This window comes from Dipteris shenzhenensis, chromosome 27 (assembly GCF_047967505.1).
Source record: "Dipteris shenzhenensis isolate YYH24624 ecotype China chromosome 27, Dip_SZ_1.0, whole genome shotgun sequence".
NCBI lineage: Eukaryota > Viridiplantae > Streptophyta > Polypodiopsida > Gleicheniales > Dipteridaceae > Dipteris > Dipteris shenzhenensis.
Window position 1 is genome coordinate 38605234 of NC_141622.1, and position 72089 is coordinate 38677322.

The 72089-nt window shown below is 42.5% G+C and overlaps 2 protein-coding genes across 2 annotated transcripts; both read left to right on the top strand.

Moving 5' to 3' along the window:
* The first annotated feature begins 983 nt into the window (after positions 1-983).
* Positions 984-52416, top strand: LOC147884262 (kinesin-like protein KIN-4A). Its single transcript, XM_087398072.1, has 29 exons — positions 984-1883; positions 5709-5855; positions 8074-8223; positions 22277-22536; positions 22871-23058; positions 23147-23271; positions 23366-23402; positions 34089-34180; positions 34343-34456; positions 38084-38197; positions 38334-38420; positions 38590-38809; positions 38894-39073; positions 39158-39255; positions 39385-39483; positions 39591-39704; positions 39996-40112; positions 40335-40415; positions 40521-40592; positions 40692-40791; positions 41150-41181; positions 41469-41566; positions 42748-42852; positions 42987-43223; positions 43794-43956; positions 44034-44189; positions 50804-51159; positions 51702-51856; positions 51938-52416. Exons 1-27 carry the CDS (start codon positions 1701-1703, stop codon positions 51014-51016), a joined length of 3582 nt encoding a protein of 1193 aa, XP_087254198.1. The 5' UTR covers positions 984-1700; the 3' UTR covers positions 51017-51159; positions 51702-51856; positions 51938-52416.
* A 13263-nt stretch (positions 52417-65679) lies between these two features.
* LOC147884263 (dynein light chain 1, cytoplasmic-like) lies at positions 65680-67408 on the top strand. Its single transcript, XM_087398357.1, has 2 exons — positions 65680-66265; positions 66851-67408. The coding sequence occupies exons 1-2, from the start codon at positions 66128-66130 to the stop codon at positions 67007-67009; spliced, it is 297 nt and encodes a 98-aa protein (XP_087254483.1). The 5' UTR covers positions 65680-66127; the 3' UTR covers positions 67010-67408.
* The last annotated feature ends 4681 nt before the right edge of the window (positions 67409-72089 follow it).

Below are 72089 nucleotides of genomic sequence, written 5' to 3' on the forward strand. Positions count from 1 at the left end.
GAAAATAAGTGATTGCAGATGAATTGGAGGTGGCTGTGGCGGAGCTGAGCTATGATTTAAATTTGTGTGTAGGAAGATGATTTGATGATGGGCAAATCTGTTTTTTGAGGCAAGACAGTTCAAATGTCTGTGGAAGAAGCAAACTTGCTGAGATCGATGGCAGGATGGAGATGAAATTTTAGTGCGTGGATGTGGAGCTGGAGAAATCTCTGTATTCGAAGGTTTTATCATCATTGGCAAAATTCCAGGCGCAGCTATGGCTGCTTGAAGGCAGTGTGGAGAAATCTCTGTATTCGAGGGCAAATTCCGGTGGCAGCTATGGTTGCTTGAAGGCTCCGTGGAGCTGTTTCTATTGGTTACATTGGCCAGCTTTCTTGAGGTGATGGGACGTCCAAATATGTAGAAAAGTTTTGCGCAGCATTGATTTTGGGCTTGCCGGCTGCGAGGTTCGGCGTCATCCATCAGGTTGTTGCGACAATCGTGCAGCATTCCGGGGCATCCCGATTCTGAGAGGTGTTTCCCTGGATTGGCCGTTCATCACGTCAGTTTTGGCAACGTGCCTTGATGACAGCATCCACTGTCCAGGACCAATTGGCAGCCTGCCGCAGTTTGCTCCTCCATGTCCTCGTCGCCTGCGCGGAAAGAAGTTAATTGAATGTGTTCATGGAACTGACGTGCGCAGCTATTGCGCGGAAAATCACCCTCGCGCGGATTCTGGGTACGCCGTCCGCATCCGCTGTCGCGCGATTAGATCAAACAGAGTTTGGCACGGAGTTTGATCCGACTGCGATCGTGCGAGCGCCAATTTCCGGTGAGCGATCGTTGTCAGAGGGGCAGGGAACTGGCAAATTGGCAATGAGAAGCAGGCAGTTGAGCTGAGTGGTGGCAGTGGAGTTCTTCTGGACTTGTAAGGAAAGCGTGCGGAGGGGTGAGCTTGCAGCAGCCGCCAGAAAATGGGCTTGTAGAGAAAGCAATCACGGGGTGCAAAGGGGGGTGCAATGGCGTGTAGAAGAACCCGTGGATGACTCCTCCTGCGTTGCTTGCGCGCTTTCCAGCGCTGAAGACAAGCAGCCAGTGTTTGCGGAAGCAAATCGTGGGGACAAACTGCAGCAGCAGGGGATCTGCAGGCTGTCGGGGCGATGAGATGAGGCTAGAGAGATGAGCTTGGGCGACTCAACGGTCAAAAGGAGGAGAGCTGGCAGGGAAGCTTTATCTTTGTGGCGAAGTAAACAGGAGCTGAATTCGAGGAGAGACAATCCGGCAGTTGGGAGGGTAATCATTCACGGTCGTGGCTGGCAGGGACCCGTTCCTGACTTGCCATTGCAGCTTGGGCTCCATCCTTTTGGATGAAGCTTTGCAGCAGGCAACGCCAATTAGTTGCGTAAATCTTCCTGCTGGCAGCGCTAGACCGTCGTGGATTGTTCCCAGCTTGACAGAAATCTACCCACTGACAGAAATCTATGAAAATTTCTTTCTGTTCTATCTTCCTCTCGAGCTGGGGAATGGAAGAAAACTGAAAACGAGTGACAATCCCATGATTCACAGATAATTCAAGGCTGTGGAAAAGGTTTGGAAATCGCTTACATTGTGACCTGCATGCTCTCGCCGGATCGTTTTGGTGCCCGTTTCATAGCTGGATCATCGCTTTCAATTCTTCACTTCACGTCTGACGTGAAGTTCTTGTTCCAGTTTCTGAAATTATGAGTAGCAGCAACGGAAATTCAGTGGCCGACGCCCCATCCCTGGGGGATGGCAACTATACGGTGGAGAAGGACGCAGCAACCCAAGCAGTAAAAGTGGCCGTTCATATCCGACCTCTTATTGACGCTGAACGACTTCAAGGTTGCAAGGATTGTGTCCATGTTGTCCCTGGCGAACCTCAGGTCTCTCTCTCTCTCTCTCTCTCTCTCTCTCTCTCTCTCTCTGTGGCACCCTTATCTTGTGTTTGAACGTAAACATGCGAGGATAAGAAATTGAATCCATATAAATAGGTAGTGGTGGCGTTTTTCTCTCTCTTGGGAGAAACTCTGTGTCTTGAAAATTGTCGATTAACCAACAAAAGCAGCTACCTGTGCAATAGGGCTGTACCCTTCATCGTAGGTGATTACCAATTGGCCTCCATTTAAATACTCCCAGTAAGTACCTGTCCTGTTAGGAGATTTGAGGTGGTTAATACGTGAAATGGAGTGCATGGAGACACGCCAGCTATGTGCTTGCTGTAGTAGATGAGCCTCACAGAAGCTGCTATATTCGACTCTGCTGATCCTTCTTGTTGTGACATCTACTACCACCATTTCGTTTGCTGCGGGATCTACCTATGTTTTCCTGACAATGTGTGTGATGCTGATGTTAATATATTTTGTCTCTTCTTACCAATGCTGCACTGAACCTCTTGTCTCGATGCACTCCTGAACTTCTGATCCACTGTGGATGCCCTGGCCTCAACAAACGCCACTGTTGCTTGCTATCCCAGCAAGTGCTGTCGTTATTTGGCATGCGCATATTACTTCTCGTAGTATGTCCATCGCCATTCTGGATGGAGTAAATCAACCCTTCCCTTATCCTATGCACAATATTGAGTAGCCAACATCCCTTATTCAGCATCAAGTTTTGGATGCAGACATGTGAGACTTTATTATTTCTTTATTACTATTATTAGAGGATTATAAAGACTAAACCTCTTCGTTTGTTCAAAGAAACTTTAAAAAATCAGAATATTCCACATCTAGGTCATCTTTCAAAAACAAATCAACATAGGAAAGCACGAAGGTTCTAATAACGCACATAGGTAAACTGCATACATGCTTGCAAGGAGGACAATTTTATTTGAGAACTTGCAATTTTTTGCCTCTATTTTCTTGCAATATGGCTAAGAATGTGGCTTGCTTGCTGTAGCTGAACCCCCGCACCAGAATGATTTACCCATGATACTTCTTGTTGAAAGGGCCTTTGGGCCTGTGACGGTTGCTTTGATGGAGCTTATAAGCATTGTTGTTACATTGATGGCCAACATACCATGAAGAAACTTACTAAGGCAAGGTGATCCTTGTCTGAAACCTGTAATTGAATGTCCACTTGTGTGATGTGATTCGCATATGGTTGAGTGACTCTGTGGCCCATTCTCCTTTGGCCTCCTCAGCCGCTCGGTCCCGATTATCCCTTAGCTCTTGCAAACATACGAGCAGGGAGGGTCTCTGACTGTTGAGCATGTATCTGCATCATGGCTGATGGAGATACCAATGGTGGAGGTGCTGTTGGTGGATGTATAGTGGCAGGGCTTCCCCGTGAGTTGAAGCCTCTTCCCCATGATAGCGTTGGAGTGTTCTGCAACACTCATGGTCATCTTGCCAGAGCGTGTCATTACCATGCACTAGCTATTCTACTTGGATCTTGGGATCTCCCAACTCCCTACTTCAGCCTCTACCTCAATCCATCGTGCTCTCTTTTTCATTCTCTCCCCCTTTACCTCTCCTCCCGTCCTAGGATGCCCTTCTACTACCTCTTCTGAATCTGGGCCCTCTGTTACATTGGTATCACAGCATTTTCTTGTGTCCTCATCAGGCTGATGTCCGTTCCCAATCCTCTCTTCCCATGGCATTGTCACCATACAACTTTGTATAAGAATTGGTCACCAGTGGCATTTCAACTATGCTGCTCATGATAGTACTCCCGACACATGGATCCTTTCCTGTACTTCCTAGGGTCACCAGTAGTTTTGTTTTTGTTTTTTTGAAGGCGTGATAGACACCTCAAGTTCCCCTGATGAGATGTGTACTCTCATGCTGACTTCAGGTTTTTGATCTCATAGGATTTTTTTGGCCTTCCATAGACGTTAATAAAACTCTCTCTCAGGGAAGATAGAAAGTGAGCAGCAGTTGCTCCTACACTATCGAGCCAATGCACACATCATGAAAAAATTTAGCAGCAGCGCTGACATCCAAAAATCCTCTTGGAACAACCAGCCAAACAGCTGGGGGGCTACCGAACGGAAGTTTTGGGACACCACAACAAAGTCCTTGGGCTAGCATACCAGCTAGCTAAGCAAATATTCACAACATAGCAAGTTTAGAAACATTCCTTTTCAATTTTCAGATGCAAAAGAACCACCATTGGTTAATAGAGGTTTCCAATCCCATAGGTCCGGAAGGGCCTCAAGTGCACGTAATACAATCACATCATATAATCTCTCTCTCTCTCTCCCGCTCCTTGTCAATAGTTAAGCCACGTGGTGCCACTTGTAAGAAAATAAATAGCTTGTTGATTTCATCTTCAATAGCTTCATGCTTCAACGCTTTTGCTTCATCCTGAATAACTTTATGCTGCACTTATCAAGTTTTAATGTGAGGCAGACTGCATTTGATGGCACAATTATTTAAAGTTGCTTGTAGGCTGTAGAATCTTTGAAGCGAGGAGCCATTGTCTTTACGAAATTTGCTGAAACTCAATATGTGTGAACGAAGCACACTTTCTTTTCTTTTGCCGTAATTCTTCAGTCTGCACCAAGCAGAGATTCCATCCTTGGGGAGTCTGCTGGTGAGATTTTTATGACTGTGCCTATGGGCAAGCTATGCTAGATATCTCAATCACTAGCCACCCCCGTAGCCTATAGGCAATGTTTTTGGGTCATGAGCTGGATCCCATACAGAGGTCGTGTAAGGAAGTTATTTGCATGCCTTAAGAACAAGAAGAAAGATACACGAAACCAACAACGGTTGCAAGCTTGTAGCTCGAGCCTTTTCCTCTCCTTCTCTTCTACCTTCCACTGCTGAATGCTACTCAGCCCATAGTGGTAATCTTTTTTTCACCTCCTTCGCTCCTTGCTTGGTCTAATGGCCATTGCAAAGCTGCTTCTTGGTTACCCTTGATCCCGTATTGAGGTGCTCAGCTACACCTGGCTATTGCTGAGCTGCTCCTCAAACCTGCCTCCTTGTCATGGTCTGCTGCAAAGCTGGTTCTCACATTCTCTTCACCATGAGTCTAGCTGCAATCCACTGTGCAGGCATGAAACTTTACAAATTTCTTATGCATCAGATCCTTCACAAAATTTTAGAATGGGCTGCTGTAGAGAGGAATGCACAAATTTGTGGTTTTGTTACTGGCACTTCTATGTAGCAGTGCTAACTGGCAAGCCTAATGTGGACCTCCCCAACAGTTCTAAACTTTTAAAGATATGTATTATTTCAATTGAAGCAGCACCTGGGGTTGCCATGAGTAGTCTGGTCAGATATGTATTAAAAGCTTTGAAACCTGCAACTGATTGCCTCCTTTGTTGTTTATTCTCTCTTGCAATTTCTTGGGGGGTGCTTCAGAGATGGGGAGAATGGGGCATGAGGGAGTATGGAAGACTAAGTGAGCAGAGGGGGATGTCTGTAGTAGACTAAGAGTCAATCACATCAAGATGTACAATGGCGAAAGGGGAGAGTGCCATGTAGTAACTCCTTACCCTTTTAGGACGGTTTAAGTTCCAAACAGCCCCAAGAACTGATGAGGTTAACCACAACTAAATATTGGCCTATGTGTGGCTTATATTCTGTCTGATTTATCTGAACCATTACCACTATCAGGATTTGCATGTTCTTGTGTGCCTTCTCATGGTTATTGGTATGGTCTCATTTGGATTCTGTAGTAGTTTCAGTTTATTTTTAAATTCCCGTTTACAATTATCTACCCTGTTTTGAATAAAATCTTTGGGACCTACCTTTGTGCAGGTTCAGATCGGCAGCCATAGTTTCACATATGACCATGTTTATGGGAAAACTGCATCACCATCATCGGCAATTTTTGAAGAATGTGTTGCACCACTTGTAGAGGGATTGTTTCATGGCTATAATGCTACAGTCCTCGCTTATGGACAGGTCTTAAGATTATTTTTTGTGTGATTGTAACGCTTGTACTGTCTGTTTTTGGAAGTTAAGATGATTCTGAAAATCAAATACTTTACAGTTCTAATATTACTTTTTTCAACCATTGGTATTGGGAAGAAAAGGCCTCAGGTAGAAAGACATAAACAACCAAACTTTTAGCTGACACAGAAGGTAAAAAGGGTTTGCGGGACTGGTAGATACATTTTTAAGAGAGGCTCTATGAGCTCGAAGGTAACATCAAGAAGCTGAAAAGGGGATCTCTTGCATCCCTCAAGTAGGTAAATAGCCCAACCTCAACATGCATATAAGCAATTTGCAACATAAATGGTCAAGACTGGACATGAAAATTAACAGGATTGAAACTATCCGTTGGTTGTTGAAGTAGAAGAAAAAGGTTGCTATTTCATTTGATGCATGTATTAGAATTGAACAATCACACTTGCACGTGCTCTGCAGCAAAGAGTTCTATTGTTATCGATCAGACACATTCCTATCAAATCAAGAAATTAGAACCTGGCAAAGGAAAAAAAGCAATGATGCTAATCTGCACACAAAGCACAGGCAAAAAACATGTTCACGAAGGGAAGACCTGCACATGGAGGGGATGTGGGAACCTCCAAAAAAAAAATTCAAATTTCACTTTTGAAAACTAGCTCGAAAAGTAGCAATGGAGAACTCTTTCACTTTGAGCACTTACATGTGCATGCACGAGGAAAATGCAGGAGGAATATGACAAGATCAAGGAAGATATGCAAAGCACGAGCTTGTTTTAGGACATAGAGGATTGGTATCTGCAGAGGAAAAGTTGCTTCGTACAATCCAAAATCTGCTGGAGAGATATTTTTGAAAAGTGCAGCCACAAAACATGACAAGGACCGAGGAAGCAAGGTAAATGCTATATAGAGGAAGGCATGTTCCCTCATCTTTTTTTGGCATTCACTTGGACGGTGAATGATTTAGTGCCGGGGGAAACTATTGAGGGCATAGGGTTAATTGGCCTTGTCTAAGAATGGAGGAGAAAAGACTTTCATGGGGGATTGAGAAGTAGAGTGCCATGTGGCACAAGAGGATTTATCCCACATACGTTCAGTTGTGGAGTTGCCATGGATTGTATTTGAAGGAGCTTGCATTTGGGGAATGAACATCTGTAGTCGAGTCCTTTGTTTCCACTATTGTAGTCCTTGTCCAAGTCTTTAGGGCCTAGTCTTCTACATGCTTCGTGTCAACTTGATTGTAATGAAGGCTTGTGAACTAAAGATCTAGTTTATACAAAGACTGAACTAAAGATCTAGTTTATACAAGGTTGCAATATTTCCTGGTGTTGTTGGAACTTTGAAAGAGGGATTTTCTTGCTCCCTATCAACTTGATCTTAATGAAGGCTTGAATTTATGTGAAGTCTTCTACATGCTCCCTGTCAACTTGATCTTAATGAAGATTTGAGTTTATGTGAACTAAAGATCTAGTTAAAACAAAAACTGCAATATTTCCTGGTGTTGTTGGAACTTTCAAAGAGGATCTCTCTTGCTTGAGCCTTCACTTTGGTATGCTTGTATATGTTCAATTGTAAGTGCCATCTTTCATCATGGGTATCTTGCACTAAACACAGATGGGTGTAATATATCTTGAGACCTAGAATATACAAATACTAGCTAATGCATAAGTGTGACAAACTTAAATGCAAGAACATCCATCATGAAGCCATGACACATCTGCTGAAGTACAACTCTGATACCTTTTGCATTCCTCCTAGAGGTGGTGGCCTACATGAGGCTGCCCACAAGGACTGAGCGAGGCTGCTCATATTAGCCCTCCATCCTCTCTCTATACTGCTAGCTTGGCGGAATCTGAAGGCTGCTCACAGAAGAGAGCAGAAGGCTGTAGATTGGGATGCCGGATGGGGAGGAAAGTCCCTTGTTTATAGGGTGATGCCTTTCCTTATTGACCCAACCTCTAGGGGGCTCAGTCCACGCCAATTAGGGGTGACCTTCACCGTCTATTTGTTGCTGATGGAGCACTTGGCCCATGTGGCAGCCCACCAGGCTGCGGTTGACATTCGTGTATGCATTCTATTGTTTTCTGACATGTGTATGCATCGACAAATAATTACATACCAACCTTCAGCTATGTTTAGAGGGGCTAGAATCATTCTTTCATTTGCTAGCTGGGCAAGCTAATGATTGTTAATACTTTGGCTTTGTTGTTATGCAGACAGGATCTGGCAAAACATACACCATGGGAACTGGATCTGGAGCTGGCAATACAGACAGTATTATACCTCAAGTGATGGAAATGATCTATAAAAAAATAGAAAGTTTAACAGAGAAAGTCCAAATACAGATTCGGGTGTCTTTTATTGAGGTAATTGTTCGCATACAAATTCCCTATCGACTTTGGGGCCTGATTGTTGAGCCTCTAATACAGTTGTGAGTTTTTCAAAAATACAAGGAAATATAAGCAGCAAAAAAAAAAAGAAACTTTTTTGAAGAGTGTATAAAGCGTATGCCTTGATAATTGTAAGGGAGGGTATCAGCATGTACACAACCAAGATTTAGGACCCTTAGTCTCTCTCTCTCTCTCTCTCTCTCACACACACACACACACACACACTTTTTTTTAATTAGTGAAAGCTTTGATTATTTATATTATAAGAATAGTCAAAACACACACACTTTTTTTTTTGGTGAGAAGAATATTTTATTGCTGTGAAATAATTACATTCATAGGTACTCCAAAAGCGGAGTAACTACTACTCAACCGAAAATCTCAGTATAAGCCATATATACATCATGGTCAATCAAATGAGTCTGAAAGCAATCATAAAACGATTGCCGCAGAGATCGTTTGGAAAAAACAAAAGACAGAAAAGTAGGATCACCAAAGACTATGATATCTGTCCATCCATAGAGTCCAAAGTGCCCAGTAGCATACCCAAACAAAAAATAAAGCAAAACCCTGTCTAGTTTGATGAAAACCAAATAATCAGAAGAACCTGCCAAAAGTAACAGTAGGAAATCTCGCTCGAAGCCCCTAACGAATGAGAGCGAGGAAATCACAAGTATGTGGACAGTGCTAGAAAATGTGAGGCACAGATTCAGCAGAATATAGACATCGGTGGCAAACAGCTGAGGCAATATGTCTATGCACGAATAACTACCCAGATGGAAAAATGCCAAGTAGGACTCACCAGAGGAAAACCTGTTGCCGAAGAGGGACTTTATAATGCCAAAGGAGACGCAGCGGCTTTCTCTACCACTTTGATGGGCGATCCATATGCCAAACAGAATTGGCTCTGTCAGAAACCCAAGACGGAGGTAATAACACTTTATACAGAGAAGGCACTGTGATATGTGACAGTTTCAAAGGAGGGGCTGAAGAAGAGGAAGAATGGAGAGTCCAATCCTCAAGCCTATCCTGAAGTTCCAAACGAGGTACCGGCAAGAAAGGTTGAAGCATTTCTGAAATTTTGTGCCAGAAAGGACGATAATGAGCTCCCAAACCATACTTGCTAGCAGCTGCAGCAAAAGATAAAAGAGTGCCATCATCATGAAGTACATCCTGAAGTACATCCGTCACAGAAGCAATACCTTTGAAAGATATAAAATAAGAACGCTTGGGTTCTTGTATAGCCAAAGGAGGGTGGAATGCTTTGGACCGATAAATATTCTCAGCCCTCAAGGAATTTCCCTACAAAGAATCCCTGCCATTCCATTCCAAGTGAGATAAAATATGCTTCCAATCAAGAAGCAAATGAGAGACAAAAGGGCAGCCTCTGATCTTGCCTTGAATAGAGCCAAGTAGAAAATCCCACTGTGTAGGCTGCCAATGCCCAAAAGCAGAAGTATCAATATGCAACAAAAGAGAGCGGATTATGAAAGCCCAAGGCTGATCCCCTTGCATAAACTGCAACATCATTTTCCCCCTGTGAGCAAGTATATGCACTTGAATATTGAGTATGTTCAAACCCCCGTGTATCTTTGGAGAATAGAGATGGTGCATCGAGAGTAATATGAGACTTTTCTTGCCATTTTTTGAACGCCAGAAAATCTCCATGATAGTAGACATAAAGGAAGCCAGATTTGCCTTAGTAAACATAATGAGGGGCAGATAGAATTGTATGTATGCTATCAAAATGGATTGCGGTATTCGCAAACGAACATGTAATGGCCAAGTTGCAAGCTTTCAATATTAAATTTTTTTCCTTAGCTTTGTGGGCACCCAATCAGTTTGTTTGAGAACAAGTGAGCCCCCAACCTAGAGGATAGCCAAGATGTCGAATCGATTGAGAAGGTGGAACAATTTCCCCAGGCCACAAAAGACTATGCCAGTCTTTAGCATGCAACGGCAAGAGCTTGGATTTCTGAAAATTCACATGAAAACCAGCAGCCAAGCCATATGTGGAAAGAGCCTGCATAATCAAGGAGAGATTGCTCTGAGTATTTTTTGGGGTAAAGAAAGAATCATCAACATATGCTTGAGCGATCATGTTGCGGCCGCCAGGAATTTCCAATCCATGCAACATGCTACTGTCCAAAAGTGTTGGAAAGGTCACCTCCCCATCTGTAAGCCCCCATATGAGGAGAGTGTGGAGGAGGGAGACCTAGGGCAGAAGATGCCCAGAGGAGTGAAAGAGAGGGGGCTGCCACATGGGCAGCACCTCACAGCCAAGAGTGAAGAGATGGCTGCCACATGGACAGCAGCAAGGCTGTCATGTGGGCAGCACTGCTCAAGAGCATCTTGGAGAGCCTTGAGCGAGGTCTTTGGGCTGCGAGCATCTGCAGCAGACGTGCAGGTGGACAGCACAACTGTACGGGCCAGTATGGAGGGTTGGAAGCAAGGTATGGAGCAGATGTCTTTGGGCTGGAGAGCCTGGAGCGAGGTCTTTGGGCTGCGAGCATCTGCAGCAGACGTGCAGGTGGACAGCACAACTGTACGGGCCAGTACGGAGGGTTGGAAGCAAGGTATGGAGCAGATGCAGATGACTAGAAGGCTGGAGCAAAGGTGCGGTACAGGTAGATCAGGAGAACAGGGTAAACAGGCACTGACATGGCAGGTCAGGAGAGCAGGTGTATGGGGCTGCATGGGGCCTGGTAGAGCAGCAAATGGGGCTGCCAGTGGGCAGTGGCATGCCTTATATAGGCTGGGCCCCTGCCTTGATTGGAGGGCCAAAAGCCCTAGAAGTGTGGGCCATAAAGGCCTAGTTTTGTGAGCCCTTAAAGGGTCGGTTGGGCCAGCCAACCTGGTCTGTCCAGTCGGCCCAGTTTGACAGGCCCCTAGGCCTACAAAAGGAGGGGCTTCATGCCCCATTAATCATCCAACATCCAGCAGAAAGTGGAGCAGACAGGAGCAGCCTGAAGGCATTTCCTTTGGCCTCATCTTGGAGGTAAAGGAGAGTTGAAGGAGTGCTGCAGACTGAGTTCCCTAAGGGCTGGGACCTTGGCTGTCTTCTAGGGCAGCAAGGTGTTGTGATCATCATACCTTGTGGAGCAGCCATTCACAAGCAAGTTGGAGCAGTGGAACAGGGACCTGTGTGCTGCAAACAAAGCTTGGTAGGGGCTGCCCACCTAGGCTGATTCACAGGCGGTAAGGTGGAGAAGAACACACTGGACGGAAAGTCTACAGATGCTCGAGGTGGTGCACGCGGGCTCGAGTCTAGAGATAGCCAGCAGATTGGAGAAGGATCTTGTGGTAGATCAGAGGACCACACCATTGGTGGGACTCTGGATCTATCTCTTTTGTATTGTGTCCATAGTTTTGGACGGAAATATATATTTTGGTGGTTTCTCTATCTGGCTGGTTCATTGTCTATTGATGAGTCTGCACATCTATTGAATGCACATAAGTAAAGAAGTTTGTGATTCCACACCCACACCGCACACTGTGTGAGCTCCTGGGCATTACTATAAGTCTTCTGTTGTGTGTACCCTCTGTTGGGTAATTTCTAACATGGTATCAGAGCCCAAGTAGGAGGCTCACAGGTGTGGGAGCCTGAAGGCAGGGACCTTGCTGAAGGACGACCCTGATTCAAAAGCTCTTGGGAATCGACTTCCACGACTGGAGGATTGTGCCCTTGCAAGAAGGAGGGTGACTTAGGTTCAGTCAGGTGCGTTTAAAGTTCACAGTCCAGGTTATCTGGAGATGTACTTTTGTTGTAGACCTTGCCAAAGGAAGGATGGGTTGAAACAGACCCTCAGAGCATGGTGCTTGGAAGACTCTAGGTTGTTCACTCATTATGAGGGGGACAACTGGAAGATCGTGATGGCTGGATTGCTCGAATTCGAAGGCAGGAATGTGACGGAAGGGGGTGGTGCCAGGAGGTGCTACCAGAGATGGACCTGTGTACCAGGATGGTGTGCGGAAGCGGAACCGGACCTGGTGGAGCAGGAGCCATTGGATGAAAAGCAAGGAAAAGATTTTGACACCGAAAGGTTCCAGAGCACTACGATTGGGGAGTTACTGGAGCATCTTCATCGACATGTTGGCATTGGGCCGAGATGTGTCGGTGAGAGGGGGTGTTGGAAAGGTCACCTCCCCATCTGTAAGCCCCCATATGAGGAGAGCGTGGGGGAGGGAGACCTAGGGCAGAAGATGCCCAGAGGAGTGAAAGAGAGGGGGCTGCCACATGGGCAGCACCTCACAGCCAAGAGTGAAGAGATGGCTGCCACATGGACAGCAGCAAGGCTGTCATGTGGGCAGCACTGCTCAAGAGCATCCTGGAGAGCCTGGAGCGAGGTCTTTGGGCTGCAAGTATCTGCAGCAGACGTGCAGGTGGACAGCACAACTGTACGGGCCAGTACGGAGGGCTGGAAGCAAGGTACGGAGCAGATGTAGATGACCAAAAGGCTGGAGCAAAGGCGCGGTACAAGCAGATCAGTAGAATAGGGTAAACAGGCGCTGACATGGCAGGTCAGGAGCGCAGGTGTATGGGGCTGCATGGGGCCTGGTAGAGCAGCAAATGGGGCTGCTAGTGGGCAGTGGCATGCCTTATATAGGCTGGGCCCCTGCCTTGATTGGAGGGCCAAAAGCCCTAGAAGTGTGGGCCATAAAGGCCTAGTTTTGTGAGCCCTTAAAGGGCTGGTTGGGCTGAGCCAACCAGGTTGGTTGGGCCAGCCAACCTGGTCTGGCCAGTCGGCACAACTGTACGGGCCAGTACGGAGGGCTGGAAGCAAGGTACGGAGCAGATGTAGATGACCAAAAGGCTGGAGCAAAGGCGCGGTACAAGCAGATCAGTAGAATAGGGTAAACAGGCGCTGACATGGCAGGTCAGGAGCGCAGGTGTATGGGGCTGCATGGGGCCTGGTAGAGCAGCAAATGGGGCTGCTAGTGGGCAGTGGCATGCCTTATATAGGCTGGGCCCCTGCCTTGATTGGAGGGCCAAAAGCCCTAGAAGTGTGGGCCATAAAGGCCTAGTTTTGTGAGCCCTTAAAGGGCTGGTTGGGCTGAGCCAACCAGGTTGGTTGGGCCAGCCAACCTGGTCTGGCCAGTCGGCCCAGATTGGGACAGACTGGTCGGGTTTTTGACAGGCCCCTAGGCCTATAAAAGGAGGGGCTTCATGCCCCATTAATCATCCAACATCCAGCAGAAAGTGGAGCAGACAGGAGCAGCCTGAAGGCATTCCCTTTGGCCTCATCTTGGAGGTAAAGGAGAGTTGAAGGAGTGCTGCAGACTGAGTTCCCTAAGGGCTGTCTTCTAGGGCAGCAAGGTGTTGTGATCATCATACCTTCTGGAGCAGCCATTCACAAGCAGGTTGGAGTAGTGGAACAGGGACCTGTGTGCTGCAGACAAAGCTTGGCAGGGGCTTCCCACCTAGGCTGATTCACAGGCAGTAAGGTGGAGAAGAACACACTAGACGGGAAGTCTACAGACGCTCGAGGTGGAGCGCGCGGGCTCGAGTCTAGAGATAGCCAGCAGATTGGAGAAGGACCTTGTGGTTAGATCAGAGGACCACACCATTGGTGGGACTCTGGATCTATATCTTTTGTATTGTGTCCATAGTTTTGGACGGAAATATATATTTTGGTGGTTTCTCTATCTGGCTGGTTCATTGTCTATTGATGAGTCTGCACATCTATTGAATGCACATAAGTAAAGAAGTTTGTGATTCCACACCCACACCACACACTGTGTGAGCTCTTGGTTATGCCACTTCTAGATTGGAAATTTTGCTTGCAGCTTCTTATAGTCGTCACCTTTGTATTTCAGGGTTTTCTAAGTGTCTTCCGCTGTGTGTACCCTCTGTTGGGTATTTTCTAACAAAAAGGTGGTCCATATATTGAAGCATTGGATGAGTAGCTATGGCAAATAGTAAAGCACTAAGGGGACAACCTTGCCAAACAAAACAACCAAGAGTCCAGGTTGTAGAAATATCCCCTGAAAGTATGCAAGCAGCTTTACTATCTTGATATAGCCAATTGATAACTTGCTGTATTTTTTTGCCAAATCCCAAGGCCTGCATTGTTTGTGAAATAAAGTTCCACTGAACAGTGTCAAAAGCTTTGGCAATATCAACTTACAATAGCAAAACATCCTGCTGCATATATTTGGCATATTCTATTCCAACATAGGCATTAGCAATGTTGCCTGTGATATGCCTACAAGGAACAAAACCATATTGTGCAGGATGCAACCCATCATGCAAATAGCCTTTTATCCGATCAACAATCATTTTGGTACTAAATTTATAAATAACTGGCATAAGCGTGATAGGTCTCCAATCAACCAAAGATTCACAGATTTGCTTTTTTGGAAGGAGTTTAACAAGACCTCTCTTCCATGTGTCTGGCATTTTCTGATTTTGCCAAGCAGAATTCACCATATGCAGCAAAGTATGCTTCAAAAGAGGCCAATATTCTAAGAAAAATTCAACTGTAAGACCATTCCATCCTGGAGATTTCCATCTACCATAGGATTTGATTGCATCTGACAATTCCCTTTCAGTAAAAGGTTCCTCCAATTCCAAAGCCTGAGTAGTGGAGATAATAGGAGAAACATGCTGTAAAAGCAAATTTCTTGCAGACAAAACCTGCTGTGAAGGAGGACTTGCATAACCAAACTGCTGAGAGAAATGATGTACACAAATAGAAGCAAGCTATGACTGTGATGTAGTCCATGAACCATCAGGCATAAGCACCCTGCAAATGTTTGTGTTTAATCTCTTCTGGTGCAAGCTTTTAAAAAATTGTTTGGAAGAACAGCCTTTGTCTATGAAAGCTCTTTGTCTTGCTCCGGTCTCCCATTTGGCAAGTTTCCTATGATAATTGATTTGGAGACAATGTTTAGCTTGGCATAGTGTTGTTTGCTCATGCAAGAACAAAGGACGAAATTGACTGAGTTCAATGAGGTCTTGGCAAGTCAATTTAGCCTGAGCAACAATTTCCCTCATATTCTTCATGTAAGATTTGCCATAACCTCTAATTACAACTTGCATTTTGGAAACAAAAGAATCCCATGCATTATCAATATCAAAGTGGCTTTGAGAAGACAGAGATTGATAGGCATTAGTAACCATTGCCTTGAAAGTAACATGCTGCAAATAGCTATTGTTCACAATCAGATGTTGCCTTTGAGGCAGTCTATCATCTGGCATATTATGAAAAGATAGCCTCAACCATAACGGTGCATGATCTGAATGCACAAAGGCATAGTCAACCCACATTTTGCATGTGAAATCATCATTTTGTTGTGGGGCTACGCTACACTAGCGATCCAGACGTGCCTGGTAAGAAGAAAAGGCATTATGTTGAAAAGTGTATTCAGGTGACAAAGGCTGCAATTCCTTCCAAAGATCAACCGAATCAAGATGAATCAGTAATTGAGACCATGCATGCCTTTCAGAGGTTAACATATGAGTATTTCTTGATGTATTGTCACCCTATTGCAGAGCATTATTGAAATCCCCACATATAAAGACATGATATCTCCATGGATATCGGTGCATGGCATCCCAAATTGCACTTCTATCCCGAGAAGATTGAGGTGCATATACGGAAGCAAATTCAAACACCTCGCCTTGAATGATGCATTGAAGAATAATCCATCTGCCTTGATTGTCATTTAAAGCAATAACTATGCTGAGAAAGAGTGCTCCTCAGCATAAAAGATATCATAGCCGCAGTAATGACCCATCTTTCTTGCATAGACATGCTGATTGTGTTCTTGTAATGCCACTATATCAGGCTGAAATCGATTGATATACAGCCACACAGATTTCCATTTCCTACTGTCGCACATCCCTTGAACATTTAAGGTAAGGCATTTGATATGAGCAAGCATATTTACAGATATTTATAGGAAAAAACAGTTATGTACAGAAGCAACCTTTAGGATGTCAACCCTGCATTTCTACCTCAGGGTCAGGGCCTCTTCCTTGAGAAGAAACATCCGCCTAAGGATTGGACAGCAATGCAGCAACCTCTTCTTCAGGGAAGAGGGTTTTGCTAGCTGTCACTGCAGCCCACGTGATTCCAATTCCTAAGTTGACCTCTGGAGAATTTCCACCAGAAGATGCACCATTCCAAGTGCGAGGGGGTGGAGGTCTTCTAACAAAAATAACTTTTCTTGAACTTTGCCATCCATCAATTGGAGGTTTTGGTCCTTTTGTTGAAAGTTGAATAGTAGGAAGTGAAGGGGAGGAAGCATTACCATTTGAAACAAATGGGGCTTTGCCTTTATCCAGATTCACAAAAAGCTGTCTATTATCTTTATTTTTATTCCCAATAGAGGCAGGACCATCCTTATTGGGCAACTACGCAAGCAAAGTAGCAGGAGGCATTTTATGTTGACTCATTGGACACTGCGAAGCCATGTGCCCAAATTCTTTACATTCAAAACAAGCCTCTACAAACAATCCCCATTTCAATTTATAAAATGCACTTCCCATGTCAACATTGTTCACCGTGACTGAATAAGACTCTGATGTGGGATTATCAGTATCCCAGAGAATGCAAAATTGATTAGAGTTGCTGTTAGGCTGCGGTGGGCAAACCACTTTGCCTAAAGTTGCTGCAATTTTAGGCAAGAGTGAAGCCATGCATTACGGGAAGTCTACAACTTCAACCCAGACCGGACATCGATGTCGAATCAGAGCCTAATAATCCCTTGTGGGGGACCATGGTAAAACGTGCACCATTTGCTGCCTAAAAAAGAGTGGCGAATGTTCCAAAAGCATTCTCCTTTGGCTTTCACAAAAAGAGTATGTTACAAAAGTATTGCAGCGTTTCAATATGGAGGGGGGGAAGGCAATGAGTAACCTCATCTACCATAATGACCTCAAAAAAGCCTCTGGCTGCATAGTGTATCTTACGAATAAACGAGCCAGCCAGTGTTGAGGTCAACTAGTTGCCTACCTCTGCAGCAGGTGGCATCCGACCTGGGAAAAATAAAATGACTGCATTTTTGGCATATTCTCTAACTGGATCCACAATTTCATTCACTTCAACCATGAGACCAACTGATGGAACAGAGTCTTTCCCTCTCGTGCATGACATCATACACCAGTTGTGCTTCAACAGAATCATGCACGGGGTCATGCTGACCCTCAGCCTGCTTTTGCTTTTTGCATTGAGCCGATTGATCCTTTTGATAAGTTGTTTCATAAGAGTATTCAGCCATGTTTTCTGAAGAAGATGGAACCCAAAAGAGAGTACTTGTAAAGTGATAAAAGAGAAAAAACAGTCCCGAAAAAACAGCCCACAAAGAAGAAGGAAATAGTGTATTTGCAAGGAGAAGAAGAGGAAAGAGATATTTAGGGATTTAGAGAGAAGAAAAGACAAGTTCTGGAGAAGGAAAAGAGAAAAAACCAGAAAAAGATCCAAGATGAACTAGAAATCAGAGAAAAAAGAGAAGTTCTGGCGATGGAAAGAGTACACAAGACCCAGGAACCAAAAAGGAGAGAAAGGAGGAAGAGAGAACCCTTAGAACCAGGGTTTAGAAGCAGCCCGTAAGCAAACCCGGTACAATAGCAACCTAGGAGCAAGAAACGAGCTGGCAGCAGCAGTTTGAACAGGGCGAAAATGTTCGTACAGGTCCGTACACCTATACGGAATTGTATGGAGCTATGGTAGGCTTGTACGGTAGGGAAATGACGCCAAACAGCTGTTTTGGATTGCTGATTTGGAGCAATAGGTAGCTGAGGCAGACGGGCTTGTCTGAGGAGGCTAAGGAGCTCATGGGAGGGCTGGAGCAAGGGCTTCCTACACACACACACACGCACACACTCTTTTTTGGGTGGAATTTGTTATGCTTTATATTACACAATGGCTTCCCCAGAATGGGAAGCGCGCGCATGCGCACACACACACATATATTTTTGGGTGGCATCAATATTTGTTTATATTACAAGAAGCAGTTCCGAAGAGGGAACATGCCATTGCAAACATCATAAGATTTCAATATAAGACAAGTAGATAGAGGAATCTGTCTGACCAGCACTGGGACACACATAAAAAGATTGCCTGAGCGACATCGAGAAATAGTGAAACTTGGAAAAAGTGGAATCTCCAAAGACTCTATGATTTCTATCCTTCCATAGAGTCGCTGGCGGCTATCTATGGGGGTGGTCCGGCATAGTCTCCTAGCTGTGGCTCTGTGTTTGTGGTAACTCCTATAGGTCGCGCCCCCAGTCTGGACATGGAAGGGATGTCTCTAAGTGTGATCTGTGCATCCTAACTTGGTCAGGTATGTTGTGTCGCTGGCTCTGGATCTCTCCCTCACCGACTACCTGAGAAACGAGAGAGAGTTATAGCATTTGCAGAAGGCCTCACAGGCCTATGAGACTAAGCTACACATAAAAAAGAAAGCGATTACATCTCTAAGGAGAGGGGGAGTGCACAAGGCAACTCCTAGAGAGTGCATAAAGCAACTCAAAGTTATTATAAATCATATATTCTAATGCTATCATATTGTGTCCTTAGTACATCAGGTGAAGGCTAAGAGTCTTTGGGCTTAGATTTGAACTCTCTAATCAATGCTTGTCCTTCTTGTCTTCTTTCACTTTGATAAGTTCAGTAGCTCTTTGTTTGAGCTGAGTCGGAGAGTGAGCTCCTCGGATATCCATATCCTCGTGCCCTTCAGCTTATGTATTTGTTGAAGAATCTTGATCCTTGCTGCCTTGTCACTGATAGAGATTTGTATCTGTGCCCTTTTGCTGGATATTCCAGATATCATCTGGATCCCATTCCACTTGTGGTATCTTCTCCTTGAGATAGTTGATTTTATCTTCTGTGAATTGCTGCGTAATAAGGCAGCCAGATGGTAACTGTCCCACGCATAAGATCAATTTGTTTGTTTCTCTAGATTCCTTCTCTTCACTTCCTTATAAAGATCAGTTTTGTTTACTTTGTTGTTTGCATCAGTAGCCATCTCTTGCTTGATCGGTTTCACCTGAGTAGTGACCATTTCCTGCACTTTAAAGACCAGCTGTGGTGTCGGTGGAGCTGCATCTGGATCCCATTCTACTTGTGGTATCTTCTCCTTGAGATCGATGCAAAAATACCTTGGGGAAGATGACATATCAACGTTTATAAGGCATCTATTATAGTGGAGAAGGGAAGGTGGGCAAGACCTAGGGTATCAAGAGAAGAAAGAATATGCAAAATCTGCCCCACAAAGGAGGTGGAAAATGAGCAGCATGTACTCATAAGACGTGGGTGTACATTGTATTAATTTCCTATCTGTAAAACTGCATTTTTGCCCCTGGGTTTTGCCATAATTTTTGTAGCATCTCCTTTATCACTATCCCCCTGATCTCACATGCATCCTCTGGTATATCAGCAGCTGTTATACCCCATAATTCCGTCCATCTCATCCCATCTTGGTACCATCCAGTGGTTTGTGTAGCTTCCAATGCCATGTGAGGTATCCTACCGGCATCCATCATCTATGATATTAAAAAACCAGATACAATGAGATAAGTGGATGGAGCGAGCAGTGCACAATCATCTTTAGGTCAGATCCTATTGCTTCAAGACCTCCAAAAGACCAAAGGGTCTATTGCAATGCATAAAGTCTGCAAACTACCAAAGGGTCTATGAGACTAAAAACATGAGGATTCAGTAGTGCTCCCTCAAGATTGTCGCGAGGATGCAGTGGGTCAATGGATATTCATGTGGAATATGACAGCCTAGCTTACAGAGGTGCGGCACACCTTTTCCATAGATATAATCTTCCCAGTCTATTTGGTGTGGATGGGGAGCATGAGCCAAGAGATCCTATATTTGGTGCTTTCCTCTATTTATTGCTGGAGGGATGCATTTGGGAGACAGTGTTCAGCATCACTGCCTAGAACATCTAGTTTGTGCATTGCAACGTGGGGATGGTGGCACGGGTTTTTCCAATTGCCACCCTTGTCCAGCTTATCTACATCTTGCATGCTGTTTGAGAGCAAGGTATAGATGGTTCCAAAAAGACCATTGAGAGGTGGAAGCATTTCTGTAAGGCTTGGCCTATAGGCATCGCCTACATGTGATGGATAGAGAATCTGTTGGTTCTGTAGTTCTCTGCACTGGTTGTCGGCACCTACTTCGCAGCTACCGTAGAGTTGGGACCTCATGAAGTATGCTGCAGGGCAGTATTACTTTTACATTGTAATAGATGGTACTTTCCTCTAGGGAAAAAAAAACACACTTTTTCCATATAAATCTCTGCTAAGAATGGACAGAAAACTTATCACTGCATTCATTTTTCTCTCCTAGTGTTCCACCTTTTTTGAATTTATTTCCCAATAGCTAGTGTTCCACCTTTTTTGAATTTATGTCTTCATGAGACAATCATGTTACAAGATAACGTTTCCTCCATTCCAAATGGTCCTCCTCCTTGTGATACACCACCTATTCTTAAGCATGCAATTCGAGATCAGTTAGTTGTTGTTTGAGGACATTGGCTTTGGAATATGGTGTGGTGCGCAAAGATATTTATGCTCCAAGGTCACTCTTAGCGAACTAGATGGACCAGCCATGTCTTCATTGGATCAATCCACTAGACTCATCATGCACTCTCTACCAGGCTTGTCCGCTAATAATATTGCTCTTTGGTATTATTGGAAAAGGGCGCTTTTGAGGTCACCGACGGCAACTATGTGACAAGGGAGAGTTAGATCAATCACCCTAGTAGCACTTTCTTACAAAGTCAAACACTCGTATAATGTTTGCTATCGTGGGTCTGCCTTGATTTGTCCCAACATGCATTTGCTAGCATCCTATCTGTACAATCTGACCAGGGATTGTGATCTTTTTTGGGTTGAGTGTCTACAACTAAAGATAGAGCTCTCCTTTCTCATTGTTGCATTGAAAATTTTCCATTCTTCCTTTGGATAATTGTGGAGCAGTTGGGGTTTTCTCCAATGTGTAGTAGAGGTTCCATCTGGTCTTCTATTTGATCATATTGGTTATTGCAAGCTAGAGTCCTCTCTGTAGTAAGTTTTTTCCCTTTTCCTGAAAAAGACTTCTATGAAGTATGAAAGAAATGGCCAAGAGCAAGGAACTCAAGGCATAGATACGCCATGCAAAGCATGAGTAAAGTAGTAAGTGCCACTGAAAATATCTAAGGATATGCAAATCCTAAAAGGAATCGAGACTATGGCTGAAAGTGCCACACCAAGCCAACAAGAGGCTCGGAGAAGGAAGGAATGCCTCTCCACTGTCCAAGAAAAAGTGTTCTCCTGGCTGAAGAAATCTTAAAGAAGCCTGCATCCTAGACCAAATGGCAACTAAGGTGTGTACAATATCTGTTCGACGCTAGCCATGGTAAGAGCAGGGTGTTGTCCAAGGCAGAGCTCTGCACATCTGGACCTTCAAGTGTGCTAGGAAACAATGATAGCAGCAATCTCCCAATGCATGTCCACTGATGACGGTGGAGGTCAGTACTTAGAGGCAGTAGTAGTGTCAAGCCAATAAAACTCCACAAAACCATGAAAGCTCAAGAAGAGACCTGGCCCTCAAAAAATACCTGAGGCCCTGTCAAAAGAGCCAGGCAAACCTGTAATATTTTGAGTGGTATTTGTCATCCATTCGTCCTGAATAATGGAAATGTCTTTCTCTTTGTTTTGTGAGGGGAGCTCAGAATAGTGTATTCTTTCTGAGATGCCAAGCCTGAAGGATGTGCTTTTCTCTATGCTATGCACATAAGAATTAAGTAGACTAGTTACATCATCAAAAAGTTAAGTGTTTCTTATGTCGGTTGATTAGCTTTTTACCTAATTAAGGTGATCAGGGAGCATACATGTCCTTTTTTACGGTGATGAAAATGTCTAATTTTATGTTTGCTATATTTCATGTATTATCTTAATTCAGTTTATCTTTGTACCCTTCCATTTTTTCTTCTTGTTCAGTCATTGAGAGGATGATGCTAGTAAAGACTCGTTTCCGTACTATATATGATTATCATGCATGTGGCTCATTTATGATTACTTTCTTTGCAGATTGTGAAGGAAGAAGTACATGACCTATTAGATTCAAATCCCTTAACTGCTACTCGACCAGAAATGTACGTGGGTTTTGGTACGAGGCCCTTAACTCCCACAAGGCACCCTATACAGATACGTGAAACTACACATGGAGAAATAACTCTTACAGGTGTGACAGATGTTAGCGTGAATAGCCTTCATGAAATGGCAGCACTGTTAGAGCAGGGCTCTCTTTCTCGTGCAACTGCAAGCACTAATATGAATTCACACTCCAGGTATGACTCATATTTTCCATAGACTGTTATCATATATGCTGCCAAGCATGCTGTCAAAAGTGTGATAGGTTTCAATGTAATTATTTTAGTTGTTTGAATACATAAACGCAATTATATTTTTTGTTTAAATGTATAAATGTTAATGTGCATATATCTTTATTAATATGACATAGTGTGTAGTCTACACTATGTATTGTGGAGATCTGAAGCATTTTCATGTGGACTCTTGTGAAGTGAAGATTCCACACATGTTTGAGAGGTCTATGTGTAACACAAGGTGTATGAGTTTGTGGCAGTGTATGCTTACAATAATATCATTATTTTGTATCTGTAGTCGATCACATGCTATCCTGACAATCACTTTGCAACAACGGAAAAAATCAGATCTTCTTCTCAACGGCAATTGTTTATTCCTTGATAATGGTAGTGAAGACTCTTTATGTGCAAAGCTGCATTTAGTAGACCTGGCTGGATCCGAGAGAGTTAAACGTACTGGAGCTGATGGGCTTCGCTTCAAAGAAGGTATTTTAAGGAGTTTATGAAATTCACATATAGATTCTTTTGCTTGATTAGCATGCTCTAACTCACTTTTTTAAAACTAAATCTTCAGGTGTGCATATTAACAAAGGCTTGTTGGCACTTGGCAATGTTATAAGTGCCCTTGGAGATGAGAAGAAGCGCAAAGATGGTGGTCATGTTCCTTATCGTGATAGTAAACTAACTAGACTCTTGCAGGTATTATTGGTTCATCAAATTTCATAGATAACTCTTTTCAGATATTCTGAAATGGAACTCTCCTTTTCATCACACCTGCTTTCCCTGCTCTCAGGACTCCCTTGGAGGCAATAGCAGAACGGTCATGATCGGTGAGCCTCGATTGCCAATGTGCTTTATCAAATTTCAAATGGTTTTTATTCTTATTACAGACTTCCCTTTTGCGGTTACAAAGATATAAATTGGAAAATGTCAAGTGATGGTACCTATTCCATTTTGGTTTGAATATAATGGCACAAAGTATGAAATTTATATAAATCACACGATCCACATAAAAACCTTGTATTCCCTGAGGGGTTCCTTTTTTATCAATAGCAGTTGAAAGGACACCATAGTCCATCCAGAAAATTGTTCAAGTAAGCATTGTGCGGAGTACCTGTCCTGCAGATCCTCTGTTTTAATTCAGTGTTCTGCCACAAAGTCTTACAAATCTCAGTATCTCACTCTTTTTCCAGTCAGTGGTCAGCTCCCGCTGAGTAAAAGGTTTGTCAAGTCCTCAAATAATACAGACTTTGTAGGTTGTAAAATCATGGATTGGATCTGCAATGCTCTGGCCACTTGGCTCCTCTCCAACCCCCGCTATCTGCCATCCCTCTGCCCTCTCACCCATCACTGCCAGCTAGTGTTCTCAACTGCACACTTCCTGGTGGTTCTATCCTCTCTTGTGGACCACATGTCTGCAGACTGTTGATAATTATTTGTTATTGTTTCTATTCCTTTTCTATATCTGTTTTTGCTTGTTTCTTGCTCTCTTCTTTTATTATGTTTTTCTTGCCTTTATTTGATTTTGTTTATTTCGATCTTACCTCCATTTTATCTGTTGTGTGCACTTTTTTGGGTTGTAACACATCCCCCAGGTGAACACATGGCTGATGTGACGCCTTCGTGAAATGATCCTCAGCCAGCACTGCAGATCCCTTGCGTTGAAGGACAACTTCACAAGCAATGGGAGACTAGTCATCTGCTCCAGCCAAAGGCTAATGGGAACATGCATCACTAGCTAAATGGACTGAAATCTTTCGTAGCCTGAGGCTGGCCCAAAGCCGCCAAAACCTACTGAGAACCTTGCAGTATCTCTTATGTTGGGGGTTCCAAAGGGAATTGGTTAGTTGGGTTGGTCAATGTGGGTGATATGCAAAATGAACACAATCCTGACAGATTGCTTTGCTTGGTCGAGCCAGAACCACTTCTGTGGCTCCTGCTATTTCTCTCTCAAGGGTTGGCCTTCCCACAACCAAAGCCTACATTGGACATACTCATACTCATCTCTCAAAGAATTTGGATAAATGAATCGGTGCTTACCCAGTCTCCCACCCACTCTTATCTTCTGCCATTATAGCAGAGCAAGTGCCTAATCGTTTGAGGGGTCCTTGAGAGCAGCAAGGGGTCTCTCTAGCTGTGGTAAGTCCTATCAAGTCATGTATTAGAAAAGACTAGTGAGGGCATATCCTGCAATATCCCATCCTTGCACTGTCTTTCATGATAGGCAATGTAGTTGATGCAAAGAGGGACTCTAATCCTAGAGAATAATCCTGACTAGGGAGCCTCTAGGATGTCCTCATTCTCCCATCACAAACTCTCTCTCTCTCTGGGCCTCTGGAATGGGCACCCTCTATATCCTCAAAATCTGTTGTCCCCTCCCCCATATGCACTAGAGCTATGAGGGGCTCCTCTGGCTGCTATGTTAGATCCCCATGGACCGGGTGGGGCGCACTGTGGCCAAGCAATGTGCTTCTTGGATCTTAACACGAAACCCTTTGAATCTTAGACCTTGAGGTGCAAAATTTTAGTAACACTTGATCTCCTCTAGACATTGCAGGGATGCCTCACACCCTCATCAAACTCGCATCATTGGGAGCCCTCCATCTTCAGGGTATTTCAAGTAGGTCCCCCTCTAGAAGGAGCTTCCATGACTTCAAACTTGGATTGAGGCCTCACATGATAAGCTTGCCTTGCCCAAAGGCTCTACTCTATATGTTTTGGTCGTGATCACCAATCCTCCCTCAGAATGGGACAAGGTCATTGATTGCCAAGCTCGGTGTCTTGTGTGCCATTTAAGCTTGCCAAAGAAAGGAGTATTGCATATCTAAGTTGACCCATGCACCTTTTATGTGCAATGAGTAGCTAATTGGAGCAGCCTGCATATAGCCCCAAGGGTGCACTGATCCATTGTCTGGAGTATACTAGTCTTTTCATGGTTCCTTTGAGAAAGGCCCAATCCACCTATCATATTCCTTCTTGAAATCCAAGAGAAGGATTACAAGGGGCTGAAACACGTACCGAGCCTACCCAGTGTCCTTCCAGAGTCCTTCCAGAAGGTGAAAATGTTATCCATAATGTTTTGCTTCTAAACAAAGACTATGTGTGTCTTGGATGATGTCGGGGGAGAGGGGACGTGGGCGCATGCTGAACTTGTAGGCTGTGTTGAAGAGCTTGATCGACTCACAGCTTTGCCATCCCCCAAGGGATCAAGCATATCCAACTATGGAAAAGGGAAGAAGGCATCTATCCTGAATCAAAAGTCTCCTAAAATGGTTAGGAGAGTAGTATGCCCATCAAGTCTCAATATTACCGAAAGAAGAATTGCGAAAGTCCATCCTCTCTCGAGCATGTAGTGGAAGGGCCTTCTAGGCTTCAAGCATATCATGATATGTAAAAGGAGCCTCCAGCTTGCTCATCATGGGTTGGGTGACTACTGAGGGAAAACCTCTTTCAAGAAGCCTCTGCCTAGGGCATATGCTCCATGGCTTGAAAACAACCTTTTGTAGAGGAGACAATCATCTCCACATTCTCCAAAGTGATAGTATAGTTTGGGCTTGCCTTCTTCTATGAATGCTTGAGTTGCATCCTTGATGATTTAGGCAGGCTTCCGCTCCCTCTTGTATGTATGAAACCTCTTCTTCTCCCTTGTGTTTGTAGTGTTGGAGTGGATTCTCACTCTATTTGTAATGAAGGTCACTTCAGGTTCTCTCTCTCTTGAATGTCTCTTCCCTTTTCTTTCTTTCAAAGCCTTAAAAGTTCTTTCTATTCGGCTGCTCACTGTGCACACATGGTCCATCTGTTTCCGGAGCCACCATGCAAACTTCTTCCCCTCTTCTAGGCGAAATCTATGAGGGGTGGATCGTTGATGAAGGTGGAGTTTTGAGGGAGCATCCTGCTCAGGCGAAATTAGCCTGGGTGGAGGGTAGTTTTCATGACAGTTTGACCCCCTGTTAGTGTTTTGCTCATAACTTTCTGCTCGGTAGTCCGATTGTAATGAAATTTATATCAGCGCGAAGCCCTCTTCAAGGCGCATGTTTATATGTGATCAGATCTTGAATCAGATACTACTGCAAAAAGTTATGAGTCTCTGTGTCTGACAGTCTGTTTTCATGACAGTTTTTACCCCCGTCTAGTAAACTGTCCATAACTTTTTGGCCGCTGCTCTCTTTCTTACGAAACATATATCAGCGCGAAGCTCTCTTTAAGGCGCATGTATCTACGTACTTAGATCTTGAATCAGATACTGCTGCAAAATGTTATGAGTCTCTGTGTTTGACAGTCTGTTTTCATGACAGTTTTACCCCCCTTCCAGTAAACTGTCCATATCTCTTCAACCGTCTGTCTATTTTCAATGAAACTTATATCGGCGTGAAGCCCATCTCAAGGCGCATCTCTTTGTGTGCTTGAATCTCTGATATCATGTCTCTACTGAAAGTTATAGGCCTCTGTGTCTAATGATAGTTCGTAGAGTGTTTTGAGCTAAGTGTAAAGGTGTCTATGAAGGAGGTGCAATGTTTCCTCGGAATCTACCCATCCGACCTAATCAGCCCCTTCAAACTCCTCGATATATATCAGTTCATGTCATGTTGAGCCGTAAGATCTTCTTTCAACAACGTATCGCTCTTCTCTTTGACGCAGACCGGCTCGCTGAGATTATGACCTCCTCTGATCCTTTCCTTCTCCCTATGCTTGATTACAACATCACTTGGGATGTTACCATCTTCATTCTCATCTGAGAGAGGAAAGTATGGTGTGGTATCTTGGCATAAAAGTTTGTTTTCTAATGTCCCATTCTCAATGATAAATATCTTTGGCTGTCAGTTCGAAAGCAGCAGGAAGTGAAGAGGTGCGTGAAGTTTATTACCCCTAACTTCATGTCACACCAGGTTTGGAAGAACTTACTTGTCATTGTGTCACCTTGTTGCATCCCTGAGAAACGGTACAAGTATTCCATATGCATGGCCTCCATAGCCTCTATGTGGATATTTTTAACTTGGCGCAAAAGATGTGACGCCAAAAATTGATATTTTTAACTTGGCATTGATATTGTTTTTCTCTATGTTTGATAAGGGTTTGAGTATCAAGTGATAGCCTAGCGGCTCTCACTTATTTCTATTTTCTATGATATTGTATGGGATGGAGAGGATGAGTGGAATGGCTCATTATAAATACCATAGGTATGAATTATAAATACCTTGGTATGGGGTGAGAGTTATTTGTGTATGGGATATTGTGGAGTTTTTTAGAAAATAGGAAGAGTGAGTCATATAAAGAGGTGGGCTCATGTCCATGTGTTCCAATAATATAAGAGAGGCCACATGCCAAGTGTGTGGAAAGCATGTGGAGGAGTGTGAAGTCAAGAGGAATCCTTCTAGAACTCCTATGTGGAATAAGGAGGATGTGGACATGTGGAAAAGAGAGGGTCCCTATGGGCTCCATGTGAGGAGACTCTTGACTTTCTCAATATTTTAAGAGTCTTGAGCATCTTTTGATGGGACACATGGCAAGAGTAGCCAAAAAGGACATGGATGGTGACATATGTGCTTATGTGATTGATGGGGAAAGGAATCTACAGGCAGCAATTGTAAATGGGTGAAGGAGGGTAACAAAATCTCTATAAAAGGAGCCCTCCTCTCCCTTGTTCATCAATCTCTTCCACCATTAGGTCTCATGTTGCTGTAGCTCTAGTCTCCCCAAGCCTCTTCCATGAGCCTTCTCTCCCTCTTGTAGATATTCTCTCATGTAGACTCTTGAGTCCATCTCTCTCTAGTTTATTCTCTCTCTATGAGTAGTCTTGGAGCTTCCGCTCCCTCTTGTATGTATGAAACCTCTTCTTCTCCCTTGTGTTTGTAGTGTTGGAGTGGATTCTCACTCTATTTGTAATGAAGGTCACTTCAGGTTCTCTCTCTCTTGAGTGTCTCTTCCCTTTTCTTTCTTTCAAAGCCTTAAAAGTTCTTTCTATTCGGCTGCTCACTGTGCACACATGGTCCATCTGTTTCCGGAGCAACCATGCAAACTTCTTCCCCTCTTCTAGGCGAAATCTATGAGGGGTGGATCGTTGATAAAGGTGGAGTTTTGAGGGAGCATCCTGCTCAGGCGAAATTAGCCTGGGTGGAGGGTAGTTTTCATGACAGTTTGACCCCCTGTTAGTGTTTTGCTCATAACTTTCTGCTCGGTAGTCCGATTGTAATGAAATTTATATCAGCGCAAAGCCCTCTTCAAGGCGCATGTTTATATGTGATCAGATCTTGAATCAGATACTACTGCAAAAAGTTATGAGTCTCTGTGTCTGACAGTCTATTTTCATGACAGTTTTTACCCCCGTCTAGTAAACTGTCCATAACTTTTTGGCCGTTGCTCTGTTTCTTACGAAACATATATCAGCGCGAAGCTCTCTTTAAGGCGCATGTATCAATGTACTTAGATCTTGAATCAGATACTGCTGCAAAATGTTATGAGTCTCTGTGTTTGACAGTCTGTTTTCATGACAGTTTTACCCCCCTTCCAGTAAACTGTCCATATCTCTTCAACCGTCTGTCTGTTTTCAATGAAATTTATATCAGCGCGAAGCCCATCTCAAGGCGCATCTCTTTGTGTGCTTGAATCTCTGATATCATGTCTCTACTGAAAGTTATAGGCCTCTGTGTCTAATGACAGTTCGTAGAGTGTTTTGAGCTAAGTGTAAAGGTGTCTATGAAGGAGGTGCAATGTTTCCTCGGAATCTACCCATTCGACCTAATCAGCCCCTTCAAACTCCTCGATATATATCAGTTCATGTCATGTTGAGCCGTAAGATCTTCTTTCAACAACGTATCGCTCTTCTCTTTGGCGCAGAAACGGCTCGCTGAGATTATGGCCTCTGCTGATCCTTTCCTTCTCCCTATGCTTGATTACAACATCACTTGGGATGTTACCATCTTCATTCTCATCTGAGGGAGGAAAGTATGGTGTGGTATCTTGGCATAAAAGTTTGTTTTCTAATGTCCCATTCTCAATGATAAATATCTTTGGCTGTCAGTTCGAAAGCAGCAGGAAGTGAAGAGGTGCGTGAAGTTTATTACCCCCAACTTCATGTCACACCAGGTTTGGAAGAACTTACTTGTCATTGTGTCACCTTGTTGCATCCCTGGAAAACGGTACAAGTATTCCACATGCATGGCCTCCATAGCCTCTAGCTCTAGCCTAGTGCCCTCATATTAGTTTGCTGACACATGGTGAGTCTAGCTGTTGCTCCCTAGGTCTCTCAAATAGAGGCAATGTCTCGTTGAAGTACTTGGTTTCTCTCGAGGAGACTACTGATGAGTAATTGCCTACTCAGGAAATATTGTACATCTCCTTTGAATGGCCTCCACTGTCCACCTAGTCCAACATTGTGAGGAGGGTGTCCTCCAAAGTTTACATTTTGTGATGGCATCTCCCACATCTTCCTCTTGATAGAGATCATCCCGTATCCTCACTGTTCTTTGGTGCAATTTTTGTTGAGGCTGCTCCAATTGTAGGACTATGGAAGAGTAGACTGATGCCATCATGCCTGCCAAGATGGCAGGCTACTCTTTGGCTAGCCCAATCACCAACAATCAAGCAGTGCAACCTTTCTAAACTACACCATGCCCCCAACTAGGGCTCTCTTTGTAAACCTTGGTGGAGAATCAACCGCTACGGTTGCTGCCATGCATGATCATGAAACCCAAATTCCATCTCACAGTGTTCTCATGGGAATGATGGAGGGATGGTGAACAAGGCCTTATGGCAATGTAAGGCCTGCGCAAAACGAGTAGACTTTGTGGGAGGCTCCGCGTGAGAATAATCCAAGCCATTGTGACACCGAGTGAGGGGCATCAATGACTCTCAGGCCCAACTCATAGGCCCCATCCATCAAGATTGAAGGAGTTACATCCAACTTGTGAGGGATTAGCCCCATGCCAATTTGAGTCAAATGCTCAACTACATTTACTCACACTACAATCAAGATGACGCATCCAACTCCGCGCTTTACCTATAGAAAACAAAGCAAGGAGGTGGTCCTATGCTTGTACTTCATCCAAAGGGACTGTCCCTACTTATCCAACCATTTGTCCCAACATATTCATCGATTGATGTTTCATTGGAAATTCAAGAGTCCGTTGTTCTGTCCTAGAGGTAGCAAAGTTGAAGCCCTAGAAAGCATGGCTGTGCTCCCTACTGCCCCAATAGTGCCACCCTTCCAAGGTTAGAGGAGCATCCCTATGGCCTCCAAGGTGAGAGGTAGGATATTATGCTTTTTGGAATCTGCAAATAATTCCAGGGTCTCCAAAATCTTGTTGGGATTGGTAGGTTTTGGGTAGGGCTTGGGGCCCATGTTCTAGAAAGGGGGAGATTACTGGAAAAACAGAAGATATGACACACATTTCTTCTCACAAGCCGAAAATAACATAGCTTCAAACCTCACATGAAATAATGATTTGAGATAAGAAAATTTGAGAGAAGGCAACACAAAATCAGTCAAATATGGACTGGACTGCTGCTCATACCTACAGGGCTTGTTGCAGCTTACAAGACACATAAAATTGCAGTTACAGACTCACAACAAAGCTCACCACAAGACAACTAGAGCCACGACCTGCTACTGCAACCTTTATAGACATAGAAATGTCTCCAGTCACCATTCAAGAGCTGCTGCCCTGCCAACTCAAGTGACAGTCCATAGAACCTCCAAAAGATGCCAGCAACCCTCATGGATCCAGCCAAGGATCACCGCCTGCTAACCGTTTGGAGAGAAGAAGAGGATCTTGATGAAAGGCAACTCTTCACAATACTTGACAAGCCACGCCATTGGTTGCATGGCCACCTATGTGGCAGTCTCCCCATGCTCTTTCAAACCTTTGCATACCCCCCTACGAGCCAACATTCCCCCCTTAAATTAAGCAGGGGGAGAAAAGACAACAAGACTAAAGACTTTAGTGGCATCCACGCTGGATCAATTAAAAACGGACTCAAAAAGGTAATGTCACCACCCAAAAAGGGTTCAAGAAAATGTCACAAACTTTGAATTTGAACTAAAAAGCATAGTCACCCTAGATATTGATTACTAGTGTCTCTGTCTGCACTAGTCAAGCAAAATTTTCTCCTTGAGCTTCCTCCACAATGCACGCATTTGTGCTTGACTCTTGCTCTTCAAATCGTAAGCTCGCTTGTAGCAGAATTTCTCTAGATGGCCTTCTCTCCTACAATACTCACAGACCAAGCTCTTATTATTGACATTGTTCTTCATTGTGTTTTTGTCTCTTACTGTGTGTGCTGTGTTGCCTCCGGGCCAAACTGATTCGATCCGATGTTCTTACCTCATTAGCATGGAAACAACATCATGAAAATCCAAGGAATCTGAATTTACCCGGTCCAGCAATCCTCTTCCTCTCAATAGACCCTCATCGAAAATTCTCCACAAGTTCACAGGAAAGCAAAGTGCTCTGATACCACTATTGGAAAAACAGAGGATATGACAAATATTTCTCCTCGCAACCCAAAAATAACACAGCTTTAAATAGCGCATGAAATAATGCTGATATAAGGAAATCTGAGAAAAGGCGACACAAAATCACTCGTATGACTTGATCAAAAGAATCGAATATGGACTGTGAACTTTTGCTCATCCCTACAGAGCTTGTTGCAGCTTACAAGATACATAAAATAACAGTAAAAGTCTCACTACAAAGCTCACCGCAAGACGACTAGAGCAACGACCTGCTACTGCAACCTTTATAGATGTAGAGATGTCTCCAATCACTATTTAAGAGCTGCTGCCCTGCCAACTCAAGTGACAGCCCATGGACATCCAAAAGATGCCAGCAACTCTCATGGTACCAGCCAAGAATCACCACCTGCTGACCGCTTGGAGAGATGAGATTCCTGAATGAAAGGTGGCTCTTCACGATCTTTCACGAGCCATGCCATGGTCCCATATGATGTGGCAGTCGTTCCATGCTCTTACCTTTGCATACCCACCCGTATGAGCTTTATACCATACCAAGGAAAAGCCAACAAAGATGTTGCAAGATCGACTAACGAGCAGGGTTTGAGACAAAGGCATCCCCAAGGGTGTGTGCTGAGGGGAAGGGTGAATAGAAGTACGAGGGTCTAGGAGAGAGTTAGGAGGGGGCTGCAGATGGGGGCTGTGAGGAGGGATGCATAGGGTTTGGTTCATAGGGAGAAGTAGCTAGACAAGGGCGGGTGGGCTGAACCTTGGGGGAGGGAGGTCGTTTAACCAAGGTGATGGAAGAGGGATGGGTCTATCGGGGGAGGTCGAACTCTCCTAGGGCTACTTTGTACACTGCTCTTGACTAGTGCCAAAGTAGCCTTTGTGGTGAGCCAATTCCTAGTTCTGTACCTGCCTGTGAGCATTCTTTGCTGCATACATAACCTCTTCTTTCCTTCCACCCAAGTTCACAACCTGCCTGTGGAGATCATGACAGGGATGGGGCAACCTAGGCGAAGGGGGATGACCCAGAAACTGGCAAGCATTGTCCCCCCTCTTTAAGAAGGAGGGTGAACGGGAAAGGGTTGAGGATGCCCCAAGAGGGCTGGCAGGGTCTAGCTTCCCCCCTTATGGGAGGGTAGATGGAAAACAGGGACAAGCTTTAGCGAGATGGCCATTGGTTTGGCAAAACATTCCCCCAGGCAAGTTCCCTAGCGTCACCTCTCTTGGCAAGAGTAAAAGTCCTGAAAGGACAATGCACTAAAAGTTAGTATTGGTGGACTGGTGGTTTCAAGTGCAGTTTGGGAGGAAGGGGGTGATTATGTATGTAAATGCATCCAAAAGAAAGGCCGGTTCAGTTTTCGACAAAAAGAAACTCTTTCAATGGTGGAATAGGTGAAATCCCATGTAAGAATTGCATTCAAAATCAAGGAGGATAAGATCGACATTCTTAAGCACTCTCATGACTCCAAAGGTACAAAGACCCGGATAACAGAGGAGCTCACTATAACACCAGTAAAACAAAGATCCAGTGGACTACAAAAGTTAGAGAGGCCAGGAAACAAGGTAACTGGGTAGCTTATAGAGCAAAAAAAGCGATTATGAAAAAGTTGAAAGCTAATCCAAAGACACTCAGTCTATAACTGATGTACCGAATCAGGTTGCTTAATGATCAGCAGAGACAATGTGCACTCAATTAGATCTTGGGGCACCACTAGTTCCCCTACAGGGGTAATGATCTCAGGATGTATTTTCTCATAGGCCCTTTCGGCAGTATCCTTTTGCACAACCCTCCCTCTACCCCCCCGCCCCCCCCCGCCCCCCCCCCCCCCCCTCCTCTCTCTCTCTCTCTCTCTCTCTCATGTTGAGAGCCTAGGACCAATTCATCTATATGGGTGCTGTTTCCCAATAGGCGCCATATTTTATACTGCATTATGTGTAGTTATCTTATACATTAAAACTTGTTTTCTGTATTTCATACACAATAAACAGAAAGCACTTAGTTTGAATGTGTTTTATATCAAAACTATGTATTTAGTGTTCTAAATTATGGGTCTTGCGTCAGCTTGTATCAGTCCAGCAGATTCAAATGCGGAGGAGACACTAAATACTTTGAAGTATGCCAATAGAGCTCGAAACATTCAGAACAAGCCAATAGTAAGCTTTGGAGCAAGCTTGAGTTGTATTAGAAATGGCATTGAACGTTGCAAGGTTTTCTTTACTGTGCAAATAAAGTTCACTTTATGTAGTGTGTGGTTATGTGGCTGCTAAATGGAAATACTGGGATTTGCCAAATCAAATCCAAACTCTTGTCTACAGGTGAATCGGGATCCTACGACAGCTGAAGTTCAGCGCATGCGGCAACAACTGGAGATGTTACAAGCTGAGCTTCTATGCATTCGTTCTGGAAGTGGCACAATGGAAGACACTCTTGTAAGTTTTCTTCTTCTTCTTCTATTCTGTGCAGCAATCTGTATATTTTCTCTCAAGGGAGATGCTGTAAGGTTCCTTGTGGTGACATTGTGATGTCATGAATATTTTCTTTGTGAATTGCCATGTTAATCTCTCTCTCTCTCTCTCTCTCTCTCTCTCTCTCTCTCTCTCTGTGTCTCTCTCTCTCTCTCTGTCTCTCGCATGCATGCGGGTGCTCACATCCCCACACCCACATGCCCACCCATGCACATGCACGGCCACATGTGCCCAGCAGGGTGATGATCTCTACTTGATTTGGAGCCAAAAGAGTTGGACATGGGTGAACTCTGGAATAACCACTATCTTTGTTCCAACCACTGCTGTGATGGCTTGATGAAAGATTGATGGTCCAAAGCTTTCCTAGGAGAAACCATAATTACTATCTTAATACCATTAACTTTATGAAAAGCCTGACCCAAATGAAAGGAACCGTATGTGGAAACGAGTGAGCAGACTGCAAGAGTTTCTAAGGGGTGAGCTTGCAATATATCTATCCATCTATCTGTGTGTGACCACACACAGACGATAGGAAGTTGGTGGGTGACTTCAAAATGGAAACAATAAACACCAAAATGCCCATATCATCTGTACAGAAACATTTTGTCTGCCCATTCATTTTTCTCTCATAGTATCGTGACATTGAACTAAGTATGGAGACATAGTTAGCATTTTTGATGGAGTGGAAAGGCTATGCATTCTTGGTGAATGATACTGATCCTTAAATTTTTTATCCATACACATTTTCATCAATCATGTTCTTTCTAAAAGTAAATTTTGGGGCATTCATGAGATTTATTGTGTCTCACATGGTTGGCTCTTAACCATTCATCAATTAGTTTGCAATCTCAGCTTCTTTGAGTTGGCCCAACTTGTGTAATTTTTATTGGCAAAATGTAGATGTACACATTATTCACATTTTTAGGAAAACAACCACATGATAAGCGATTTTGAAAGCAACAACATACTAGTGCCTATGATTTCTTCAGCGATTTCATCCTTTCAAGCAGCAATACTGTTACAAGGAGGAAAGACCAAAAGAAAGTTTTTGTATTAGGGTATCAATGTACTAGTATGGTGGAAATGGTTTATATTTTTAGGAGATGTCAGTCATTGATTGATGATACATAGGTAAAAATTTGCATATCCAAGAAGTTCTTGGGGCATGCAGCTCCAGTGCTGCCTTCCTTCTGGGTTCACGAGTCTCAGATTGGGAGATTCTTTTTTGATGATTGTAGTAAATGTACTATTGAGTGTCATCAGTTTGAATGTCAGCTGATTTGCCTCAGTAAGAAAGATGTACTATGTTGAGTGTCATCAGTTTGAACGTTAGCTGATTTGCACCAATAAGAAAGAAAGAAAGAAAGATGTATTACTGTCTTCAGAAGGCCTCGCAAGCCTATAAGACAAAATTACAATCGAGGGGTAACTCATACAAGCCACTGTGGGCTTCAGCAAAGGGCTCGCTAAGGCCCTCGCTGAGTGCTATGCTGTGAAAACTCAAAAACTCAATCTCAAATATCAAAACCAGTTAAAAAACATAGCCAAGTGCCATGGTGGCTCTCCTATGGGCTGCAAAGATCTGTCGTATATGTGTTTGTTGGGTCTCTCGGTGTGGCAGGGGGTGTGGTCTTTGTGATCTCTATATCTGATGGACCATATCAAGAGTGACGCCTCGGTTTGGATGGTCCCCTCTGAGTAGGGCTGGGATGGGCTGGATCTCCATCATGCATGCTCTGGTCAAAAATTAAAAAGTGTGTCATCCCCCCTTTTCTTTCATCCAATTACTAACTCTATTTCTTATCTAGATCTAAACCTCCTCCTATTTATACCTTCTTTGTTTTTCAATGAAAAGACTTCTATTAAGTATGAAAATCACCCCAAGAGTAAATACTTATGGCAGAAATCATCATGCCTAGCATGAGAAACAAAATATCCTAAGTGGACGAACAACGTGCTCATCAAGAAGAGCTAGTAAAGCACCAAGACTGAGGCTGCAAAAAGGAGAGCCACTCCACTCCCTGAGAAAAATAGTCCTCTTGGTAGGTGTTGCCTAGGAAGATCCCTGCATGCTCCCCCAAATGGTCATCAAAGAGTGTATAATATCTATCCAAATAGTAGCCAATGTGTGTGAAGGTTGGACCTAGGAGCCATCTTGACCCTCTGTGCATCACTAGAATCTCCCAAAAAGTATTCTTTGAGGCATGTGCAGGTTTGTAAGGAAACTGGGAAACATCATCCAGAGAACATGACTGAACTAAAGCGGCGAACCAAAAGAGTAAGGAAGATTCATGCCTCTCATAAAAGATTTGAGGCCCTGAAAGATAGAGTCAAGTCATCAGGTCCCAGGTGATGAAGAAGGGGAAGGGAACAAAAGTGCTCAAAAGACCAGCAATCCCCTCCCAGATAAACCTTGCTTGTCTACAATCCCATAAACAATGTTGAATACACTCCTCAACAGAAAGGCAACTAGGACAAGTAGGGGCTGCCCCATTGGACCTCCACAAATACACTACAATCCCTCCATGCATAGAAATCCAAAAGAAAAGAGTGATTTTTCTATTCCTAAGGAATTTTTAGTGTCTTCTCCAAAGGGATTTCTGCAGTCTTGCAGAAATCTATAAATCCTCCCAATCAGGAGCTTTGGTGGGCTTCCAGCTCTGAAATCTCTTTGCATTACTAACCATGTAGTGAAAGAATGGGAGGCTCTTCTTATATCAATCCATTCCCACTCCCTGGGGTCCCACTGCAAATACTTTATGGGACACCTCTATAAATCCTCCATGAACCCAAGGGAATATGATCTGGGTTAGGTTCTACATACCAACCTGAAGTCAAGAAACACTGCTCCAAATGACCAAAATGCTGACAGGCTAAAAAACAACGCCGCCCACAAGGATATTCTCATCTGTAGACGAGAATAACCTGCCTCCAGAGTGAACATCAAAAACCAAGTCATCCTCATCTGAACCTCGTCGAAGTCTATGACCTGACCTCGCATCATGTTTAATCTAAGGGGGCTTGATGTGGCTGCTTTCTAGTGATGTATTTATGTTTTGAGTTTTATAACCATGCACCTATCGTATGTACTAGGTTTTATGTTCCATCAAAGCTTGTATTGTCCACTTAGTTTAGCCATGCAATCCTCAATACGTCTGTTGGGTTGAATGCTGAATTCATAATAGAAAATACCACTTTTCTTTCCAATAATGTCATTAACAAAAACATGTGGGGATAATCTTATGCATGTTTTAGTCAGGGATCCTGTGAGTAAGAGGAACAAGAAACACAAAAGAAAAAGGGGATGAAGTGCAGGTGGAGCCCGTGAGGCTTTGCCTTGAGAGCTGCTTTGTCTATCCCTATACTACAATGGATTTGAGGCCTATATCCCAGAGCTGACATGTAGAAAATTTGAAAACAAGGGTATTGCTAGACAGGGGAAGAGGTTATGTACCTCTATCAAAACCATATATCAATATCCACCTTGAATCTAGTAGTAGGTTCATGCAGAAATATATCTCATTTTGTTGATTCAAGTAACCAAAGGGTGATCTTTTAAGTAAACCCGTGGAAATGCAATGGACTGCACAGATGCTGAAACAGAAGATTACGTGGCTTGAAGCAAATAATTCAGAACTCCGACAGCAATTACAAGAAGCGCACAAGGGATTACAATTATGTGCTCAACATGTGATGGATGCTCTGGTGGGTTTTGTTTCTCGGTTTGATTTCTGGTTGAAGTTTAGATCTGACTTTTTGTCAGGATGGTTATCACTTCTTACATAGACATGGTGTATCCACAAGTAAATTGCTCTAACTTTTAGATGTTATTCGTGCATAGGTTGAAAGGGACAAACTGCGTCATAAAATTGAGCTACTACGTAATGGAAAGACTTGGGATGAGCTTGAGGACGATGAAGGATTGCAGGTTTGTTGTTTACAAATGCGAATGTTTCTGATGCATGGACATTTGACTTGGACCTGGTAAAAATATATGACTTCATTGCAAATTTTTTACTAAGACATGCAAAGTTCACTATCTTCCGCCTACTTATAGTTGAAGCAAAGTGATAATAGTATTTTTTGGGTTTCTCCAGAGTTTAGGACTATTGCAAGCATGTACAACAAAAATTCAGGAACTAGAATCGAACATACAGCAGCTTGGACGTGCCAATTCAGTGGATTTCCCAGGCTCTCTGTCTCAACCCTTTGTTGCCTGCACAAACGGATCAGTTATATTCAATGGGGACAATCTAGAACCACATGAAGGTCACCATGCAGATCTGGGACAGATGAGTTCTAATACACAAGAAGAAGGTTGGCAGTGTGGCTTTAATGTGTATAGTGATCGTATTTGTTGGCTTTATAGTTGTTTGATTGGATACGAGTCTGGGGATGCAGAGGATGAAGCAGCTGCAAAAGAATTGGAGCATAATCGCTTAAAAGATTTCCCAGGCTCTTTGTCTCAACCCTTTGTTGCCTGCACAAACGGATCAGTTATTTTCAATGGGGACAATCTAGAACCACATGAAGGTCACCATGCAGATCTGGGACAGATGAGTTCTAATACACAAGAAGAAGGTTGGCAGTGCGGTTTTAATGTGTATAGTGATCGTATTTGTTGGCTTTATAGTTGTTTGATTGGATACGAGTCTGGGGATGCAGAGGATGAAGCAGCTGCAAAAGAATTGGAGCATAATCGCTTACAAGTTTCTATGGACAAAGAGCTTCAAGAATTGAATAAGAGACTCAAAGAGAAGGAGGTGTTCTTTTGCTTCTTTTAATTTTGTACACATTATGCTTAGGTGAATCTGTGATAGTTTGAGGCTTTCCATCTATTAGAGGGAAGAATGGTTCGTACTGAACCTGATTTGCATACTTTCAATTGACAGGCTGAGATGAAGACATTTGTAAAATCTGATGATGTCGTTATGAAGCAACAGTTTGATAAGAAGCTAATGGAACTGGAGGAAGAAAAGAAAATTTTGCAGGTAATCTGGTTGAATTCTCCTCAATTAGGAGAACTTTACTGTTACTTTTGACTGTGGCATAGGTCTATGCCCAATCGTTAAGTGAAATCTTTTGAGTTCTGTATCAGATGGAAAGAGATACGTTGCTGGTGGAAATCGAAAATCTTGCATGTGTCTCTGATGAGCAGACTCAAAAAATGCAAGATGCATATATTCAGAAGCTGAAGGCTCTAGAGTCCCAGGTAACAATTGTACTAGCTAGTCAATGAAAAGCTGATACATGAAATGTGGATCTGGTACTATCGATTTGAACCATGTTGGATTTATGGTTGGTAAAAAATGTCTCCTGTAAATAATAAAATATTTATCTTTTGGTTTATTGATCTACTTTCTATAACAGATGCCAGTATCTCCAGATGTTATGTTCATGTACAAGTTGTTATGCCCTTTATAATAGTGGAGCTATAATTGTTCTTTTGTCCCATGCAAAATGAACGTATCTAAATCTAAGCTATTGCATGTGTGGGTGACAGCTTGTAGAACTAAAACAAAAGCAAGCCAATCAGGCTCAGCTTCTCAAGCAAAAGCTTCGTAGCGAAGAGGCGGCAAAGCATTTACATGAAGAAATCCAGCGTATTAAAACACATAAGGTACATAAGCTAAGGAACTACTTACAACTTGTACAGCTTATAATCTGAAGAAACACTAGTCTTCCAACCTTGAAAGTAGTGCTCCCTTCAGCAAACGAAGTCGAGCAATTCTAGAATGTAAATCTATCTTAGTACTATTAAAATTTGGACTCACCTTGTAATCAGCATAGGAAATATCTATGTTTTCAAATTGCCAAATTTCTTGTGTCCTTTGAATTAAAGGTGCAGTTGCAGCACCAAATCAAGCAGGAATCCGAACATTTCCGGTTTTGGAAAGCTTCCCGTGAAAAGGAACTTCTGCAGGTACCTGGTTTAAATTATTTTGGATGGGGACAAAACAACCGTTTAATTTCTTTGAACTTCCTGAGATACTTTTTGAAAATAACTGCCTTGGAATAATGTCGACAGCTTCGGAAAGAGGGCCGTAAGAATGAATTTGAGATGCACAAGCTCCAGGCTCTGAACCAGCGTCAAAAGATGGTAGTGGAATTTATCTGTAATTGGCTGTGTTAGAGTAAAGGTCCATCGTTTCTTTTCTTTCAGAACGTAGTGGGTTCTAAATGATCTGCCTATTACCAGGTTTTGCAGCGTAAGACTGAGGAGGCTGCAATGGCCACTCGCCGCTTGAAAGAACTTCTCGAGGCTCGCAAATCTTCTAGTCGTGAAAGCACCATGCCTGGTAACCAAAAGAGGACTTAAACCTAGTTCCACACTTGTTCCCAACAGTATCATTTGAACGAGCGGTGACAACGGGAGATATAGGAAATATGTCCAATTTTTCATTTCAAAGCAACAATTTTGGAACAAGGAAATGAGGGATTTCTTGGAAGCCACTTTGTTATTGCTTTTCGCTTGGAAAATGGAACACAACTGTAGGTCTCGATTCATTTAGTAGACTACACGTTACGCTGATTCAATGCTCGTGATTTGATTTGAATAACACAGAGGCTATTTAGCTATATATTTTTCATGTCTTTCAGTGGCTAGAAGTGAGAATCTTAGAGAATCTTATATAAGTGTATTCTTTTGACTTGCAGGGGCAGCGGCAACAAATGGCTCACCTAAGCATGTACATACACCAATTTTCTATTCTTTTTTATTAAAATTTTCTGTCCCATAATAAGAAAAGGTGCTGCATGCTTTTATGGAAGCAATATCCAAGTCCAGTTGCTATTTATAACCTGTTTTTGAAGATGTGGATTGATAAAGATAATTCTCTTCCATCAGAATCGAGATTTCTTTTCTTTCCTTTGTACGTGCCAATTGATCAAGAACTTATGAACGCAGATTCTTGCTTTTCTTTGTAGTAGGGTCTTTGTAAGAGTCTCTAATTTTTCAATCATCATGTTCTTCCAGATGAGTCAAAAGTCGTTACAACAATGCGTTGACCATGACTTAGAAGTTGCAGTGCACATCCATGAAGTTCGTAGCAATTATGAGAGACAAGCTGAGTTGTGAGTATCTATTGTGTAATCTAATGGGTATTCATTTGAGCAGCTGTGGAAGTCGGTAAGTTTTGACCCCGTAAGCCGTGTTTGTGTTCTCGATACACAATAAAGAAAATCAATCAATTGATCTATCACTACGATCAAGTCTTGGCCTCGCTTAAATGTTTGCATGCAAAAGTCGTGTGGTCAAAAGCAATGCCATAACTACATCATCCTTCAGTTATCAAGCATATGTAAGCTAACTGAAACTTAATATATATTAAGTACCTACAACGTTTAGCTTTAGGTTGAAGTTTGTGCATGATTGTTTACTCCTCCATCAGGAGTTCATCCGGATCACTCATGGACAAGGTCAAAGGTTCTCATTTGTCAGTTTATGAAATGTGGGATGACAATTGGGAATTTATTAAGTGTATGATATGGTTTCTTCATTTAAAAAAAAGAAAAACCCCAAAAAAGGTACAAAATAATGAAGGCTCAAGCATTCAGACAGCAACTCATATGAGAGTACTGGGGAGCATGGCTGTCCACACCCATCCTTGTTATCATTGTTCAAGTATTTTTATGCCATTTTTTTGAGTTGACATGTGATAAACTTGCTCTTGCTCGAACCAAACACTTGAAGAAGTGTCAAGTAGCTGTTAAAAGGGAAGAGAATTGTGAAGGCCCTTCAAATACATCATAAACATGTGACATGATGTGTCATGAGAGAGACTAGGGCAAAGGAAGCAAGGCAATCTTTTGTATGCATAAACACTTGTGTGTGTGTGTGTGTGTGTTGGGGGGGGGGGGCGACCCAAGTGTGTGTGTGTGTGTTGGGGGGGGGGGCATACTTGGGTCGGCAGGGGGGACCCAAGTGTGTGTGTGTGGGGGGGGGACCCAAGTGTGTGTGTGTGTGTGTGGGGGGGGGCATACTTGGGCCTGCCATGAGGGTGATATGGATGCTTCTTGCATAGAGGTTTTCTTTTTATGTTTCTGATCTTTGGGATACTCTCCATTTCGGAGACCTCCCATCATGTAAATTTATGAGCATATAAATATACTGCACTGGATATTACCAAAAAAAAAAAGGTGTGTGGGGGGGGGGGGGGACATTAAGGTCTGGAATCGCCTTGTTTACAAGCATGAGATTTACTGCTCACAAACAGTAGTAAGACTTTTCTGTTTTGTTTTGAGTATCTGTGTAGGAGGGCTTTCTTGGCCAAAGAGCTTGATAGGTTAAGGCAAGAGGATGGAATGCAGAAAAATATCCTGGAATCGTACATGCAAAATTCTCACGAGATGTCAATCAGGTGAATCTGTCCTTGTTGTTTATGTATAGACCTCTTTGAACAGGCTTTTCCTGTCATCAACAAGGGTAGTTTGAAATTCTTTAAGGGTGCAAATGTTAGCTTTTGTGCTGATGGGATCTTGCTTTTGGCTGTAGCTCTTCATTTATTTCCAGTTCGTACAGCACCTCTAATGCCAGGCAAGCAAGTATTGAATTGCTGGAAAGTATGGTGGATACTTCTTCCAGTACACTAGTTGCAATGGCTTCAGAGCTCTCAGAGGCAGAAGAACGTGAACGGCTTTTCAGTGGTCGGGTTCGTTGGCAGCAGTTGCGGACTATGGGGGATGCAAAGAATTTGCTACAATATATTTTTGATACAGCAGTAGATGCCAGGTTGAAGCTGGATCTAATCATCATTCTCTTTATATTGGTACATAGGTGCATCTGCCTTTGGACGAATTGTAGTTGGTGGATATAATGTGCAGTGAAGAAAAAAAGTTTGAGAATTCTGTAGTTGGATTCTCATGAAAGATTCCACCCACTTAGTACCCTTTCAAATTTGAAAATTTCTCAATCAGTAGATTTTTGGACTTTAGAACAACAAAAAATCTAAATTTGTATGATTGGATATATTCTAGTCTTACAAATGTATATTTTTCTATCGCCTTAGCGGACATGCAAATTCTTTGAATTTTTGTCCAAGTGGTGATCAGCTGTTCAACTACATGGATTTATCTCGGGGGTGCAGAAGCCCCAACAGCAAAAATTTCTCAATTAGTAGAATTTTTGGACTTTAGAACAAAAAAAAACTTCAGAACAACAAAAATTCTAAATTTGTATGATTGGACATATTCTAGTTTTACAACGGTATATTGTATGATTGGATATATTCTAGTTTTACAAAGGTGTATATATATATATAAATAAGTGGTTGCACAGTTGATTAGCTAGCTTGTCTTCCAGGTGCCGACTTTGGAATAAAGAATTGGAAAACAGAGACTTGAGAGAAAAAGCTGATGAGCTAACTGAGATCTTGAAGCAAAGTGAGGCTCACAGAAAAGAAATTGATAGACAGCAACACCTAAAAGACCAGGCTATTGCAAAAGCCATTGCAACCTCTACTAAGGTAAGAAGTAGTAAGCAACTCTTTTTTTTGAGATGCCCCTAAGATGCATTTTGACAGTAGTTGTATATGTTTTACAGGTGGGTTCAGAAGTTGCAAGGGCATGTGGTGTTGAGGAGATTTCAATGAGTCTTTCACGCTTCCGAGACCTTGGTTTTCAAGAAACAGGCTCTGATGACAGCTGTTCTGATCTGTTCCCCAATCCAAATCGGGGATATCAATATGCTCTTAGAAAGGCATGCCCATACAAACCTTGCATTATACCCAGCACTGTCGGAGCACTTCTAGTTATTCTGATTGAAGCTTTTTCTGATAAGAAGCAACTTAAGAAATCTGTGATTGGTTTTACTAAATTCTAGCTATAATGATCAAGTCTTCCATGGATGCATTCCTAAAGATGTGCTTCTTTTCCAACTATTTCTTCCAAAGATTACTTAGAAATGCAGAATTACTTTTGAGAGCATGGAGGTTTTCCAGAGGGTGGAGTCTATGTTAGGTCTTCTTCGTTACAATGTAATGGATTTGCAATGATAATATTAGGCATCTCTTAAGACGCTATGGAGATGTCAGCCCAAGACAATAGTTTTGAGAAAGCAACTGATTATCGAAGAGACGGAGCTGTAGTTCTATTTTAAATAGGAAATAAACACTTGTTTTGTTTAAAAGGGTATTTGTAAAAGGTCTTCCACTTCAGGAGACATCAGTGAGGAGTGAGTTCCTTAATGTGATAGATTGCACACTCTGTCAAGCCCATATCCTTCTAATGATTGCGAACTGGGAAGATGCATGTCGGTCAGAGATCACAAGGAGTTGGAGCTTGAAAGATGCAGAACCCGAGGTGGAGACTTGCTTTCTGTACACATTACTGTAATCGTGCATTGAATGAAGAATCCAAATAAGGAAGCAGTCAGGACATTATGGCTTAGTGTGGAGTTAGGGTAGGACATACATAAACTCTGATAGGGCTTTCTCCCTTTATTTCAGTTCTGCTGCTTAGCTGCAGAAGCGGCTGGAACAGTGTGAACAGCTTTTTACAGGGCAGAGGACAGCTTCTAGCTAGTAGTACATCAATTCTGATAGGGCTTTTCCCCTTTGTTTACGTTCTGGAGAAGCAGCTGCAACCAGTATGACCAGCTTTTTACAGGGCAGCGGACAGCTTCCAGCTTGTGCCCTCTTCTGCAGCACATGATAAATTCTCTGTATGCCAGGGTGAAACTTTCAATTGCCGTGGAATAGTATAGGAAGCCTTCTACCAGGCAGGAGCATCCAGGGATGCCTAGGGCAGCGAAACAGGCACATTGTGCAGTCAGGCACAGATCTTGAGGCAGAAAACTGCTGCTTACAGCATAGTTGCGTAGTGGCCAGCTGCAGTGTAAGGTGGAATTATTCTCATATGCATTGTTTCTTTCTTGCTATTTCAGGATCAGGGCCTACTGTTTTTGGCTCTCCTGCCTGATGTAAATTATTGATTTTTCATGGTTGGGTTGAGTTTCACCTCCCATCATGATTTATATACCAGATATATGTATTACTCAGATGCGCAACTTGGGGAAAGTGTAACATCTTGAATACGCTAGAATAAAATCAACTCTGATGAAACAAAGATAATAGTTTCATGAATATAAGTTTGGAGGAAGCACCTAGGATCGTTTTGTTGAAGTGCAAGGTCGGCTTGCCTACACATGTGAGATTGCTTTCTGGTTGTTTTTAAGTTTGGCCCAACAATTCGATTTTTGTTTTGGAATATTTAACTTGCACACTTGAAAACTCCCCGATGCTACTGCTTACGTGCATTGCTTCCAGCTAACAGAGTAGACGGAAAGAATCCAGTACTCCACGAGATGAGACAGGTCACTAAAACCTTCTCAAGTAAAGAAGAGGGAGGGGGGAGAAGAAAAGATGTTGGATTTGAGCTTTTATCGTAGTAGAAGCAAAACTTGAAGAATATCTAGTGGTCTTTGGTCTCCACCTCTTGGGAGTCGCATATCAAGCAAATTCTTTGATCGGGAGGGATAAACCCCGGCCATATTTTGATCCTTAGTTTGTGCAATGAAATTCTTAGGTGACCTAGGTCGATCTCCTCGATGCATGCGACAAGTGACCACAGCTTTGAATGGAGCCATCATCTACAGTTTGAAGAAAATAGTCCCTGTAGAACTTATGCTTCATAGAAAGCATAGCAGAGATACCATCGGTGGGACATTTCTTGATAGATGCATGGCCAAGGCATCTGGGGTAAATTTGTCCATCTGTAGACCTAACCTCGTGAATGGGCATATCAATACCCCTTGCTTCCCTTCATGCGAGTGGAGGAGGAAAAAAAAGAATGCCACTGCAGCTAGCTTGTCAATTATCCGTGTCCCCAATCCTTCTGTATGTATTTGATCGTCTGGAAGGATGAATGTAACTGCAGAGGTGATGGTCCAAACTTGCAAAATCTAGTGTGGCACCAATGGCTTGCTATGAATGATGTGGGAGGGCATCATGACCTGTAAATGAAAAGTGGGAATTTTCATATTTAAGTCTTGGAAGTATGCTGGGAAGCGTTGACTCTCTATTCGTAAGTCTAATCAGAACTGTTGTCTTCATAGAAGACAGGTCCAAAAATCATGAGACTATTGAACTAATTCTGTGCAGTAAACGAAAGCGTTCATTTGCATGGTGAGTCTCAAAGTGTCGAAGAACATAATTTTGGCCTTACACAAGATGATCATCAGAACTTGCTGATCACAAAAGTCCTATAGAATATGCATATGCTGGCTGAGGCCATCTGCAGAGGATGACATACGGGCCACGTTGGCTGTATAAAGGAAAAGTGATACTATTGTCTTGGTCATCCTTTCTCTGAGTGTATCCATGAACATGGACATCATCCATGTAGAGGCCAAAGAAGGCAGTGATAAAGGGCACCCTTGTTTGACCCGTGTTGTCCTCATCTATCAATCCTTCATGGATAAATGGAAGTCTCTCTTGGTATCTATAACTTCTATAGTTCCTTGATCAGGAAGACACGAGGCACAGTGTCAAATGTGTTCCTGAAATCCACACTTTTGAGGATAAAACATGGGCCACGTAGCTCAACTTGGTGGTCAATGATCCCCAAAGTGCAAGAAATGAAGTTGGGGGCTGTCTCCTCAGGAAAGCTACCTTTGGTGGCCTCACACATGAATATTTCTGCTTTGCTTTCTAGCATTCACATTTGCTTGTTTTGGAACACCAGCTTCCTGACACCCCTGAGCTTCCCAACCTCAGGGGTATCGGAGATCTCAGGGCGGGTGCGAGGCTTGTCCAATGTGTTCTTGAAATATACACTCCAGGATAAAGCATGGTCCATGTAGCTCAACTTGGTAGTCGGTGATCCAAAGTGCACGAAAAGAAGTTGGAGGCTGTCTCCTCAGGAGAGGGGCCTTCGATGGCCTCTCGCACTCAAATATTTATGCTTTTCTTTGTAGCATTCACATTGTCTTGTTTTGACATACTAGCTCCCCGACACACCTGAGCTCCCTGACCTCCTGAACGTGCCTCTCCCTCATCCTGCCTCCTCTCCCAGCCCTCCCTGCCCCTGACTGCTACCCTCACACCTCACGCTGCCTCCTCTCCCCTCCCATCCCATTGCTTCCACTCGCAGTCTGTATTGCTGTACATACACCTGTACTAGTGTACCGATGCCGTACAGCTTCTGTCTATCTGCTTTTGCCTGTCATGTCTTGCGTTTTGACCTTCTGCTCTTCCTCCCTTGCTTCTCCTGCCCTTCCCTAGTTTTCCTTCTCTCTGTCACTCACACTCCTTCACACACGCACACACATACACACTTCTCTCACTCACTCTCACTCTCCTACATAGTCCACCCCCTCTCTCCTCTCTCACACCTACGCACAATTCCTCTCCATACTCATGCTTGATTCTTCTTTCTCACACAATCACTCATAAATTCTCACATTTTCATTGCTTGACCCTTCCTCGTTCACCTATAGGAGTCAGAAGGTGACAAACGTGTTGAACTCTCCACTCAAGATCGGTGTAATGGCAGCACCACTTCCACTCCCATGGGTCGGGAAAGTCATCTCATTCAAGGAAGACAAGCTCAGTATTCTTCAAGAGGACTTAACTAAGGCATGGACACATGCTTATCGGCAATTTTTTTGTTTCTTATCCCTTGAGAGGCCAAATTCGTGATTGGTATGTTGTAGTACTCCCTCCAAAATAAGGTGTCATATCTCAGGGACACCAGATTACTAGAGGCTTCCATTTCAGTTCTTCATCTCAGCCCCCTTCCCATTGGGAGAGGAAGTCAGTCATTCATGAGTCCTTATTGCCTTAACTTTGATCCAGTTCTTGAGGACCAGAAGTATTCCATTTCTTACCATCCGATTTCCAGAGTATACTTCAAGCTCCTCCACACTATTGGGGAGGCATTTGGGCAGGTCCTTGAGATTCCCCAGCTACCAACTGCCCCTTCATCAGTAGCAGCAGCAGTTACTTCAGGAGAGGGAGATGGCATACCAAGAATTCTAGTATCAAGCTCTGAATTCGAGTATCAGCTCAGAGCTTGGACATGTGAGATGATCACATCTTTCTCCAAGCGCCTGATTGAGACACCCTTTTAGACAGAGGATGGGGGTTGCTGGTTATAGGAACAGTTTCAACATCTGACATGGAATTGTATCAAAAGGATGAGACATACCAAGAGATGCGCCCCGCCTCGCCCCCCCGCCCCTCCCCTGGCCCCCCTCCCTTTTCCCCCCCCTAACTACCTTTTTTCCCTCAGCAGGCTCTCCTCCATGTGCTTTCCTCTTGACCCCCCTAGCGTTAGACTCAGGTTTGGAGGGTGGCTTGAGACCATAAATACCAATGTTCCACTACGGCAACCCCAGGCGGAACCGCACAAGCCACCCCAGGGTGGCTTGAGACCATAAATACCAATGTTCCACTACAGCAACCCCAGGAGGAACCGCACACAGATGTGAGTAAGAGGCCGTTTCAGACACCGTCGATGATCTCAAAGACAAGCTAGGATCCTAGTAGATTTGAGTGATGATGATATCTCAGATTCCTCTAGCTGACACATTGTCATTGCACAGACACCACTGACTTTGATTTAGCCACTTGGACAATCGTCAGTCTGGGAGTGGTAGGCCCGTCATGTCAGACCCTTTTTTCTAGTGGAGCTCCTGCCTCTTGTCTTAGTTTATGCCAGACGTGGTCCTTCCTTCTATGCTCAGTTTGGGAGCCACCTCTTCTAATACCAGGTCGTTTAGGACCTATCCCTCGCTCTTCAATGAGGATTGCCAGTTGGAATGTTCAGGGTCTATGCACGATTCCTATCCACTGCAGGAAGCAAGTCGTCAGGAACAACTTCACTCTTCGGTCACTAATGGGTTAATCGACATCTTTCTTCTCCAAGAGCACAAGCTCATTGACAGACAAGGTGCCAGGGCAGACAAGCTCCTGCCAAGGCATAGTTTTTGGTCCAGTGCTCTTGGATCATCAGGTGGAGTTTGCATTTTCCTGCCAAGGCATAGTTTTTGGTCCACTGCTTTTGGATCATCAGGTGGAGTTTGCATTTCAATTTGATGAGCTGTTCTTCCCATTATTATTGAACATGGGGTCTTGGCTCCCACCCAGGCTCACTGGATCATTTTACTTTGGGGGGCTCTCAAATCGGGTGCTCAATATCTACACACCCGATTTGAGAAGGGATCGAGTTGCCTTTTGGAGGGAAGTTTTGCACCTGACTACCACAGGATGACCCTTGGATAGTAGGGGGTGCGGGATCTCAATATGGTTAGAGCAGAGCTTCGACAGGAGGGGAGGCTCGACATGCCAAGATCGACCACTTTTACATTGATGATTGGGCTTTGGACAGAGGAGTTTGCACTCTCATTTCAATGCCACTACATCTCCCCCTTGTCCTCATCATGGTATGGATGGCATCCTGCTAGAGTCAAGATATCAGTCTCCATGTACTTGGATGAGGGGCTTTCAGAGCAGATTGTGGCTGCCAGGACTTCACTGCCGGAAATATCTCCAAAGGCCTCACTACTGCACTTCAGCTTAGCAACTATCTCTACCATTGGGTAACAGTCGAGAGGAGTTCCAAACACCGGGATTGTGGACACCACTTCTTGCCTTGCTTAAAGGGAAGCGCCCAAGCAATGATGATATCATGCCTACCTTCTTCATCAATCAGTATGACTCCAATGCTAGGGGGGGGTCACAAAATAGGGTCCTGGTGTGTTTGTTGGGGTTCAAATATTGAAGAGAAGCTTTCCAAAGGGCAGGAAGACTCTCTGGAATAGCAAACCCTGGCACACATTATTCCCCTCTTCCTTTAAAAAATGCTGGCATGGGTAACACGGGGTTGCTGTTGCTTTAGGTATAGCAGCAGTTTGTTAATGCTTGCCAGACAAGTATAAGTGTAGCAGGATTTTGTTCATGCTTGTCTGGCGCTAGCGCACTTATACCAGCTTGCTAATATTTTGCCCTGCTTATGCTCACTTGGCCGTTTGCTCCTTGTGCATGCCCCCTTGCCACTCTATTTGTTGCCTTCAAGATTACAGATAGTGCTTTTTATTCTATTTGGTTTTTCTTTTTCTTTTTTTTTGGGGGGGGGAGGACAGAGAAGCAGAGAGAGAGAGAGAGAGAGCAAATTTCTGCCGTGTTTTTCATGTTTTCTTGACGTTTCTTGACGTCAGGATTGGAAAAGAAATTTTGACATTGATAAGGTAGCTAGCATCTTTGGGCAAGAAGATAAAGTTTGAATTATGCTAATACGTTGTAATCTCGTTATTTGCAAGTTTGAAAGGGGACCCTTGGAAATGTCTAACTTTGTGTGTTCGCAAAGATGCAGGTTAGTTCTAGGGGGACAAGCGTTGGTGCAAAGCAAACTAGTGCACAAATAGGAAAACTCTTACGATGGAAGCGAAGCCATCAACGGTGGATACTCCAGTTCAAATGGAAGTGGCAAAAGCCCTGGCGCCTTTCTGAATGGATTAGGCATGGTGATGAGTCTTTCACCAGGGCAAGGCCATCTAGGTTTGCAAGTATGATGGAGATCAAGTAATTTTCTGAGGTTCACTCCGACAAGTATATTCCGACATGTGGGCTTTCACACTGAGCATTTAGCAATGCACAGATGGGGTTTACGTAGTCAATTTCAGTGCCACATATATTTTGGTCGTGCTCCAACAAGATTCGTATTGAAAAGTATGGATCCAAACATGCATCTCTGCACCTGCCTCTGTGTGTCTATTTGGGGGGGGGGTTGTGAGAGAGAAGAGATGTTATAATATGATATTATATTATGCGTTACTACTAATATTACTTGAGACCCAAAGACTATGGGACAGCATAAATACAAATTGCCATCATTGATTACAGGTTGCAGGTAGCTACTGCTTTTGTCATATACTAGATGCCTTAAGACATGCCTACCTAATATGTCTGCCCTATCAAAGACCTTTTTTGTGGTACTGTGGGACTCCTTGTATGTATGAGCCCACTAGCCTGGCTGGCTGTTAGAGAAAGTCATGCAGATCCTTGGGTACTTGTGTTCTTGCAGACCTTGCTGTGATATTGGATTTGTCGGTGTAATGTGATATGTGTATGCTCTCATGCACACATCTAGATGCTTTCATCCCTCTTACATGTATGCATGTTGAAGATCTGTTATTACGAATCGTGTTGGAATACTGATGCATCCAACTTTTAATACTTATTGTAAAATCTTACGGCCTTCATGGTTGCAGAAGCATTGGATGGGGATAGTACGGAAGATGTTTTGTACTGCTGTAAGATGTTGTCATCGTTATCGCCAAGCAGCTCTATATTCACGGCAAAAAAATTGGGGGTTGCTATCTTGCAATTGTGAGACAAGGACAGATGAAAGAGAAGACACTGAGAGGTGAGAGCCTTTTGTCCTATTCTCTGTAGACAATTGTTGATCGAATGCACTTTCTTACTGCGATCGTCTGGCTTCTTTCAGGCATCATACAACGACCCATTCATGCGTTAAACTCTTGATTGAAGGCCCTACTTCAAGCTCCATCATCCTGCAAAATGTGAATGAAGTGGACAAAAACCATATTTTGGCACATGGGCCGTATCATCTTGTCACAGAGTGGCTTCACTAGATATGCAGGATTAGTAGGCCGCGCTCACACTGTATCGGCAATACTACTCTTGCAGATGAGGAGTTTACTTCACTAATTTTGCGAGTATTTGTTGAATTCAAACCAAAGCTGCTTGTCACTTCTGGGTAGCAGCCCCATCTTTGACTGTACTATAACAGTGACCCCGTTCCTGTATCTGATCGCAAGCCAGGGGTTTTATAGTGATGATCATCTATCAAAACTAATTAGGAGGCAGCATTCTTCCCACCATTCGAAATCGTTAAAGTAGAACAAAACTTGTCATATATACCAAAGTTAGCAGCTAGAGAAATCCTACCAACATCAATTACAGATAATGTACAAAGACAATGTTGTTGATAACGAGCTTCTTTCTTTTGTGGTTTATCTCTTTTTCCAAAGACTTTTCGTGTTCATCAATGCATTTTGTTAAATGAAAAGTGATCCCAGTGAAAGATACAATTCAAACACTAGTATGTGCCCCCATACAATGATATATGGGAAATAGGGTAAATGTGTTATTGCTTTGCACCTGTAACTTTTCACTAGTGCCATCAGCGTTTAGACCAAGTGGCTAAAACGTGTGGGTGTGTATGTGCCAGTTCTGAGCTCAAGCCTAGGGACAGATCATGATTCTATCTTAGTCACCCCGTATGAGGATGTTGTTGGCACTTTCAATTTCAATACAACATAAGAAAATCTTCTTACTAGTGCAAGGGTTTGCGCCTATTGATTTTAAGTCATCCCATGGATAACCATGGTTGAGCAATATTAAATTTTCAAAAAAAGAAAGAAAAAATCAGATTGGTGTGGAGAACCGATGCCGCATGTTAAACTATCTCAACTTCTAGTAGGGGCTTGACACGTAAGCATTTCCCCCTCTTTTTCATGCCTCTTTACTAATGGTTGTCGACATTTGAAAGGTTTATCCTAGTGAATAAGACCCCTTGACGAAAGAAGGAAACCCATCGAAGCAAAAACATACGCCCCTATAGCCATCAATCAGAAGATAACAAGTAGAATTTGGGGATATTGATTATGAATGGAGTCCTATTTCTAAGAAACTTGTCGATAATGTTTGGACTTCAGTGGAACAAGCATGGTATCCACCTAGTTTGAAATTAGAAATATAGCTAGTGCAAATGTGTGGGGATGCATGTGTGCACTTGTGTATGCATGAGACTAGTTACTTTTGTGGATGGAATTTATTATATGGACGAAATCTGGGGTTTGTGTGTGGGTAGTTGTCTTTGCATGTGGGGCATGTGCAACTAAGATATGAGGTGGTGGATGTGTGCAAGTGGTCAAACGACTCGTGACATCGATGACAAAACAATCATTTAAGAAATTGAGATCACAAACTATTAAGAACCGGTTGGAACTGGCCATCAAACTGAGGAACTGTTCAAGCTCAATCATGGGCACATAAGAGGTCATGAACAAGGCCTATTGCTTGACCCCTAGTCCAACACACACATGCACCTCAACCATGGATGCCTTTAGCTTGTTAGATTGTCATGCCTATGGCCAAGGTCGCATGGATTAGTGCATGCCCATGAAGCATTGATTTTCTTAATAGATAGCTTTAGGCTGATATTGGTTATACCTTCAAACTTGTTTACACCTGAGACTTTATTCATGTTAAAATTAGCCCTACGTTCGTCCATCATAAGCTAATAGCCTCACCAACTACCTAAATCCTACGGCTACTTATTGGAATACAATGGTTACTTACGAATGTAAAATCATTTTTCTCTTTAGGCATTTACATCCTCTAAATGCACTACAACGTCCTCAATGGGTAGAAGTAAGTTGGACACCCACAAATAGCTCCTATCTAGTCCTTGTAGGGTTCCATAGTCATCATAATTCACCCTAAAATAAGTCGCTTGGGTTCAAGTTATGTCTCCAATTGATCCTATGGCATGCCATTAACTTTGAGAATCTTATGTGGGACATAGGTTAGGGCCTCCAACACTATAATTGACCTATTACATTAGAGTACTTCCTAAATCTCAAAAGTTTTTAGTCACATAAGGTCTACATCTACCTGTTAAAAAATCTCCCAAGAATACTTCCCACCTATACAACCTTGTTCACACTAGATTATTTGGATTTGTTTCTTTAACTATGCAAGCATTCATACAATCTGTGTGTGTGTGAGACAGGCAAAATCCTTGGCTGTCCTTTGGTTTCCCATTTGTTAATGGATTGGAAACATATCCTTTCCCACTTGGATTCCTTGCAGGGCAACTCTTTCAGAGCTAAAAGTATACATTGGTTAAAAGTGTTCGCCCTTTGGCTTTGCAGGAGCCTCGATGTTCGTATTTTTTAAGTCTCAAGGGGATCCGTTTGGTTCAGGATGTTGATGATGCTAGATTTCCCCTTACTTTTCCTTTAGCCGCTGCCAAATTTGGCCTTGGAATGCATTATCGTCCACTTTGGCATAAGATTACCTTGATGGTCCAACCTTTTCAGCTGGTTCCTCCATTGCATCTACAGGATCGTCTTCAAGACTAGACACTTTCCTCTGTGGGCTTGTCATGTCGTCCTTTGCAGTTTTCACATATTACTGTCTCTTCTCTTTATAAAGTTCTACTTCCTCCACCATTTATCTCACAAAAGGCAAATCAACTTTGGCATTTGAATCGTCCTATGAAATGTGGTGGAAACGTTTGAGACAGATTTGGCATTCTAAGATTCCTCTCTGTCAGTAGGTTTTCTTGTGGAGAGTTTTGTTGGGCGTTCTTCCTCATGGATAGCTCTTGGCATGACGACATATTGCTTCCTCTATTTGTCACAGATGTTTGGCTCCGAGAGAGACTGTGCCTCATCTTTTTTGGCATTGTCCTTCCTCTTGTGCTTTCTTGGACTTCCTTGGGTAGATGTTGAGAGCTCGGTTTCCTCAAATTGCTTTTGGCAAGTTCTTCTGGGTTTTTGGTGTACATCCACCCACACAAGAGTTTGATTTCTTTTTTGTTTGGTTTCGGTATTGGACACTCTAGACTCTCTAGAAGGATCGCAATCATAGGGTCTTTGGTGATCCTATTTTTTCCAATTTCTCTTTCTTCAGACACTCTTTGTAGCAATCGCTTTTTGATTGCTTGCAATCTCGTGTCTTTGATCATGGTGTATATTTGTCCTACAGTGAGATTTTCTCTTGATGTATTATAGCTCTCCCTTTCTGGGATAGCTTTTTTTGTAATATAATGACTCAAAGATTCCACCCAAAAAAAAAATGTGTGTGTGTGTGTGTGTGTGTGTGTGTGAGAGAGAGAGAGAGAGAGAGAGAGAGAGAGAGAGAGAGATAGAGAGAGATAGAGGCTTTTAAATAAGAATAACCAAGCTATGCCTTACACTTGTATGCTCATTGCTTATTACAAGTGCATATAAATCTTTTGCTATTGAGTTTCTCTAGTGGCCAAACAAAGAAATGCATCCTTGATATATATTATAGTCTACCCTTCCTTTTTTGCATTTTAGTTTAATTGTAAACTATCTCAAAACATGACTAGGAGGTATATAAAGTTTATCAATTGTTAAGTCCACTAGCCATAACCCAAATTGTTTCATGCTCTCCATAGATACACGTTGGAATGACCATGTGATAATAACCATGGAGATATTTCTCCCCTTTGCAACATAAATTGGTGGATAAAACACATAATTGAATAAAGTAATTTTGCATTAGTAACTTGTCTTTTCTCACTTAACAAGACAGATGTTCATGTCAAATCCAAGTTTCATTCAGTCTAACAATATTTTATTGATATTGGAAGGTATAGATAGTTGTAGCCATGGTGGTAAAGATATACATCCTTGATCTCTATTATAGTCTACCCTTACTTTTTTACATTTTAGTTCAATTATAAAGTTTCTCAAAACATGACTAGAAGGTATATAAAGTTTATCAATTGTTAAGTCCACTAGCCATAACCCAAATTGTTTCATGCTCTCCATAGATACATAGATATGCGTTGGAATGACCATGTGATAATAACCATGGAGATATTTCTCCCCTTTGTAACATAAATTATTGGTAGATAAAACACATAATTGAATAAAAGGATTTTGCATTAGTATCTTGTCTTTTCTAACTTAACAAGACAGATGTTCATGTTAAATCCAAGTTTCATTCAGTCTAACCATATTTTCTTGATATTGGAACATATAGTTGTAGCCATGCTAGTAAATTAGGATCCACTTTAGTAATTAACTTTCCTCAAGCCTTTTCTATTGTCTCCTTTGGAATTCCCACCCTTGGCATGATAAACCATTGGAGCACCCTTGTGTGACCTTGCTTAGCTCTATCTAAGAAATCAATGTATATTTGCCAAAGTTTAATGTTACACCTTCATGATAGGATCTATAATTGGATTGCATGCACTAACCATCCTAGTCTAAAGTTTTTTCACTAACAAATGGCAAAGTCAAAATTGCCTCCTAACTTAGGTCACATGACCCTCTAACCCTTCAACTCTTAATTGCAAATATACTTAAGAAATGGATGCTCAACTATCACAATCAAATCCGAATAGTGATACACTATTTGAACATTTGAAAGCTTTTGTATAGAATTAGGGTTACGTTTTCCAAACTGTGTGCATTTATATAAATCTTCTGTAAGTGATATACATTAAAAAAATGATGTTAAGATGAATCCTTAACACCTTCCACAAGATCAACATCATGAAGTAGGCCTTCCCTTAAGATAACATTATGATGAATGGAAGAAGGAATGGACATTATATTTGATCACATGCCTTTAATGGGAATGAACTTTCTTTGACTCAAACCAAGATCTTATCAATGTTTCTCAAAAAGATCTTTTCGAAGGGGTTTGGTAAAGATGTCTACAACATTCACTTTGATCACTGTCCTGCCTTGATCTTTGCCAACTAAGCCACATTCATTGTAAAGGCTACTGTGCATATCTTTTTGTGGTGCACTTGAAGCAGCAGCCATGTGCACCATTGCTACCATCCATAGCCACCATGTGCATCAATGCCACCATCCATTAATTGTAACCACCATCCGTTGATTGCAACCACCTCTCTCCAAAATGTGCATGCTATTGCCATAACCACATCACTAATTTCAGCCAATTGCACCTTCCCATGTGTGCTATAAATTGTTGCACCACTATTGTTGCCCATTTTTGTGTCAATATTTCCTCTACCATGCTATTTTTCTCTTACATGCCACATCACTCACCTCACATGATCTTTTGTCCCGTTGAAATCTTCGTCCTACTACCACCATCTGTGTGTGGTCATGTCCATAGTTCCATGCCGTGCCACCAACGATTTTGTCCTACACACTAATGACATTGCATCATGGTATTGCCTTTCACTCCACACCCTTGTGCACTATGCCATCATATTGCATGCTACACCCTCACTCATGCATGCAAAAACGTGCACCACATTTGGATTTTCTAGTAGACTAGTCAGCCTCCCATGTAGTCAATGCACCACTCACATAGTCTTTCATCTCTTGACATATGGCATCTAGAGCCATACCTTTAGATCAAGGGTAGTTCCATAAATTTTTATCCAAGAGGCAACAAAAAGGATAATTTCTCTCTTTTTTGTGCTCTACAGAATGGACTATGAAGATTTGAGGTTTGATCCACTAGAAATGTAGATTTGACACCTACCATCTTCATTACAACCCATCTTGGTTAGATTACAACCGCTCTAAATATTTAAAATGAATTAAATTCAATTGCAACCACTCAAAGCCTAACACTTTAACATGAATTAAAAACAAGAACAAGCTCAAGGGAGAAATACATCATGAGAATAGAACAAAATAATGGGCCGATAAAAGCTCCTTAGAGAATATGAGAAAAGTTTCAAGAATGAGGTTGAAAGTGCCACCTCAACCCTAATGTGGTCTCCAAGAAAAAGGGGGAGCTACTCCATTCTCAAAGGAAAGACAATTACATGCTTGAGTTCATGGGCGACATAAATTTGTGCACGTAGAAAAGTACACTTGACAGAGAGTTAGCATGAGCAAGGTCTATTTCATCTAAACATTGTAATCTCTTTTCTATTGGATAGAGAGAAGATAGAGAGTTTCCTTGCTTTTTGTTATTTTCTATGATTATTTATTCAAAATAGATTTTGAAATCCTTTGTAATAGTAAATATGTTTGTAGGCAGTATATTGAGAAAGACAAGGTTCTCAAACATAAGGTAGACTAGATATGTATTTATTTTGTATAAATATCGTGATCTCTTTTAAAGTTGATACAGAGCAGATAACGAGTTTCCTTATTTTCTGTTATTTTCTTTGAGAATTTACTCAAAATAGATTTAAAAATGCTTTGTATTAGTGAATATATTTGTAGGCAAGTTTCAAGGAGAAGACTGTAGTATACTAAGAAAGACAAGTTTCTCCTACATTTGTTAAACCTCAAATATTAGGCTTCTCTTGAATTTACAACTAGTAAGTGTAATGAGAATAAGTAGACTTGAAGTCTTATGATGTAATTTTCAGTGAAACATTGCTTTTTATGTTGCTTTTGTGCATGCATTATAATCTCCTTGCATTTTGATGGAGCTTTGGATGAAAAATTTCCCTCACTTTCTCTTGCTCGCTCTATGACAATTAATTCAAAATAGATATCAAAATGTTTTGTACTAATAAATTTGTTTGTATGCAAGTTTTGAGAAGAATAGTGGGGTATACTAAGGAAGACAAACTTCTCAAGCATACTCAAGGTCTGGGTATCTATTTATTTGTTGAACCTCAAAGCTTAGGCTCCTCTTGAGTTGTAATAGTAAAGTCTAACAAGAATAAGTAGATTCAAAGTTCATATGATACAATGTTTAGTGCAACCTCACTTTTGAAGTCAGTTTTGTGCTAGCATTATAATCTCTTTGGAATTTAATAGATATTTGGATGAATTTTGAGCATATATTTCCTTAGAAAATGTTTCAAAATAGATTTTAAAATATTTTATGGTAATAAATTTATTTATATGCAAGTTTCATAGAGACGATTGGAGTATACTAAGGATGACAAGCTTCTCAAACATAGTCAAGGTCTTGAAAGTAGTAATTTGTTGAACCTCAAGCCTTAATTCTATTATTTTGGATAGGGAATTTCGGTCATGCCCATATCTAAATTTGTGCCACTTTTGTGTTTGTTTACATAGGCTTTTTTCTATGGACATTTCATCACTTTGGCCTCAAGCTAATGGTCAAGTGATGGAAATTTCATTTTTTATTGTTGCTTGCTTACATCTCTTGTCATCAATAAATGCCCTCTCTCAAGTCCCTTCGGCATTTTTCTCAGATAACATTAAATATCCTCAAATAAAAAATGCAAATAGGACATCCAATTAGCTCCCCTTCAAGCTTGTATGGCTAATGCTCATGAAATATCTCAATTCTCCCACATCCCTTAGGTTCCCTACCTTTTCTTTAAAGTACAAGGTCTTATTCTCCTTATAATCTATTGAAAACTCATTTTGAACAATAGTTATAGGAAAACATATGCCATTCAAGAGGGTTACCAATGACATGGTCATGGTTCACATGATGAGCAATCTAGGCAAAAGGCAACGATCATTTATAAGAATTGACTCTAAGGATTATCATCAGGTATGCTAGTATGAAGAGGTTAAAACTCTTGAATTAGCAATATGTGGATCATATTCATAGGTTGTATGGGTAATCAACCAGTATTCTTAGTGACCAACGCAACAAAATCAACAATCATTTTTTAGGGCTACTTTTATGAGGTTAGGAACTCCTTTGAATATGAGCATTATGCATCATCCACGGAGTGATGGTCAAGCTAAAAGTATCAGGATAGTCATTGAAGATATATTTCTTCGAGCATGTGTCAGTAAAATGAAAACTAATTGGGAATAATATTTTCCCATATTAGAATTTGCATATAATAGTGTCAAACATTCAGTAACACATTTTATTTAATTCATGATGATGTATGGATTTCAAACTAGATCCCCATCTGAGCAAGAATAAAAAAAGAGAAGATTCAAGCAACCAAAGACTTTTTCAAAGATATGAATCAAATGCCTAAGCTATCCAAGGATAGCATTAAAAAGTCTCAAGATAAAACAAGAAGTTGTGCAAGCCCACACTACTAGAAAGTTAGGGTTTGAAGAGTCTTAGGTGATCGAATGTTTAGAAACCCTAAATATGGGAAAATGTTGAAAGTTATATCTAGGTATTGTAGAGAATTAGAGAGATTTCTTGCAGATTAGCCTTAGCATAAGGATGTAGAGTACACCTAGTTTTTTGTGTAAGTAGGCTCAAAAGAAGATTAAGAGATTGATTGATAATGTCAATGGAAATGAAATCCTAGATCATTGAACCTAGAGCTTTACCATATAAACTAAAAAAATGTTAGATAGACAAGAAAAACAAGAGAGTTCAACATGGGAAAGAGTTTGCAATCTCAATAAAGGAGGTTTTCCAATTTTGTTTTTGAGAACATAAACCGTTCTTAAGTGTGAAGGGAATGGTATGTCAACCATAATCATGGTATCCTATAGTTTGGTATGGTGAGGTGGGAAACCAAGAGGGCTTCATAGTGGCTACAATGTGGGGTGTTAATGGATATGACCATCTGATGTTGTTATGTCATAATTTATAAAAGGGCTATGGTCTCGAGTCAATATGTATGCCTAGGGATTAATATGAGGTGCCTATGGAAGGCTCTAAAGGGTTATGGTCTCGAGTCAATATGTATGCCTAGGTATTAATATGAGCTGCCTATGGAAGGCTCAAAATAAAGGTAAAGGGTGATAGAAGTGTGAATGCAAAGGCACATGGAACCCAAGGAAGCCCTAAATGGAGGCATTGGGTCCAAGGGAGAATTTTGGAAAGGGCCTCACCTTACACACGCATTTTTTGGGTAATTAACTCACCTTACACTCATCTTAAACACACACACATGCGCGCGCGCGTGCATGCAGACGCATGCACACACACACACACACAAAGAGAGAGAGAGAGAGAGAGAGAGAGAGAGAGAGAGAGAGAGAGAGAGAGAGAGCTTTCATGAAGACACAGAGATCAATTGGAGTCTGTGGCTAGGAGGAATGATAAAAGAAGGCCCTCATGTTGTCTTAGTGATAATAATTCCAAGCCCAATCCCTACATCTCCTTCATTGATAATGGATATGAAGAACATTATCTCCATGATCTTGTCACGTTTGACAATATCCTAATGAGCTATTATCACCCTGACACGAATTTTTCATTAAGCTAGTAAACCCACACGAAATTGTGGAGCTTGTGAAGAGATTGGATTTGAATGACTCCCAGCACCCACTCTAGGTTAGGCATTTTCCACCTAATATAAACACACAAATAACATTAACAAATGATACAAAACCTCAAATGTCTTACCATAAATCAAACTTCAACACTTGAAATAAAATCTTCTATATACACAAATCATATGTAAATAGAAGTGTGCCAAGAAAATATATATAATATTTGTCGAACAAAAACTTCATCATCATTAGTTTGGGACAAGTATGTGTAGAAGATGCTTACTAGACAAATACTTCAACATCATTAGGTTGGGGTAAATATTAAGTGTCTTTAAGTGGACCAGTTATTCTTGAAAAAGCAACAAAATCAAATAGAAAGTGTAAGTCCTTTTCATAATATGCTTCCAAGGGGTCATCAACCTTTAACTATTCTAGAGTTTTTGGGGTAAAAGACTATAGGAAGACTATAGGGTTGCCATACCCTCTCAAATGTAAAGGGTATTGACCAAATGTGGGTGAATAAGATGAGTGAGTGCACTCTCTGGGTTACATTACCAAAATGTGGGAGTATAGGAAGCCTAAGAGGTAAAGTGTTTGAGTTTTCTAAAAAACAAAAGTGAAAAAGGAATGGGTGAATAAGATGAGCGATTGCTCTCTCTGGGCTACATTACCCAAACGTGGGAGTATAGGAAGCCTAAGAGGCAAAGTGCTTGAGTTTTCTATGATAAAAAAAGTGGAAAAGGAATGGATGATCCTTCTCTCTCTCTCTCTCTCTCTCTCTCTCTCTCTCTCTCTTTTATTCTCCGTAGCCCCCCTTATCTCTCTCACACACCCATATACTAAAAATGGAATTATCTCGACATCCTTGAAAGCTACATAGGCTGAATGCACATATTTATTCCCCCACGTAGACATTGAGGTTCTTTTTGGCCACCGCTTGACCATTAGCTTGAGGCCAAAGTGGGTGGAGAGCCAACAAAAGCAAGTAGTTGACAAATCCAAGTAGAAGTAGGCCAAGCAAATATATATAATATTTGTTGAACAAAAACTTCATCATCGTTAGTTTGGGACAAGTATGTCTAGACAATGCTTACTAGACAAATACTTCAGCATCGTTAGGTTGGGGTAAATATTAAGTGTCTTTTGGTGGACCAATTATTCTTGCAAAAGCAATAAAATTAAATAGAAAGCCATAATAATATGCTTTCAAGGGGGCACCAACCTTTAAGTGTTCTAGAGTTTTTGGGGTAAAAGACTGTGGGAAGACTATAAGGTTGCTATAAACTCTCAAATGTAAAGGATAATGACCAAATGTGGGTGAATAAGATGAGTGATTGCTCTCTCTATGCTACAGTACCAAAGCATGGCAGTATAGGAAGTCTAAGAGGCAAAGTGTTTGAGTTTTCTAGAAAACAAAAGTGGAAAGGGATGGATGAGTCGACTTCTCTCTCTTTGTCTCTCTCTCTCTCTCTCTCTCCTTAGCCCCCCTTCTCTCTCTCACACACACATATACTAAAAATTGGAATTATTGCAACATCCTTGAAAGCTACTACAAACTAAAAGCACATAATTACTCCCTCATGTAGACATTGAGGTTCTTTTGGTCATTTGCTCTTGGTGCTCTTGGTTAAATTGATTTTTGTTGACCAAAAGGATAGTTTAGGACTGTGGATTGATGGTAGTATTGATAAGGAGACACAGGTGTCAACACTTCCCTTTTTCCTTTTTAACGCTTATAAAATACAAAAGGCAAGAAAGGTAGGCTATATTGAAGAGTTGAACATAAAGTGCGGAGAGAGAAAAGGAAAGGTATGCATGGCAAAGACAAGCAACAAACCAAAAATAATGTGGAGAAAAGGAAAGGCATGCATTGCAAACACAAAAAGCAATTGACCAAAAATAATGTGAAGAGCATTAATAGAACTCGAGACCATAAGGATTACCTTACTGAAACCCAAACATTTTTTTGGGGGTTGGGGGGGGGGCCTAGGAGAGGTAGGATGGGTTTAGGATAGCAATGTATTTTTTATCATTACTTCCCTACCTAATTTGTCTAGGACAGTTTTAGGATAACAATATATTTTTTATCATTACTTCCCTATGTAATTTGTTTAGGACGGTTTTAGGATGAAATAGCCACATTTTCTCCCATCTTCGATAATGGCCTCAGGAACCTTGAAAGAGAACGGGATCCCCTTTTTTAGGGATAAAAAAATATGGAATGATGACATGTATGCATGTCCCCCTCTACTAAACACATGAAATGATGCCATGTATCCTCTCCCACCTAACATATCCCTAGATTTTCTGACTTCTACCGAGCTTCTACCACATCCGCCTTGAAAATAGGATAGAAATAAATTTCATTATGGATGGGACCACATTCTCATTCTATTTCCTCACATTTGCTAAAGTAAAGCGAATACGACACAAAAATAGGATAGGACTGTAGGGCTTTAAACGGGGCAAAAGAAACAAAATTCCAAGGGAGTGTTGGAAAAGGGGGGAGGGGCCTCCTAACTATGGCTAGTTCATTAATCACATTGTGAGTTGATCCATTGAGTAGAGCATCGGCTATGGTGGAGGTGGAATAATTTATAGGGTCGTATGAGGAAAAAAGGGAGCAAAGAGACTCCCCACATAGACATTGTCAGTGCTAACTGCCCCTACCTCCCTAGACTAGCTTTTGATGTGGGGATGTCATTGAATGGGGATGCCTCCTTGGAAATACCATGCGGCCTCTTCATCTACTACACCTGCTTCATGAAGATGGTTTGTCAAGTACCCCTAGACCCTCAATCAGGGTTTGGGGCAATGATCTATTAGTCTCATGATTGGCGCGTGGCAATGCCAATGCCATGGCTAGTCATCTCCACCATAGAAACCTTGTCATCACACCATCAATTGTGCACAAGTGTCACTTGTAAATTGATTGTCAAGTTTCGTACGGAGACAACAACACTAATAGCAAGTGTTTATCTCATAGCACCCTGCAAAAGCGAGGGTGGGGATAGCATCCAGCACCATCCTCATCTAGTACCGCCCACCTTTTCTCCCTTGCCCAAAGCTTGGCTACCCAATTAAAATTTGTGGCGTGATGGAATGTCCAATAAACCTTCGAGAGCAAAGAAATTGTTCGCCCTGTTTGAAGGCAAAGAACGACCACAATCTGAGGGTTTGGTTGCTGCCCCCTGTGAACCTATTCCAAGGCCCGTGTTTGGTTTGAATTGAGCAAGCTTGTGAAAAACTTGTGGAACCAAATGGTACACGTAGGTGAGTTCCCCAAGTCCAAATCTAGATCTCAAACAGTGCGTGTCTTCCAAAATGGGCTCTATTCGTTAGCTTCATTAATTGATGAATGCCGTATCCCCTTCATAATAGAAATATGCAGCATCTTTGAGATGTTGCTCTCTTACCAATTCATTCCCCTACCAAACCATCTTGAAAGCTTCCTCCAATCTTTCCTGGTTTTAAACCAAATAAAAGTTGCTTCATCCCATCTTTCTTTGGGATTTACCCCTTTAGCTCGATTCAATGCCACATTCCATCTAGGATTTTGCATGTCCAAGAGAATAATTTCAAACCCATTTTAATTCTTGAGAGCTACCACCATTCGAGTGTGCAATATGTAACCCAAAATACACAGAGGGAAGAATGAATCTGAGTATCATCCATTCGAGAGAATACATTTTCACTCGATAGGCCGTTATGCAATTGTGTAGACTTTTGGATTGTAGGAGGTACCTCAACCTCATCTTTTGTGTGAGAGGATAGAAATTTTCTATCATAAAAAAGAGCATCAGACTTCGTAGTTGGGTGTCCCACAGATGGATGAAATATACATATTATCAATTGCGAGTAGGATGTTTTCGGAAGAATACCTATGCAAGATGATAGAACGTTAATGCAACTGCAGGCTTTCCAAACTCCAATCTGAACCTCGAATTGTAGGAGTTACCTCAACCACATCTTCTGTCTGAGAAGATAGAAAATTTGTACCCTCACTGACTCATAAAAAAGAGCATCAGACTTCACAGTGGAGAGTCCCACAGGTGATGGTTGGAAAGAAACAATCTCTGAGAAAATGCGACAGTCCTGTAAACAATGGATTAATGGATAGTGCGGCAAGGATCATGTGGTTCATCTGCTCTGTTATATGGTGTTAAACTGAAGTAGCTTGACTAGTTAATAAAGATTGGAGTCCATAATATTATTGGAAGGGAAAGCTGGGCGTCTGCAGGGACAAGGATTGGTGTTCCAATCACAGGCTGCCTGCTTCACTGTGCTTTTTCCCGACGTCTCCACCACAAACTCATTGTCATTCCACCCAATCGCTTCGTCCTCTTCGACCTCCTGCTTGGTCCCCATTGCCACCTTTTCTCTCCCTGCTTCTCTTGACCGCTACCTTGTCCTCACTCATACCCTCTTACCTCCACTACACCTCCTCCTTCTCCAACATATACGAGAGAAAGAGAGGCAACAGATCGCACCGCGCTCGCAGATTACAGAGAGAGAGAGAGCGCGCGCGCGAGAGATTTGTAAGTAAGATAGACTTGTATCGAGCGTTAAAGAGGCGAGATAGAGAGATTTGTATGACTTGTATCGAGAGTGGAAGAGAGAGAGATTTGTAAGGGAGAAGGACTTGTATTATCTCTTTGCGCAAGGATTGCTGCGGAGCTTCGCTCAAGCTTCCCTGAATCAGAGCTTCCTGTACTACCCCTCCGAGCTTTGGCTTCCGTCTACACCCTCCGAGCTTAACTTTTGCATTGCTGTAGCACAGCAACAACATGTTGGAAGGGAAGGCAGTCGTGGGCGAAACCGACATGCCCGTCCACATGCAGCAACACGCCATGCGCTCCGCTTCTCAGGCTCTAGATCTCCATGATGTCGGCGATTGTCAGGAGATTGCACGCTTCATGAAACAGGTAAAATTCATCGATGCATTCATTCGTCTTGAATCTCATCGTTCACAGCTTGAGGTTTGCGACTCTCCGTTAGCCTCTCTTTCAAGAGCTTTGCTCTGCTGATCCGAGCAGCAACTCTTGAAGCGGTATTGGCCCTTGGGCATCATCATCGAGCGTTTGGATGCATTCGAGAGTCGTCTGTCGACCTCCTAGTGCTTCGATGAAGCTAATGATTTTGTATCCTAGCGCTAGATCTGTCTGGCTTCCTCAACGCAGCTTCCATAACGGTGGAAAATCTTATCCGTTCTTCGTGGTAGAGAGTCGAGACTTCTCTATAAGGAATGAGCTTCGCTAACTTTCCATCCTGGTGCGTGCTGTTTTGACTGTGCTATCACTCGCGCAGAGATTGAATGCTGTTATGCTCCCTGCGTGGATCATTTGATGCAATTGTTATTCCAACGCTTCGCAATCCATCGCCGACTAGACAATTGGAATCCTGGTTCTGCGCTGTGCAATTCAGCACTCATGCTGCCTGTAGAGAGACACCAACGATTGATTCACGAACCACGAGATTGCTGAATGGAAAATTTGGCCTGTGGTGTGCAGGAATTCGACAAATGTTACGGGGCGGGCTGGCAGTGCGTGGTCGGCACAAGCTTCGGATCGTTTGTTACGCACACGCACGGCCATTTCATCTACTTCTGCGTGGAGAAGCTCGCGTTTCTGCTCTTCAAAGGCATTCCTGCTGCAGCTGACGGATCATGAGCCTCATCTTGCCCCGCTAACCTTCCTTTGCAGCGATGTCAAGCCAGCTGAGGCTCTCCATCTCTTCAATCTCTGCACTTTTTCAGTGTACAGCTTCGTCGCCAGGCACTCTACCTACAAGCTGCTGCTGCTGCTGCTCCAACGCCAACCGTGGTTGTACAGTGTCGTTAACAGGCTGTAGCAGGCCTTTCGACCTCTATATTAAACAGCGTGATTCAAGCCCAAGCTCTCAACCATTCGAAGTGTCTTTGTACAAGAAGCATAAATCCCCCATCATAGGACCCCGAAATCTTTTCACTTTCGGCTCCCGTCGAGCATATTGCAGCATCAAGAGTGAGGAAGGATGAATTGCTAATGGCAGCTTTCTAATTTTGCTTGTAATGAATACGGCTTCTCCCACATTGCTGCAATGTCGTAACCACGTTCACAATGTTACACCGTCAAGCTTATGAAAGTCCAATCAAATGGATTGTCGAGGTTCGGATCCTCTACATTTAAGCAAATGATGAAGCGCTCTGTCTTTCTCTCTTTGTCTTTCTTGCGCACTGTCTCTCTGTCTCTCTCTCTCCCTCTCTCTCGCTCAATCAACCACAGCAAAAGACAAACCATGTGGCCATAGACTCCGCACGTAAAGTCTTTTCTTTCTTTCACTACGGCAGGATTGACACAAGTCTAGCCTAGGGGAAGGTCAAGCAAGCCTTGCCTTAGCTCGTCATTGGCACAAAATAATTGGTTGAAATTCATGTACATCTTATTTGCTTCTGTTCACCTAGGCAGGGTGTTGATAACCCCAAAAAAGCAAAAGTTTGAGGGTCCCATCTCATGTTCATCTAATCAAATGGGTAGAAGTTGTGTCACTATCAGATGATGTGTGTAATAGATGAACACCGGAGCATCATTCCCACCACAAGCATCCCGACATGGGTGAATTGCGATTTAACATGTGTGAATTGTTATTTTCACAATAATAATTATCACGAATAGCATGACCCGTCTACGACGGGTTAGAGACCCGCTCCGCTGGGTCTCAAGGTGGAATGTATAGACTGTGAATTTTCAATTTTAGGTAGATGGGCTTTCCATCTTTGTACCACTAAGAGATGGGGGGCGGGAGAGGGGGTTTAGGGTTGAGAGAGAGAGAGAGAGAGAGAGAGATTATATATGTACATATACATGTGTGTGTGTGTGTAACAAAAGACATTTAATTGCAAGCAACATACTTTAACAAAAAATCCAGACAATAGAGCCATATATGCCAAGATACAATATCTAGATGATCCCCCCATGAAGTGGTTACATAAATCTTCCTAATAAAAAATATTATTCTAAGAATTACAATTATTGAACCAAAAGGCTTTTAAGGTTTAGAGGGTTTTCATCCTCGTATAGAGGATAGAAATCTTCCTTTACTTTACCTTGTAATCTCTCTCTTTATGTTAATATACTTTCTCTTTTGGACCGGGAAAAAATAAGACTTTTGTAATTATATGTTAACAATATCTAACTCATTAGTTAGAATACTTGCTGTCAAGCACAGAAGTGTGGAAAATGTGCAATTTGCTAAATGTAAAATCCTCATTTGCCCCTCAGAAAAAAAATCTCCAAGTCCACACTCTCTGATATTCTAAGAAGGACATATATATGTTATGTAGTCTAGCGATCCCAGCAACTCGCTAAGGAACCACATCATAAATCCTTCGTGTATCTATACCCCATAAGCAGAGTCTTCCATAGGATATTCTATGCTAGCATCTAAACCACCTAAGCATCTGTGTGTGTGTGTGTGTGTGTGTGTAGTATTGTCTTATATATTTGTATCTCTCTCTCCCTCTCTCTCTCTCCTCCTCTCTCTTCTGCCCCTTCTCTCTCTCTCTCTCTCTCTCTCTCTCCTTCTCCTCTCTCCCCCCCCTCCCTCCCTCCCTCCCCCCCTCTCTCTCTCTCTCTGTGTGTGTGTGTCTCTGTGTCTCTGTCTCTCTCTGTCTCTCTCCCTCCTCTCTCTCTTTGTTCTCTCCCTCTTTCCTCTCTCTCTCTCTCTCTCTCTCTCTCTCTCTCTCTCTCTCTCTCTTTGCTGTCTCTCCTTCCTCTCTCTCTCTCTCTCTCTCTCTCTCTCTCTCTCTCTCTCTCTCTCTCTCTGACGTGGCCTTGTTTTGTGTGACACGTGGCATGTCTCTTGTGTCATCATGTAGAGATGCCACGTGACATGCCCGTCGCTACCACATCGTTTAGTCTGCGCAGTGGCACAATTTGCACTGTTGCACAATCCTCGATGGCCACATCATCAAGATCTTGCATGTCTACAGTCTGCACAATCCGCAGCGTGTCTCCGATGGGTAAATACGCAAGCTAGCCAAGCAACACCGAAGCTATAGATGGGTAAAGTTTTCTTACCACTATACATAACCTTTGGTTCCCCCTATGCTAAACTATAATGAACTATTTTCTCAAACATTTTATTAACTAAACCTTACACTACCCCCACCCCCTCTCCCCCTCAACTAATACTAATAGTCGAATTTATCTCATCGTTGGGGGCTGAGGCAAGTGTAGCCTTGATATGTATCCCTTATGACCTTAAACCTCATCACCACCTCTCACCTCTTTTGCTTTTGTCCTTCCCTCTCTACTTTCTATCCTCTCTTCCTAGATGTCTCGCCACCCTTTGCTCTCAACCTCTCTCTCAATTTCGCTCACTACTTCATGATCTGCCCACCCTCACTCTAGTCTCTCTCCCTTCATGACCATTACTCCCTCTCTTTCTTCTCTCTCTCTCTCTCTCTCTCTCTCTCTCTCTCTCTCTCTCTCTCTCCCTTTTTCCCTCCCTTCCCCCCTTCCCCTCCCCCTACCCCTCTCTCTGTCTCTCCTCTTGGGCCCTCTCTCCTCTCTCAGTTTCTCTCTCCTCTTTCACTCTCTTAATATACATAAATACATACATAAATATGTGTATATATATATAGTATCATATATATTATATTATATAAAATGTATAATATAGTGTATATTATATATTATCTAATTATTATTATAATATAATAAATATATAATGCCTTGTTGCGCACTTTTATCTCTCTCTCTCTCTCTCGCTCTCTCTCTCTCTCTCTCTCGCCCTCTCTCCCTCCCTCTCTCTCTCTCTCCCTCCCTCCCTTCTTCCCCCCCTCTCTTTCTCTCTCTCTCCTCTTGGGCCCTCTCTCACTCTCTCCTCTTTCTACCTCTTCTCTCTCCTCTCTCCTAACGCGCTCTCTCTCTTTTTGTCTCTTCTCTCTTCTCTCTCCTCTCTCCTATCGTGCCCTCTCTCCTCTTCTTCTCTCTTCTCTCTCCTCTCTCCTCCCTTCTCTCTCACTTTTCTCTCTTCTTTCTGTCTCTTCTCTCTCCTCTTGGAGTCTCACGTTCTTTGTCTTGCCTCTCCTCTCTCCTCTTGCACGCTCTCTCTCCTCGTGCCGTCATCTCGGGGGTGTCGCATTACACGTGGCATCGGATCGTGCGTGGCGCACACCAACTAAGCTCTGCCATTGCTGCCAATCGTTGCCCACATGGCTATTCATGCCATGTGGCAATTTGTCGCGCGTGTCAAGAGGGGAGCACTGTTTTGGGACCCTTAGTGCTCACTGGCAGTCTACTCTGCTCTGCCAGCAGCCACTAACCTGTGCCACATCTGACCTGCTCACTGGCAGTCTACTTTGCTATGGCTCTGACCTACGCCACGCCTCTCACCACATGTGACCATTGCACTCTTCCGCTAGCAGCCAAACCTCACCGTGCCTCTGCGATCCCCTCTTCCCAATGCCCATCTTGATCTAACGACATGCCACATCAACATGTCCACATACTGCAGTACATAGTGCAACATTTACTCTAGTGACTGCGCCACTTTGACTGCACAGTCCGAGGCTCCCACATCATCCCCCAATGGCAATGAAGCCAAGGTTGCCAAATCATGTAATGCCACATCATCATGCGAGAGGCATGGGAGCCGTTGCATTATTGATTAGGAGGTACAAGGAAGAGATACTATAGGAAGCAGTAATTCTTGTCTTTTAGTGGCTTAAGGACTTTATGTGACTTCTTTATTGTCATGAGGCTTAGCTCATATATTGTTAAGAAGCTTAACTCATATATTTACTTTTAATTTCTTTTGTTAGTTATACATGTGTGTGTGTGTTTATACGTGTGACTATTTAGGATTGACGTAGTGTCGTATTTGGCCTGTCGGCACAATTCGTCGATCGCTTGATTTGTCATGTAATATTTGAGCTGTCTTTTGGGCCATGCATTTGTATGGTGCTTACCTCTCTACACTAGGTGGCACTGCTCGGCTATAGGTGTTAGATAAGTAAGTATGCATTTCGACACTTGGTCATAATACTCGACTTTTGATGTCGCTATAAGGACTCCTTCCTCTTGTTTTTAAACTAGCTCAACACTTGATTGTACCATTCGATTGCACGTGTTGTTCACCAATCTTAGAAGAGTAATAGGATTCATCACTTGGTCGTTTATTTGGCTTGTGGTGTTGTTTTCTTAGGTACATATTTTGCAAAATAAGTAGTCTTCGACACTTAGTTGTTCATTTGGCTTTCAGTGTCATTGTACCTTTCATCATAGCATAACTGTTTAGCCTTCGACATGTGGTCATTTATTTGGCTTTTGATGTCGTTGTATCTTATCATAAGATATAATAGTCTAATCTTCAACACTTGGTCGTTTGTTTGACTTTAGGTGTTGTACTTTAAATTGTTCATTGTATTTATCTAGGTCTTGACACTTAGTTGTTTATTCGACTTTTAGTGTCATTGTAGCTTGGATATGAAATGGTTGCATATGTTAATTTACTTTAAAATGCTTATGTAGAATGATTATCCGTATGAGTGGTGATTATTTGTATGAGTTGCTTGGATTGGCTACAAAAACACATGATTGGGTACATGTTATATGCATCACGAGAATTAGATGAGATCACTTCTAAGGTCAGGAATTTTCCCATCAATTTGGTTCTTGATAGATCTCTATCCCTTCTCTTAAGCCCCACCCATTGGCCAAGGGATTGGTTCCTGGCCCCTATGCCCACAAGGCAATGGGACTAGAT

Coding starts and splice junctions, on each gene's coding strand:
- LOC147884263 (XM_087398357.1), top strand. CDS start 66,128: ATGTTGGAAGGGAAGGCAGTCGTGGGCGAAACCGACATGCCCGTCCAC. Junction 66,266..66,850: donor TTGCACGCTTCATGAAACAG/GTAAAATTCATC, acceptor TGTGGTGTGCAG/GAATTCGACAAATGTTACGG.
- LOC147884262 (XM_087398072.1), top strand. CDS start 1,701: ATGAGTAGCAGCAACGGAAATTCAGTGGCCGACGCCCCATCCCTGGGG. Junction 34,181..34,342: donor ACATTCAGAACAAGCCAATA/GTAAGCTTTGGA, acceptor TCTTGTCTACAG/GTGAATCGGGATCCTACGAC. Junction 34,457..38,083: donor GCACAATGGAAGACACTCTT/GTAAGTTTTCTT, acceptor TGGACTGCACAG/ATGCTGAAACAGAAGATTAC.